A 72,089-nucleotide genomic window follows, 5' to 3' on the forward strand; every position below is an offset into this window, starting at 1 on the left:
GAAGCAGGATCAGATTTTCAGTACATCATCTATATCCAATTTCAACCAATGAACATGCCTAAACTACCATGAAAAAAATAATGCTAACAGCTATTCCTTTAAGGTTGAAAATAGAGTTCCAAAAATACTCAAGTTTGAAAAGAGAACAAAGGAAATCCTAAACCAAATGGAGTAGGTTCCCAACTTGAGTTAGAAAAAGATAATAAAATCAAAGAACCCAAAAAACTACTACTCACTTGGCTGAAAATGCTCGTTGTTTTTCTATTCTTCTTCTCTGACCTTCCTCTCTCTCGTCTTATATAACTCTGCAGCAATGTACATTAACCTAACAAGGGAAACATATAGACACATTTATTTGAAAGTGAATAAAATAAATACAAAGCAACAATTAAAAATAAATAATGTGGAGAAGGAAGTCGTGTTTTTTACAAAATTTGTTCGATGAAGCAACTTCTTCACGACTGGACTGCCATGCAAAGTTCCACACTACACCACAACACCTATCTCTGCTTGTTTCCAGAGTTTCTAGAACATTAAAAGAAGAAGAAAAAAAAAAGAGCATGGATGAATCAAACAAATTTCCATGTACTCTAGAGTTGCATTGGGGAGCCACTAGTAATGGGGAGTGCAGTATACAAAATGGGAATTAGAATGCAAGGAAGAGTAATTATTGAGAAAGAATCATGAACAACTCTATGCCATCAAGTGAAGTTTGCTACACGGAAAGCTACTCATTTAAAAACATCTAGACCAATTTACAGAAGAAGAAAAGACTATCCATTACCTTATCAACATCTCCATTGTCATTATAAAAATAATAAGTTAGTAGGCCAAGAGAAAAGTATGAAGTCAAATTCAAATTACCGTAGATGTTGGAGCATAGGACATCATGTTTTCATCCCCAATAAACTACATGGATGGTGTCCAATCATTACTCCACCACCTGAGTCATTTTAAAGACCTCGCTGATCCATTCATAAAATGAGACTTTCTCATGGCGGATGAGGAAACAAATTGCACTCTTTCATCACACTCAAACCAAATATTAGAAAAGCACCAAAGAGGGAGAGTCATGAACACACATTTTCACAAAAGCACGAATAGAACTTATGGATATTGTCTACTAAACAGAAAATATTCAAGAATCGAGAGGGAGAGAGAGAGAGAGAGAGAGAAAGAGGGATTGACAAAGCTACCAACTCCACATTACCCTTTTCCCTCCTTTTCTCTATTTTTTTTCTTTCTAGACTACTCTGTAAAATCTTTTCTATATATACCCAGAACCCATGGTACTCAACTTTCATAACAAACAACCAGGAGAATTGAGATAGTCTCCTTTCACTTGTTAAGGTTTGCTTACTGAGGGGAAAACAAAGTAAAACAATGTCTCTGTCTATGAATATTTAAGGTTGTCACTACAAGAAAAGGCGTCCTTGTTTTGTGAGGTTAGTCTTTTTTTTTCCCTTCTAATTCTCTGTAATAGACTGAAAACTTAAATGGGTTCTTTTTGTTTGTTTGTTTGTTTGTTTGGGATTTTTGGATTTCTGTTCCATTTTTTATCTGTTTGTTTTGGATGGTTTTATGGAACTACAGATGGACAAATGACATCCAAGGAGAAATAACTGTATGTAAAATATAGCAGCAAGAAATAGTGAATTGAGGAATATTTAAGGTTGTGCACCCGAAAATTTTCAAAGTTTGAACCAGAGGCTGGATTCTATATTTGTCTTTTGGTGTTTCTCTATATATAATTGATTTAATACAAAATTGTTACTCTGTACTCTATGTTTTAAAACCCAAGATGAATAGAAATCGCAAAGATACATACAAGTGATATTTAGTTCCAACTTCCAATCCCAATCTTGATCTTCTTAGGCCAAGAGGGGAGAATTAAGGGGCTGGGGGTGCTGGTGTCAAGCTGTAATGAGGCTGCCGGCCACTTTATTGAATCCAAGATGCTGTCTCTTAAGGAGGGCTTGTCTCAAGTCTCATCCACATTCAACTTCTCATCCACTGCAATGCAGAGCTCTTGAACTTTGCTTCAATGTGGCTCTCAATAGACTTCCAACAACACCTGGTCCTTTCCTACACGGCCAACCTTCTCTCTCAAATGCTCTCATTGCAGCACTGAAGAGAGCTCAAGCACACCAGAGGAGAGGTTGCATAGAACAGCAGCAATAACAACCTCTCCTTGCCATTAAGGTAGCACTAGAGCAGCTCATTATATCCATTTTAGATGACCCTAGTGTTAGTAGGGTAATGAGAGAAGCTGGATTCTCCAGAACATCTGTGAAGAACGACCTAGAGGACGTTTCAGCTTCTTCTGTTTTTCAGTGCTATAGCAGCTCTGGTGGGATTCTCTCTTCTACTTTTTCTCCTCCTATTGAAACTCATAGAGAGATTAGCAACCACAGCAGTTTCTGGCAGACCCATTTGTTGAATTGCTATTCTGAGCAAAACCCACTACTCTTTTCTACTCCAAAGAAGCCTTTAAGTTCCATCTTCCCTGATTCAGCCACTGAAAAGGAGGATTTCAGGTTGGTTTTGCAGGTTCTGATGAGGAAGAAAAGAAGGAATACAGTGATTGTTGGGGACTCTGTTTCAACTACTAAAGGACTGGTTGCAGAGCTCATGGGGAAAGTGGAAAGAGGCGAGGTACCTGACGAATTAAGATCGGCCCACTTTATTAAATTTCAGTTATCCTCTGTCTCTTTGAGGTTCATGAAGAGAGAGGATATGGAGATGAAGGTTGCAGACTTGAGAAGGAAGGTGGGTTCTCTTGTAACAGGAGGTGGGGGAGCAATCATCTATGCTGGAGATCTCAAATGGGTAGTTGAAGGTGGTGTTGGTGAGAAAGAGGGAGGATTCTCAGCAGAAGTATGTAGTTTTAAAGGTACTGATCATCTGGTTGCAGAGATAGGAAGGTTGCTCTCAGACTATAGCTGCTCAAACAGTAAGGTATGGTTAATGGCCATTGCAAATTATCAAACTTACATGAGGTGCCAGATGAAGCAACCCTCTCTTGAGACTCAATGGAATCTTCAAGCTGTCTCTGTTCCTTCAGGTGGATTGGGTTTGAGCCTCCATGCTTCCAAGTAAGCCAACCATCAATTGCTTCACTCAAATGCATCAAGTTTTAGATTTATAATGAAATCCTTGAATTTTTGCTTGGATTTGTGTTTCTAATATTCATTGTTTTGATTTTTGATTTTTTTTATTTTTTTAAATTTTTTCCAAATATCTTTTAATTTTACCTTCTCAAAGAGGGTCCACTTATTAACTTCGATCTGGTTTCTTTATTTTATCTTTTTATTTATACATTCTATTTGTTCATTTACTTATTGATCTAATTGTTTATTTTCAGCTAAACCACAAGTTTATTTACCAGTTGAGTTTGTACTTTCCCTTCTTTAGAATAGATCTGGAAGAAATTTTCTTTTGATAATCACCAAATGTGAATAAAATACAGTACCCACAATAAATAGAAAAATAAAAACAGAGCATTAGTTACTATATATGAAATTCATTTACCATATCTGTATTGACTAGCAAATTTAGAGATTCTTCTTTTTTTTTTTTTTAAATTCCTTTTTTGCATTAGATTTAATCTTTTCTTTTTTTTTCATTCTTGTAGTGCCCTTGACTCAAAGGTATCTCTCTCTCCAAACACATCTCTAGTGCCAGAAACAAAACCTTTCACTCCCAAGGAAGAACCAGACAGTCTCACCTGTTGTGCTGATTGTATCTCCAATTTTGAAAAAGAGGCAGCCATATTCACATCAGGCCAGCAAAACCCATCTTCCTCTCTTCTTAGTTCTTGCAATTCCAAAGACATGGTCAAGGGTCCAACCAACTTGCCTTACTGGTTGCAGCCATATAAAGCTGACACCCATCACAAGGTAAAGAGATGTTGATGATGATGTTTTAAACAACTTTCAATTAAGTTCTCTTCCTCTGTTCTTACAACGTGTCTCCTTTATTAATATTTTATTTTTTTCAGGATGATTTGGTTGAATTGAAGAAAAGATGGAACAGGTTATGCCACAGCCTACACCATCCAAGGCCTAATCAGATCCTCCACAAGAAAGGCTCTTCCTTATTCAACAACCAAAACTCAAGTGCCAAGAGCTATACCTATTCAAAATCTTACCCTTGGTGGCCTTCCTCATCTCAGTACAATCAAACCAGCATTTTCCCTGAATCGACTTCGATTTCTTTCACCGAGTCTATATTGGAGACCAACCATATCACAAGCATTGCATCTCAATTGAGAAGTCACTAGTCACGAACAATTGAATTTAGTTTCACTAATGAAGAGGCATGGGAACACCAGCAGTCAGAATTGAGCTTGGATTTTCTGAAAAGCATGGAAAGCCAGGAAGTGAAGACCACTCTTGCTCTTGGCAATCCTCTTTTCTCAGATTCCATGGCATCCAAGGTTCAAAAAAGAAGGAAAGATGGACCCAAAAAGAGATCTCTGTAAGCTATTGCAAGAGAATATCCCTTGGCAATCTGCGATAATCCCTTCCATTGCAGAAGCTTTAATAGGTTCCTCCAAATTGTCCGAGAAGAATGGGAATTGGTTTCTAATTCGAGGGATGGATTGTATAGGAAAGAGAAGACTGGCACTTGCAACTGCTGAGTCAATTTATGGGTCTACTGATCACCTTGTCCACTTGAACAAAGGAAGAGAGAACAAGGACACCCAACTGTCTGTAATCCTCATAGAAGCCTTGAAAGAGAACCCAAAATGTGTTGTTCTATTGGACACACAATTTTTTCAGATGAAGTTCTTTCTATAAATTACTATAACAACCCAGCCAGCCTCTCTTGTATCAGTCGCAAAACAACCTAACTCACTGATGAGGATCAGAGAGTCAGGTTGTGTTAATTCTAAGTAATCCAAAATTGAGGGGGATGGGACAAGAAGCTTAGAATCATAAAACTAAGATGAGAGGGATAAAGTTTCAAATCAGAAATCCACCGATTTACATTCCTCATAATAGAAGTGGGGTTAGGAAGGGAGGGAGATTGTGAAAAACAACATTGATTCCAGGTTAACCAAATGAAATAACATGTAGTAGAAAAGATGGATAAGAAAGATTGTTTATCTTGAACCTGGGATGAGAGTGAGAACAACAGAGAACTAAGAAGATTAAGAATATGCTAGGGCTAAACAGAAGAGATTGTTTGGGATTACACCATTAGCAGTTCTAACTACTCCAATCACTCTCAATGTCTAGACTGAATTCTGAAGTGAATGATTTTCCAATCATTGACTACATTAGACAGCTGGGGGTAAAAAAGAAAAAAGCCCAAACAATGGACCACCCATCCAAGTGGGTCAGTCTGTGGCTATTAAGTACACTTTAATAGCCAACGTTAGTTAAGTGCGTTACCCAAAAAAAAAGTTTAGTGCTGTCCCTTATCTAAATAGAATTGCACTGGTTTCGTTAGAGTATGTAGAACCCATGAAATCCGCCGATGGGTATCTCCTTAGAGAGAGAAGTTGTGGCAGAGCCGGTCAATGCCATACTATTGTCAACGAATCCCAACATGAAAGACTCACCAAAGCACAATAAAACTGATACCTCAGGAAGAGACAATACAATAGTGCAACACTGCAACCATTAAATTCAGAACAACAATAAAATAAAATAACCCAGGTAGTGTTCTTTCTCCCTAAAGGAAAACACAAAGTAAACTATTTATAAACCCTATCAAATAAATCTTGGAGCCTCCGTTGTACTGGTATACCAATCCATTATCCCAGCATTAAAAACAAAGAAAGTTGTTGGAAGACACCTTACTCCGAATGGTTTAATCTTTCCACCTTTTTCTTCCTATTCTTTCTACTTCTTTTTTTTCCTTAAAGCCCTTGTGTCTGCCCCAATTCCTGTCTTGATCCAGGAGTGTTAATTGGCCAGTCCATAAGTAATTTACATCTGAACACATAAGATATGAAATTTAACAAATGCTACACTCAAGCCCACCCTATGTGCATCCATACCCTGGTCCCACTTCAAGCGATCAATAATGAGAATTCTGGCAGTTGGTTAGGATCACCAAACTAGAGCATTCTTCACTTTTATCAGCCTCATATAACGAGACATTCTCCATTCTTTTAATAGTATCTTTTCCCTACCAAATTACAATGCAAGAGGTGTTGGTTAGCTAACCTCTATGGGAGATCTACAAAGACAGAGGCCTCCAGCAACCATGAAATTAACACCCTAAACCATGTAATGTGAAAGACATTCTTCAAAATTTTTTTCCCAATAGAATTTTTTAATGCATTAAACATTCTACAATGAAGGCTCAGTGTACTGAGTCAGCAAATCATGGCAACCAAAAGGGAAAATTAGATTCAAAGCATAAAAACTTCAATATAAAATTATAGCCTTGGAATGACTTACGCCAAATTCAATCTTCTTAATTTAATCATCTAAAGCTGAGGGCAAAAGTAACGGATCTCTTCAGGGAAAATATTCAGCAGACTCAAACTATATCTAATGTCTGTCTGTAGGGATAAAAAGCTAATAACAAGTAAAGTAATGAAAAAATTGAGGTGAAATTTTACACTGCAATAAAGTGAAAAAAGCAAAGGCTCTAGAATGCTATTTTGATCTTTAATCCAGGCAGTCTTGCAGGTTTCTAAATAGATGTTGGGAGTCTAATTTCAGGTTCTATCATATGGGTCATGTACAGGCTGAATAAGTCATGTGATTCCCATTCCTATCGCAAGGCCCCATAGATTTCAACATTCAGTTGAAGCATAAGATCACTTACCCTATAGTGTACTTTGATTCTATCACCTTTATGAGCCTGAATGTCACAAGATTCTGGCTTAAATTGCAAATAGAAAGAGCAGAGGAAATAGGAGAGAAAAGAGGAATAACAAGAGTAAGAACGTACTAAGTACCTTAGAGTGGAGATGCTCCTCGAGCAGGGAGGACAAGAGCAACACCAATGTCAACTACAGCAGGCTGGAGCTGGTGGCCGGAGCAACACCAACCCTAGAATCCTCCCCTTATTCCTCAATCAGTTGTTTTAGCCCTCAATGGTCCACAACGGTTGTAGTGGGAGAGAGATTGAAAGAGATTTGGGAGAAATCTCAGAGAGAATGTGAAGATTAGATAGGGAAGAGGAACGATGAGAGATTGAGAGGGATTTGAAAGAGATTTGAGAGAGAAACGTGAGGGATTGTGATTTGAGAGTTTAGAGAGGATATTGTTAGCGCGGCAAGAGGCGGAAAATGAAAAGAGCTTGGAGTTATTGTGTGAAACTCCCCATATAACGGCATTTTTTCCTAAACGCCCTAAAATGAATATAGTATGATACTACGGCGTTTACAAGTAAACGCCCCAAACGATGTTACATACCCTGGCAATCTAAGAACGATGTATGATACTACGGCGTTTACAAATAAACGCCGTTGTATTTTTACATGCCCCGGCAGTTCAAAACAAACGCCCCTAAAGATGTATGCTACTGTGGCGATTACAAATAAACGTCGTTGTATTGTTCCATACCCCGGCAATTCAAACCAAACGCCCCCAAAGATGTACTTGTAGCGGCAATTACATATAAACGCCACGATTTCTACTTATTATACTTTATATACCGACGTTTGTTAATAAACGCCGTCGAATGTCCATATATGACTGCGTTTATCAGTAAACGCCGCTAAGGCCCGTCTAAAAATGCCGCGAAAAACCCTTTTTCTTGTAGTGCAAACATATATATACCCAATACTAATTATGTGGGGCCCCCAATATACAAGACTTAGGATCCAACACTCTTAATTGTCACATTTTCTCTTTGCAATTACAAATTGAATTCTATATAAAAGAAAGAGAGAGAGAGAGAGAGAGCCCCAAAAGACATTCAAGAGCTCCTCAAGATCATTTGATTCAAGGATAACGCAATGATGTGCTCGTAATTGCAATACTAAACCTTCATGTATCCTCATTTGTCAGGGGTCATGACTCTTGATGCTATGGCATTTCATTTGGAAACAGGGAACAAAGGGACATGGAAGTGAAACCAATTCAAAATGTGGATGATTTGATACCAATGAATTCATATTGGATCATGGTTTTACAATGCTTGACCAATAAACGGAATGCCTCCTTGATCAACCTTTTTTTGAAGCTACAAAAGCACATAATTACAAAAAAAAAAGAAAAGGGGTGATGTTCTCTGTGCCGCAGTGCAACCTGCGTCTAGGCACATGGGGGTGGGCACAATGACCACCCTGCCCCCCTGCATAGGCTACGCTACGGCACAAAGAACATTCTCCTTAAAAAAAATTCATACTGAAAGATTAAAGGATAACTTATGATGTCATTCTCATTTATTATTATTATTATTTTTTTTTGGGGGGGGGGGGATGAATACCCCTCTTCATCTGTACCAGTGTGGATCAAATGATGCAAACAATCAATCAAGCACTTCTTTCGGCTTGATTTGGTATGATTTCAATTTCAATTTCGTGTCTCAATCAAACAGGGTTACTTTACCCAAGCAAACCAAAAGAATGTTTAATCACTCAAATATGGATTTTATATATTCTTAAGTATATCTATGTAAGTAATTACTAATGAACATATTTATCTGTATACTTAAATCAAACAGTAAAGCTAGAATAGACTGCGATGAACCATCATCGGTTCCCAGGAGCCTCAGTGTCGAAAACTTACCTTGCCCCTGAACAGGCCGGTCTTTTCTGGAAGAAAACAAATCTTCACCCACATGGGGGGGGGGACATTAAACAATTTTCACAAACCAAAACCCTACTAGATGCTGCCATTAAAAACTCAACCTAAATCTTGAGTTATGCTCTTTCCAGTGGACAGTAACTCCAGGTTCAACTTAATACATCCAATAACATATCTCTACAACCCATTCCTCACAAATTAAAGAAATAAAGAGAGATAGATTACCAGAAGCACGCACAACCAAAATAAGAACAAACTCATGTTGAACAGTGATGGCCACTGAGAGGGGGGTGAATCAGTGGAATATAAAAATCTTTCCCACCAACAGGTTCACCTTCTAGATCACATGTTGAGATCTTTAACACTCACCACAACCAACCACACAGTCTTCTTAAAAGGCAAACAGGCACACAACCACACTCTAACTAGTAATCTTGACACAGTCACATACAACCACAATCACTGATACTGCTGCCAAGAGCTGCTAAACAAAGTGCTGCCAAGAGCTACGATGTCAATTGTTGGAGATCCCTCACTCAAGCACACTGACTCAATCACAACTGGAGGATCTGAATATAACCACAAAATCGTGTATACACCCTAGCCAGACTCAAAGGCTTTACCAAGTGTGTACACCCATCCTGCAGAAAGGCACTTCTAACCAAAGCAAGCAAGCATCCACAACACAGAGATATACGTGCTTCGACAAGTTGCCTACGTGCACGGAGTAATGGTCACTTGGACCTCAGCATCTACTCATCACTAATTTTCTCAGCATAAAACTGAGAAGCCACACCCACGGCAGATGATGTTTCAGTCACACCTATGACTCAGGACATCTGACCTGCTTCTATCTCTAAGTATAGAGACAAGGGTGTTACCCCCAATGATTTCCTAGCACCCACTAGTAACCAACATTGTGTCCAGATGCAACTGGACAACTCAATAAAAACAATTGGGTTTATACAAATGCCCTACAATGAAATCCACATAGCATAGGTCTATGACAGTATAACCTAGCTAGCATATGCAATGGAAATACAATACATCAAACATAACAGGCAATAAAGTGTAGAAAATCTGACAACCATGCATTGTCTCTGATCACTGATATCCAGTGATGGAGTCTGGCAACTCTGGTGGCTCACTGGAATCTTCAATTACTCCCAATTTGATGGAGAACTGAAATCTTCAAGTGTGCTCTGTCACTAGAGTCTTGGAATGGTTCCTGACAGTGTGGGAAACCACTGTCTTCTTCCTTTTCTTTCTTTTCCTTCTATTTTCTTCCCTTTCTTTTTTTTTTCCTCTTCTTTTCCTTTCCTTTCTTTTCTTTTCTCTTCTTTTCCTTTCTTTTTCTTTTTCTTTCTTTCTTCTTCCTTTCTTTCTTTTTGCACTAAACCTTCACGGAATGTGAGATGAGCTTCAACCTTTTTGCTTTATCTCATTCCCCTTTCCTTCTTCTTCTTTTCCCCTTTTTCTTTCTTCTTTCCTTCGTTCCTTCTTTCTTTTTTCTTTTTTCTTTTCCCCTTTCTTCCTTGGCTACAACCACAAAAAGAGGTGCTGAAACTATGATTTCAGACTATCAATGGCTTCTAGGGAGGCTGAACACATGAGATGGAGAAGGTGATTCAAGCCATAACTACACACATCACCTATTTAGGGCTGCAACCCTTTTCCGGGGACCTCTGATTCTCTTCTCTATTCTCTCAGCACACCAATGGATAGATCTCGAAAAATTACCCAAAATCAAAAACAAGTTCACCTCATTTGGCCATTGGATGAGTGAGATATCGGGTTTAGAGGTTGGGCCATTCGTGTAGCTTGAAATGGAATCTGAAGGGAGAGTATGCGTGGACGCGCAATACTTTAGCGCGGCTTGATTCTGTGTAGCACAAATACAGTATAGGGCACAGCAGGAATCGCTGGATCAGAATCATAGAACTTGAGACCGTCAGATCGCTTCAGATGGTATCAGCAAGTCAATCGTCAACGGCTGACATAGCAGGCGACGTTTCGCACTCCTATTGGCTGTCTCGTACGGCGGACTGCGAGCCGTTAGATCTGTCGGTGAAGGCGGGAAAGCTCTTAGACCGTTGGATCTTCATCATTTTTATCTTGAAATAACAAGGCTCATGAGATCCTCCCAAAGAGAATCTTTCTTGGCCTTCTCTACACAGGCGCCACACTCAATCAGGGACCACTGGGTCTACAGATCTGAATTAATCTGGACCGCACATTCAAATTTTAAAATCTCAGTTGAATGTGATCGTGTTGATCGGAATCTTCTGCATCTTCAACCAACCAAGGAGCCCGAAATAAAATCTAGGCCATAACTTCTTCGTTTTAGCTCCGATTTAAGCGCCGTTTGCGGCCATGTGTCCGTGACGATGAGCACTACCAATCAAAATTATCCACATCAGAAAAATCCTTTCTGATTTTCTCAGGAAACCCAAAAATAATTCGGATTGCCTAAAATGCCCTTCATTTTAAGTGACCAAACGGGAATTAATGTAACTTCGCCGTCCGAACTCGGAATTGCGCGATTCCAGTTGTATTTCGAAGAGGACTCGACGAATTAAAGTATTCATGTCAAATGCTCCACCCAGTTCTGTCATTATACCTTCCAAAAATGCCAACTAACACGTTACGAGTGCGAAAACCTATGAAATCAACATTCTTAATACACCTAGCCTTCACCCAAGGCTGTTCAAGGCTTCCAAACACTGCAACTCATGCTGCCACATAATCCCCGGATGCTTCAACATCATTGCCAACATGTCACAACACTGTCAAATGACCAAAATGCCCCTATGAGCTGTGTCAACACCGCATAGACCTCTGTGAGTGACAAAATCACCAACATACTACTGGATGCTCTCTGTCACCTGTCTAGGCCATTTGTACTATATAAAATTACATAAATGCCCCTGAATGCTGTCCATGCCTAAAATGATAGAAATGCCCCTGAGCACTGTAACTGCACCAAGATACATTGTGTTGACACCAACAACACACATGCACTGTGTTGACAACAATGACAACCAACACACAGTCATTGCCATCTGCACTGTGTGTTCAACAACTCATAGAAAATGTTTTTCTTGTCAAAGAAAATGAAAGCCGTCCTCCATGACTCCACCATGTGTTGATCGAAGTTTGATTGATTCAGTTGATCTACCAAGCCTTCTACTTCATCTGCTTTGCTACATCCTTCCCAGACCTGAAACCTGAGCTGCCAATAACTTAGCATTAGATTATCAGATATGATTATCCATTAATATCAATTTTCAAGCTTTGGGAGGAGGGGGTGTGTGAATTTTTAATGTAGGAAGAAGGGTTAGTTGGTTTGATCTTGGAATTTTCCTCCTCGGATAACTCTCATGCTGTCTGACTCTGACGACGCACAGAAGAAATGGAACCCAAAATTCTTCACCAACCAATATCTATCACCGACTGAAATTTTGATTTTATCCCCATCTTCAAATTCAGCAGCCATTGATTTCCAAATACAATTCGGTATCTTAATCACCCAAGTAGTATTTTTCGCAAGGTCAAGTACCAAATCTTCTGTGTGTGTAACTCCATTTAAAATTATTTGTTTCATTAAAAACTTCAACCTTTGCAGCCATAGTGAACACCTCCGTAGTATTGAAGCCCGAAAAAACAGCATATAAAATCAACCCTTGAATCTCCATGTTACTAAGTTGGTTAACCTCACCAGAAAATGAATATGACTAACTCCTTTCACTTTGATAGCCAAACCATTTGGGAACCTCTTTCCAATCAAATTCGATGTTACAGACCTTATGATTTTGAAAGTCTTTAGATATGTCCTGTGTCCATGGAACAAAATCAAATCATGTTATTTATAGAAATAACTTTTTCTAAATCAACTCAATTTAGATCCAATTGGCCAATTCAATTCCAATACCAGTTATATATATATATAAGAGAGAGAGAGAGAGAGAGAGAGAGAGAGAGAGAGGACGAACCTGAAAGATTCTGTTCTTGACAGAACTTTTCAAACCGACGCACCCATGTAGTTTTATAGTTGTTGCAGACTTCAAACCCTCTAAGCCCTCAATTTCAATCAGATTTTCACCCTCTTCAAGTCTTAGACTCGTTAGGTGTTCCAAGTTTGACATATTTGGTAACCTTTTCAACTCTATGCAACCATATGCACAAAGAGAACGCAAACTTGATGGAAACATAGGGAGTGATTCGAGTCTCAGGCAATTCCTCAAGTTCAGAGTTTGGAGTTGTGAAAGCTGGCCAATGCTAGATGGAAGTTTCTCAATGTAGCTCCCAGATAGATCCAATGACACCTAAGAGTATAACATCCAAAAATCATCAGGTATATCATAATCTGTAAGATTGGACCTGGACATTATTTCATAACTTGTAAGGTTGGAGGACAGATTTAACTGTTTTAAGGAGCTGCAACCATAAATAGGAACTGAAACTCGACCCGTCGGATGTAATTCCAAAGAATAACTGAAAGTGGCGAGGTTCTTTAAAAGTCCCAAAGAAGAAGGTAGTTCTTCTATGGCCGTGTGACTCACATTAAGCATTGTTAAACTTTTCAAGTTCCCGATTCCCTTTGGCAATTTTTTCAATTTTGAGGAATGAGAAATATCAAGTGTTTCAAGCGATGCCAATTTACTTATACCGCTCGGAAGATTACTGAGATTGCTGCAACAACATAGAATCAACTCTACAAGTTTCGTACGACAATCAATACTCTCATGAACTTCAACCAAACGTACACAACCACCGAGAATCAGTTTCTCAAGATTCGGTAGCCCTGAAAAGTCCGGTGTACGGGTTAGCTGGTGAGAACTCTCGAGATTTAGTTCCTTCAACTTTGTGAGATGCTAGAAGAAAGGGAAAAAATTAGTTTCCACAATTACATATGATAAAAACTGAAACAAATATAGAAAAACTCAAAAAAACTGTGGCAAACCTTGGTTCCCTTCCAAGCTTCTTTGAGTTTGCTCATTGGCATCTTAAGAATAACCAGCTTCCCCAGATGAAAATAATTTGGTATAAATTCGAGGGGAAATTCGACCCAAAAAAGACAAACTAACTTTTCGAAACAAAAATACCCCTCCTGAAAAGAATGTTTCCAGTTTGTATCAATGAGGATTGTAGGACTATCAGCTATATGCATGGAAGGCAAAACATTGAGCATTCTTAGATTAGGCATTTTAAAAAATCCTAAAATGTTCAACATGCCGGACTCTTCCACTATCAGCTATATGCATGGAAGGCAAAACATTGAGCATTCTTAGATTAGGCATTTTAAAAAATCCTAAAATGTTCAACATGCTGGACTCTTCCACATTATATAGATTAAAGTCTAATTGAAGGACTTCCACTGCATCAGTTCCCTGATAAAAGAGGGAAATTAGTAAGTAAAGGAAAATGCAAAAAGGACAATGTATTGTGATAAGAGATTAACTCGTGATACTGATACTTACATTGAGGTTTATCAATACATCAATGACATTGTCGTTATCCCACAATCTACTACGACCTCCACGCTTCCTAGGAGACTGTTGGCGAACAATTTCCTTTCCCATGTCTCGAATGAGATCATGCATACATAACCTGTTGTCTTCATCAATTGTTACCAAAGACCTCTCTTCGAGAAGTTCAATTCCAGCTTCTCCACCCAGACCAAAAGCATTTGAAACTTTAGTTATAAACTCTTTCTTGTATCCAATGAAAAGGCATGATATATCAAGGAATATAGTCTGGTCATCCTCATGTAATGCCTTACAGCTTATTTTAAGTATATCGAAAATCCGGCCATTGGGTATCTTTTTTAAATTCTTCAATTCCCTTTCCCACATAACTTTACTTCTTTTGTATAGAAGAGAACCCAAAATCACAAGAGCTAATGGAAGGCCCCCTGCATAATCTATTACATCATTTGAGAGCTGCCGATAGTCTTGTAATGGATGATTTTGACAAAAGGCATGGAGACTGAAAAGTTGAAGGGATTCATTTCGATTCATTGTCTCAACTCTATATTTATGTTTTTCATCCACATCTAGGCTATCTAGCAAATATTCATTTCTAGTGGTTAGGATGATTTGACTTCCTGGACCCAAACAATCATCCCCTCCAACCAATTTATAGAATTAATTCATTTCTTCCACATCATCAAGAACAATCAGAACTCTTTTACAGGATAGACATCTTTTGATAATATTGATTCCATTGTCCTCATGGTTTATGTCCATGTCTTTTCTCTTCGAGATATCAGAGATAAGCTGGTTTTGTAAAAGAACTAAACCTTTATGCTCGTTTGAAACCTCTCTAACATTAGCAAGAAAGCAGCTACCTTCAAAATTTCTTAACATTTCGTTAAAAAGGGCCTTCGCTATAGTTGTCTTACCTATTCCACCAAGGCCATATATCCCTATGATGCGAACAACATCCGATTCGCCATCATTTAGCAAACAACCTATTCGGTTAATGTGGGACTCTAACCCAATTGGATGGTCTGCAACTTCCAAGCATGTGGGCTTCACTATTGTCAATACTTCTTCACCGATTTGCTTTATAAGCTCCGCCTCATGCCTGACCAACCATTTGATACAAACAACGGGGAAAAAAGAAAAAAAACGTACAATAAAACTTTAATTACCAAATCAAGAAGGCTGGGTACTATGATGAATGCTTAGTTAAGGTTTACCAATATGGGAGGTTGTATCTACATTAATTGAGAGCTGACTTGGCGGATATATATTCTAGCCAAATAATTAAGAAAGTATTAAACGGAAGAAATGAAAGGATTTGATTAATAAGATCCACTTACCCACTTGCAACATTTCTTTGATCCCATCCTGACAAATTCGCAGCTTCTGTGAGAGCAGACCTCCCTGTCTCCACCTTGTTGATCTCAACCTTGAAACGTTCTTCGTGTTTCATAAATGCCTCTACATAAGTGTTACTCTGTTTTCTGACATCAGATGGATCCAACTTGTAGAAAACAGGAAGAACCTTTTCTGTTTGTTTTGTTTTATGGCAATTGAGGATCTTCACCAGCTCATCAAGGCACCAGGTGGAAGAAGCATAATTCTCAGAGAAGTCGATAATTGCAATCCTAGAACCTTGGATGGTTTCCATTAGTTCTGAAGAGATATCCTCTCCTCTGTTTAGCTCTTTGTCATCTTTAAAGGTGCGAATCCCATCCCTGTCCAACCAGTTAAAGAGGAAATCGATGAAGTTGGTGCGAGTGTCCCCACCGCAAAAACTCAAAAATACATCATACTTCCACTGACGGGAGGAAGAAGAAGAAGAAGAACCTCCGCAAGTCATCTCGGCAACCATGGACAAATTAAGCACAAGATAAAATGAATGATATGAGAGAGAGGAAAACAGATTAGAGACTGATTGCCCAGCTCCCCATTTTTATAGAATGAGAAACAGTTCAATCACAGCAGCTTAATGTTTGCTTCCACACCAAAATTCAAGTAATCAATTTCCTTGTAGGTTCCAAAGTCAATAAGTCCTTTATAAAAATGTAAATAAATAAATTTTATATTAAGTCCTTTATTTAAATTCCCATAATAAATAAATAATTCGAATCTGGATATATATATTCCCATGGAAAAAACGTTAGTGGCGTCTTGCAGTTATGAAGTAATTAAAAATATGAACATGTCCGAACTCATACCTGGACCAAAACTGTATACAGAGGACACCGATCGGTATGGTCTACCTGTAAAGTTAAATGATATAAGATTATTTATTGATTGGTAAAAGAAGTAAGAGAGAGAGAGAGAGAGAGAGAGAGAGAGCACCTAGTTCCAATTTTGTTTACTCTTAAAAATATATATATATATATATATATATATATACTTCGATTCAAATCACCTTCTCCTTGTCCTAATAGAGCATTTAAAGACAATATAGTTTATATTTTAATGCCATCTCAAATGACTTTTTAATAATTTATTATGGCAGGCAATTTTGTTGTATTTTTTTTTTTGTGGGGGTGCTTTAGATTCCACTCCAATTATAAGTAAAAATTTCGGATTAGGTTCCCAAATCATCAAGACTTGTGAAAGAAATAAATAATAACTCACCGAATAAAGGTGATGTTACTAACCTAACCACCAAGGGATTAGGTATTTTTATCTCACAAATGGCAAAGAGGAATTCTTTCACAAATGGGTGCATTTTACTTTCATTTGCTCTCTTTAGTCAAGGTGTCTACAGTCTTCTTTAGTCAAGTCATCTTTAATTTGTAGATATTTTTTCTTCACCAACCATTAAAGAGGAGTTCTTCCACCAATGGGGTTATTTTTCGTTCTTTCACATGGGATGAAATTTTTCGGATCCGGATCCTTTACTTCCGTCTGTCCGATACTATCGTGTACCCTATGCACAGCAAGATGGAAAAGACGGCCTTACCATTTACAATTAAAAATAAAAAAATTATAGTCATCGACATTGTTGTCTTTACCTGATCATCCTTCAAGGAATAAAAACAACCCTTCAAGGAATAAAAACAATCTCTCACATTCTAACTAATGTCATCGATTGCATCAAGCATCTTTCTTAACTTTTGGTTTTACTTTTTGATTTTTTATTTTGGTGCATCTGTTTCAAACAAAATTGTAACCATACATTTCTTACCCCCATAGAATGACATGTCAATTGTTTAGAAAAACTAAAAATGTAAATTCGTTTCCCTCAACCCTAATCAGTCATGTTGAAAGTTTCTCTCTTCATAGCAATCACCGGCCAATAGGAAGGTTTCTGTTTTACTGGGTATTAAGAGAAAGCGTTGCTATACACCCTTTCTCTAATTAATACTTGGAAATAGGAAAATTAAATTAGTAAACAATTTTGGAAATTCGTATAGGTTACAGGGTAAATTCTTGTATGAGAATGCCCGAAGAGAGTAGCGAGAGCCCAATAGTGGAGGAATTTAACAGTAATGGATAGAAGAAAATACAAAGTGGGAGAGATCCACCATCTCAGCTCCCCAAGTTGCGTCTTTCTCTTTCCCTTATTATATAACATAAATAACTTCAACGATTTAAGCCTTTGTAATGATAAGAAAGGGTAAACCAGAAATACAAGTCTACGGTAGGAAGAAGAAATGATCGTCTTTTCCCCACTCGGGTAAGGTGTTCGAGCAAAAGTAAGACTGTCATTACACGTCTCATCGTGTCTATGCAGCACAGTCCTACCGGGCAGCTCAACAGTAGAGGATCCAAATTGATACAAATGATCATTTGAAACTTAATATCTACCTTTATCCACAGAGTAAACTTATAATCTGTGACATTATTAAATTTAGAAACAAAATAAACAATGTATCCACTTTGCTCTCCTTGTCGTCAGTCAACGATCTCCTTTTCACACAAGGTATGCTTTAAATCACCTAAAACAACTTCAGTAAACACACATTGAAGGCAGCAATAGCAATATAACCATTATGAGAAACTCTCAAAACCATGTGCCAATCTTTATCAGCTCATATATATCGACAAAAGGTATCATTGGAAGGTGTTCACACAACTGATCTCAGAACAGAGTTTCGAACAGAGTTTCTAACTAGGAAAATAAAGCACGAAAACAGGGTTCCGTATGGACAGAAAATGAAGAATAAAAACTGATCTCAGAACAGAGATTCTGATCTGGAAAGACAGAATCTATCAAAAGCTCAACAAACCAGCCCCTTCCTGGGATACCTTGATCATGCTGTGTCGATGCATCATAATCGAGGAAATGGACATTCTCATACGCGCTGTGACGATGAATAGAAGAAATGGAACCCAATTTTCTTCAATTCAGTACTCACCTGCTTGAGTGAAACATTGATGGTATCCCCATAATCAACATTTGATCTCCAAACACAATTCGGTATCTTAATCACCCAAGTTGTCATTTTTGTATCTGAACCACGTCGAATTATATTTGAGCAGCTCCATGTAAAATTTTTTGATTCATTACGAACTTCAACTTTATTTTCACCGTAGCCAATACATTTCTCTCCCTCGCGCGAATAAACAAAACATATAATCAACCCTTGATTCTCCATGTTTTGAATTTGATCAGTAACCCGAAAAGATAATGAATCAGACAATTCACTTTGATACTCAAACCAATCCAGAACCTCAGTCCCATCCAAAGTGATGTTACAGACATTACGATTTCCAAGCTCATTATGTAGGTCCTGCCCATGAAACCAATCAAATCGTGTTATTTATAGAAATAAAATTTATTTTTTTTTGGGGTGGGGGATGGGATTGCATAGAGCTCTTTTGTAGCACAAGTGTAGCGCATCATCCGACGACCTGCAATGCTTGGACATGCAGCCCAACACACTGGTGGGGTGTTAGGCTGCGTGCCCAAGCATTGCAGCCCGTTGAGAGAGAGAGAGAGAATATGGACGAACCTGAAACATTTTGTTTTTGACATAACTTTTCAAATTGTAACATGCCACTAATTGTATGTATTCTACAGACTTCAAACCCTCTAAGCCCTCAATTTCAGTCAGCTTTTCACCCTCTTCAAGACATAGCATCGATAGGTGCTTCAAGTTTGACAGATTTGGTAACCTTTTCAACTCCCAACACCCTAATGCATCAAGACGACGCAAACTTGATGGAAGCATTGGGAGTGATTCGAGTTTCCAGCAACGCATCACGTTCAGGTCTTCAAGTCTTGAGCAGAGAAAAATACTTTCATGGACTTCAACCAAACTTATGCAATATTTGAGATTCAGTTTTTCAAGATTTGGGAGCCCTGAGAAGTCCGGCGTATGGGTTAGGTAGCGAGAACCAATAAGATTGAGCTCCTTCAACTTTGGGAGATTCTGGAAGAGATGGCAAAAATTAGTTTTCACAAAATACATATATGATTAAAAAAATGCAAATATAGGAAACTTGAACAAATTGTGGCATACCTTGGTTCCCTTCCAAACTTCTTTGAGGTTGCTGTCTTGCATGTCAAGAATAACAAGGTTCCCTAGGTGAAAATTTTTAGGTATATATTCCAAGGGGAATTCTTGCCAACTAAACCAAACTAACTTTCTGAAACAACAAACCCTATCTAAGTTTTTGAAATAACAAACCCTATCCCAACCTTTGAAACGACAAAGTCGCTCCTGCACCTTAAGAGAGTTTCCTTCATCGAATACAATTACGAGAAATCTTAAATTAGGCATTTTTGAAAATCCTTCAGTGGTCAACGGTCCGAACTCTTCCACGTTGTGTCGAAACAAGTTTAATCGAAGGCCTCGAACTGCATCAGTTCCCTGATAAAAGAGATAATTAAATTAATAAGAAAAGGAACAATATTAAGAGAGAACAATTTTCATGTTTATTTACTCATAACCATCATATATTGTGATAAGAGATTAATTTGAGTTACTAGTACGTACAGTGAGGTTTCTCATTACATCGATAGCATCATCACTGTTCCACAATCTACTACGTCCTCCAAGATTATCACCAGACCCTCTGCGAACAATTTCCCTTCCCATGTCTTCAATCAGATTATGCATACATAGCTTGTTATATTTATCAATTGTTACCAGAGAGCTCTTTATGAGACATTCAATTCCAGCTTCTGCTTCTCCATCCAATACACAACCATCTAGAATTGTAATTGCAAAATTTTTGTCTTCTCCAATGAAAAAGCATGATATATCAAGGAATATGTCCTGTTCGAATTTATCTAATGCATTATAACTTATTTCAAGTATTTCTAAAATCTCACCATTGGGTATCTTACTTAATTTCCTCAATAAACTTTTCCACTCATTTTGTTTTTCTTTGTATAGAAGAGAACCCAAAACCTTAAGAGCTAATGGAAGCCCCCTGGCATAATGTACTACAACATCGGAGAGCTCCTCAAAGCCTTCTAAAGGATGATTTTGTTGAAAGGCATGGTGACAGAAAAGTTGAAGGGATTCATTTCGATTCATTGGCTTGACTCTATACTTATATTTTTCATCCACATCCAGCTTATTTAGCAAACCTTCATCCCTAGTTGTTAGGATGATCCGACTTCCCAAACAAAATGAATCAAGCCTTCCAACCAATTTATAGAATTGTTCTGTTTTTTCCACGTCATCGAGAACAATAAGAACTCTTTTACCGCGTAGGCGGTCATTGATAAGCATGATTCCTTGGTCATCATTGCCTATGCTTATGGCTTTTCTCTTCAAGACATCATAGAGAAGCTGTGTTTGTAAGAGAGCTAAATTCTTCGATTGCCTTGAATCCTTTCTAACATCCTTAAGAAAGCTGCTACCGTCAAATTTTTTATAGTTCTCATTAAAAATGGCCTTGGCTATAGTTGTCTTACCTATTCCACCAGGGCCATATATCCCTATGATGCGAACAACATCCGATTCGTCATCATTTAGCAAACAACCTATACGCTCAATGTGGGATTCTAACCCAATTGGATGTTTTGCAACTTCCAAGCATGTCTGCTGCACTATTGTAAACACTTCTTCACCAATTTCCTTTATAAGCTCTGCTTCACGCCTGACCATTTGATACAAAGGGGGGAACTTTAGTTACAAAATCAAGAACAAGGCTGCCACTGTAAGGAAAGAAAGGATTTGATTAATAAGATCCACTAACCCATTTGCAACCTTTTCTTGATCCCACCCTGACAAATCCGCAGCTTCTTTGAGAGCAGCCCTCCACATCTCCACCTTCTCCATGTCATTCTTGAAACTCTCTTCGTGTCTCTTAAATGCCTCTGCATAAGTGTTACGCTGATGCCTGACATCTGATGGATCCACCTTGAAGAAAACAGGGAGAACGTTTTCTAATCGGCCATCTTTTCTGCATTCCATGATCTTCGCCAGCTCACGAAGGCACCAGGTGGAAGAAGCATAATTCTCAGAGAAGACAATAATGGCAATCCTAGAATCTGCGATGGCTGCCATCAGTTCTGAAGATATATCCTCTCCTCTGTTTAGCTCTTTGTCGTCTCTAAAAGTGCGAATCCCATCCCGGTCCAACCAGTTAAAGAGGAAATCGATGAAGTGGGTGCGAGTGTCCTGACCACAAAAGCTCAAGAAAACATCATACTTCCACTGACGGGAGGAAGAAGAAGAAGCTCCGCAAGTCATCTCGGCAGCCATGGACAAAGCACAAGAGCAGATTGAACGATGATTTTCTCTGGTTTGGTAAGGTGGGGAATGAAGTGAACATGTGAATATTAATTGCACAATGACACTAATTAATGGGGCCACTACTTTACCTTACACTCATTAAATTCAGTTTGGTTTCTTTCCACTTCTGTGAAAGCATTCTTTTGAGTAATGGAGGTAAGTGAAATGAAACTCTTCCTTTAATGTCAAAGCAGAGTTTTTTCTGCAATGAGAAAGCTACAACTTCAGCTTAAGCTGGAAGGGGAAATCAGAAAATGCCCTGGCCCATGCTATTGAATGGATCACTGAAACATAAAAACGTATTGTAGATGGGTTCCTTGGATAGTCACCATCACTATCAGGGTATTAAAATTTCGATCTTTTTCAAGTTTTTACTTTGAAGAAACTGGGAGTCTGAGCTCTTCCGCATTGAAGGCTTCAAGCTACAAAACTGTGGATATTCCAGGCCATGGACCACCACTCTTCTGCTTTGGGTATAATCTCAGAAGATTACAGAATGTCCTTTATCATCTCCATGCTCTCATGATCTTTCAATGAGAAGAGCACTCTTCAGTTGCTGCCTCTATGTATAAAAAGCTTCTCTTAACCGTGGTAGGGATATTGTGAGTTCTCGTCTTTCGTTACCAACAAATGAGAGCTAGAAATACGTACTCTTTCTTTTGTAGGCAAAATTAATTGTGGGGAATATTCTTGGTGAAGTTTTCTATTTGCTGAATTCACTTTGAAAATGAAAATGTTAGAGAGGGCCTTCGTTATGGGGATGGGTTTGGGTTCCGAGGGAAAGCTGTATGTGATGGACTATGGCTCACATACATGAAGATTCCCTGCATCCATAGAGAATCAGCCTTTTCTAGTCTTCACCATATCAAATTCCAGGAAGGATACCTGTAATTCATCTTTCTTTTTTTAAACCCTAAACGATTTGGGGAAGATGAGTTGTACATTTTTTTTTTTTCTTATAAGGGCATTTTTGTCATTTTACCCCCTTGATTTTAATACTGTTAGTTCTAAACTAACAGAGTTGTGGTATGTGTTAACTTTTAAAAATCTCACAGAAAATAAAAATTTTCAAAGCTTAGGGGTGTTTTTATAATTACATGATACCTTAGAAAAGGTACGTAAAAATTTGCCTTTTTCTTGGTTGAAAGTTTCTATTTTCTTTTTGACCTTTTGATTGAGTAGTGAATTAGTGGAGATCCTGTGTCTCTCTTGAGTCTTCAGTTGCCTTCCATCATTATTTATTAATGGATTTGAAACAAGTTTTCTGAGATTAAAACTTCTTAATCTATATATTTAATAAACAATTATAATTCATGAAGAATATTGATACTTGAAACAAAATATTCTTATTGTCTCGGTATATATAAATATCACTGTGCGTCATAGAAAAAAACAATATATTATTGTACAAAGTAGAGGGACATTATAGCAATGCTTAGAATTAGAATTGAAACTAAAATCGGATTATCCATGATCCTAAATTTAGAACCATTTAATAAACAAAACTGACCTTATTGGTACAACACCTAAGATGGGCGGCGTTGGCTAATTCTACGCGTAGTTCGCGATTGGGTTCTATAATTTTTTTTTATTGGGTAAATTTTTTTAGGATCAAGTTTTCCTCTACCCACGGTGAATGGGATCCCATTTGTCAAAGGACGGGAGAGTGCAGAAATGGATATCGAGAGGGTATTTTGGAAAATACCAAAATCCTAGGATGGTGGGTGAACGGTGAACCTCTATGGGTGGAGGAAAACTATCTATTTTTTAATGGAAAATTTACACATACCTCCCCTGAGGTAAGGCCTAATTAAAGATCTACATGTGATTTTATGCTATTTTTGCATACCACCCCTGTTTTCCAAAATAATTGATAAGTAAACCCACTTTGTTAACATATGATTAAAAACGTTAGAATTTAACATATAGTGACCAAATTGCCCTTCCTGCTAAATAAACTTCTTCCATTATTTCTAGGGTTTTGCAAGAATAAACCAAAAGGAGAACTTGCTATTGAGATCTGCTAGTATGCAGATGAAGACCTCCGATTCTGGCCAATGATCCTCCTAATAGCATCCGGAAGGCTGGAATCATTTCAAAAAACTCTCCGCCAAGACAACCGGTGACCCCAAAAAAAAAAACCCCCTTCTCATTCATGGTTCTCAAGAACAAGGATTTCAGTAATTTAAAAATCCTACAATACCAACACTCAGTGATTCCAATGATGCCCAAAAAAGGAAAGTAGAACAAAGAATCGTTCCAAAGATGGGAAACGATCATCATCGATCGTGAGACTGGGATATCCAGAGGGTTTCGCTCCATGACTTTTCGCGATGAGCAATTGATGAGGGATGCTATTGAAGGGATGAACAGACAGGACCTTGATGAGGAGAAGGTGGTGATTGATTGTCTTCTTCCATCATTTTCAAGAAATCATGGGGAGTTGCTGATAAGAGATCTTGGCAGAGAAAAGAAGAGATCTTTTCCAAGTTTTGATAAGAGTGTTTAAAGTCAGAAAGGTTTGAGTAATGGCCATTACTAGATTATGTCTGGAACTGGTATACCCGGATATTTGGAAGTAGTGTAAGGTGTGATGTGAGAGGAGATGAAGAAGAAGGATAAGGAAGAGAAGGTGATCGATGAAAAAGAAAAAAAAGGGAAGATGAAGTTTGAAGAAGAACCATTACCTGATTTGTATGGTTTAAAAAGAGAAAAAGAGAGAAGGGGTCAGTGCGACCGATCACTTACTACTAATAAGCTCTGGTTCCGCGGGAGTGTTTCAACGAAGGAAGAAGAAGAGAACTTCCTTCGTTTTTTCATTTTCTCTCTTGTTATTAGGAGGTATTATTAGAATATCACAAGCATAAGGATATTTTGGGATTTAATTGAATATATTTAAGATGATGTCATCACTTAATAAAGATGTTTCACGGAAAAAATATGGTAGAATCTCTTGATTTTAGAAGAGAGGAGAGATATTACTCAGTATGCAAGGGTGAGGCTTGTCCTTCGGGCATAATCGAGGATGGGGGGGGGGGGGGGAGGGGGAGTAAAAAGAAATGCATTTATAGAAAGACTAGTAACAATAGGATGTAATTTTTCTTCACAGGAAGCAATTATTCTCTTAGGTTTATTGGGCAATCTGAAGAAAAGATCTAATAAAAGAGAACTTTGTAATCCATTTCCTCATAAATAAAAACAAAAAAAAAAAAAGAAAAAAAAAAGAAAAAAAGATCACCAAAAGCACAACCAAAATACGATGAAATGCATATATAGAAAAAGGTTTTTAATGTCAAAGAAAATGAAAGTCATCCTCCATGGCTCCATGTGTTGAACTTCAATTGATTTAGTTGATCATCTATCAGGCCTTAATTTTCAGTCAAATAGAAATATATTAATGCTCAATGTAGCCCTGTTGCTTTTGTCGCTGTTGCACCTTCTACAATACCTTTACCTTCCGCATCCTCTGGTTTGCTACCTTCCTTTCCATACCTAAAACCTGAGCCGCACACAATTGTGCATCAAATTAAATGAAAAAAAGTTAGAAATCCGAAAGCCTAACATGGCTTGTCCTTCTCTTCTTTGCCCTTGGCTTATTAGAGGGTGTCTAAATTTTGGAAGCCATGAGTTATGATTCAACATGCATGATATGAGGAGTTTAAGATGGATAGAGATGTATAGGATCATTATCGTCTCCTGTTCCCTGTTCGGTACATTGGTCCAGTTCCACTCATAGGGGCTAGAAATGACAATCTAACCCTCTTCCCAAACACACTGCTCGAGGGAGGTCAAAACATCATTTCCACCTTCCTATGAGTGGAACTGAACCACTATACCGGACAAAGAACAAGACAAGAAAAAATTTCAGAGAGAATGTACATCACCTGATCCCGATCTTACGAATACCTTCAAAGCAATCAAAGGAATCAAGAACATTGCAAAATATCTCCCAAATGGTCGAAGGAATCCAAAACCTTGATTCCTGGGGGATTCTTCAAAAATTTCTCTTAGGGATGCTCCAGAATTTTCTTCCTTGGACACCTCATGTTGTGTGGATGCCTCGACGAAATGAACATTCTGATCATGCTGTGATGACGCATATAAGAAATGGACACCAATTTTCTTCAAGCAGGAATTCACTTGCTCGAGTGAAACTTTAATAGTGCCCCCATTTCCAGAAATTGATTTCCAAACACAATTGGGTTTCTTTATCACCGAAGTAGTCGTTTTTGTATCTGAACCACATCGAACCATATTTCTGCAACTCCATTTAAAATCATTTGGTTCATTAAAAACTGCAACGCTTTCTGTAGTCACGCCGATCCCTGCTCCTTCCTCACACGAATAAAAAAGGTATAGAATCAACCCTTGAATCTCCCGAAGTTGATCAGTAACCTGAAAAGATAACGACTCTTTGAAAGACAATCCTATCTGAAATCTCATTTCCTGACGACGACTTGCTTCCAGTATCATACCAATAAGGAACCTCATTCCCATCCAAAGTGATGTGACAGACGTTACGATTTCCAATGTATTTAAATAGGTCCTGCATGCATGCCATGTAACCAATCAAATCATATTATCTATTAGGATCTGATCCTCTACTGTCAAGCTATCCGGTTGGACCCTAATGTCAAGACACAGTAAGGTGGGGAATGACCATCTTACCCCTGCCCGAGCACCTCTTCTAAGTGGAGGTAAGGTGGTCATTTACCACTTTACTATGTCTTGGTAGTAGGGTCCTATGGAGCAGCTCGGCAGTAGAGGATCCAAATTATATTTATTATTGAAATAACTTTTCTTTTTGGGAGAGCTGGAGCCAGAGTCGGTTATATATGATAAGATTTTAAATAGTAGAATCGGGACTTGTTGGATCAATACTGGGCAAAATCAGATCAATAATCTACTACATCGGCCAGATTCTCCTAACTGAATCTACTGCCAGTTTGGGGTATGAGAGAGAGAGAGAGAGAGAATGTGGACGAACTTGAAAGATTCTCCTTCTGACATAACTTTTCAAATTGTAACACTCCGATATTTCTATATCTTCTGCAGACATCAAACCCTCAAAACCCTCAATTTCAATCAGCTCTTTACACTCCACAAGACGTAGCATCGATAGGTGCTCCAAGTTTGACAGATTTGGTAACCTTTTCAATTCCCAGCAGTCAAATGCATCAAGCTGACGCAAACTTGATGGAAGCATTGGGAGTGATTCAAGTCTCGAGCAACACTCCACGTTTAGGTCTTCAAGTTTTGAGCAGAGAGAAATACTTTCATGGACTTCAATCAAACTTATACAATAACTGAGATTCAATTTCTCAAGATTCGGAAGCCCTGAGAATTCCGGCGTACGGGGTAGGTAGCGAGAACCAATAAGATTGAGCTCCTTCAACTTTGGGAGATTCTGGAAGAGATGTCAAAAATTAGTTTTCACAAAATACATACATGATTTTTTTTAAAAAGCAAATATAGGGAACTTCACAAAATTGTGGCATACCTTGGTTCCCTTCCAAACTTCTTTGAGTTTGCTACCTTGCATGTCAAGAATAACAAGGTTCCCCAGTTGAAAATTGTTTGGCAAATGTTCCAAGGGGAATCCTTGCCAACTAAACCAAGCTAACTTTCTGAAACAACAATACCTATCTAAGTTTATGAAACAACGTAACAAATCCTATCTAAGTTTTTTAAACCAAAAATCCCCCTCCTGCATCTGAAGAGAGTGTTGTTCATGAGATACATTTGAATTGATTTGGGTTCTTGACCCACCACCTAAGAGAACTCTTAAATTAGGCATTTTTGAAAATCCTTTAGTGGTCAACGGGCCGGACTCTTCCACATTGTATTGAGACAAGTTTAATCGAAGGCCTTCAACTGCATCAGTTCCCTAACAAAAGAGAAAAATTAATAAGAAAAGGAACAATATTAAGAGTGAGAACAATTTTCATATAATATATCAGCTCATAATCAACATTTTATGATAAGAGATTAATTTGTGTTACTAGTACTTACACTGAGATCTCTCAATACTTCAATGGCATCGCCAGTATCCCACAATCTACTACGTTGTCCAAGATTATTAGGAGACCCTCTGCGAACAATTTCTCTTCCCATGTCTTCAATTAGATTATGCATACGTATTATGTCATATTTATCAATTGTTACCAGAGACCTCTCTATGAGAAGTTCAATTCCAGCTTCAGCTTCTCCATCCAAACCATAACCATCTAGAACTGCAATTGCAAAATTTTTGTCTTCTCCAATTAAAAAGCATGATATATCAAGGAAAATGTTATGCTCGAATCTATCTAATGCATCATAGCTTATTACAAGTATTTTTAAAATATCAACGTTTGGCGTCATTCTTAATTTCTTTAATACACTTACCCACCCAACTTTACTTTTTTTGTATAGAAGAGAAACCAAAATCTCAAGAGCCAACGGAAGCCCCCCTACATAATGTACTACATCATCTGAGAGCTTCTCAAAGCCTTCTAATGGATGATTTTGTCGAAAAGCATAGGAACAGAAAAGTTGAAGGGATACATTTTGATTCATCGTCTCAACTTTATATTTATATTTTTCATCCACATCCAGCTTATTTAGCAAACCTTCATCTCTAGTTGTTAGGATGATTCGACTTCCTAGACAAAATGAATCAAGCCCTCCAACCAATTTATAGAATTGTTCCATTTTTTCAACATCATCAAGAACAATAAGAACTCTTTTACGAGGTAGAAGGTCATTGATAAGCATGATTCCTTGGTCTTCATTGCTTATGCTTATGGTTTTTCTCTTCAAGACATCATAGAGAAGCTGTGTTTGTAAGAGAGCTAAATCCTTCGATTGGCTTGAATCTGTTATGTTAGGCATATACTGTAAGACAAAGCAGATATACATAAATAGAGAAATACCTGTTATTGCACACCAGTTGCAGAGTGAAACGAACCAGAAAGAAAGAAGCACGGACAACCGAGTTGAGTCGTATCTGAAAGATACTTTCCTTAAGGATTTAGATGCCCCCTCTTCTGCAACGGGGTTGACCTTGCACCTTACCCTCCAAGATAAATACAACTCCTAAACGTATAGGTTGCAGAACCTAATACGAGTACCAGGGATATCAAACGGCTATACGACCCTCTTAATACTTAAACAAAAATACAGTATCTGTCTCTGGAACGGACTGTGGCAGGGACAATACGTCTCTGTTTTCTATATCAAAAACAGGCATGACATGGTGTATATATATAATACTGGAGTACCCTTTCATGAAGGGATACATCCGTATGAATACAGGTGATATACGTACAGGGGTGTACCCTTTCATGAAGGGATACATCCGTATGAATACAGGTGATATACGTACAGGGGTGTACCCTTTCATGAAGGGATACATCCGTATGAATACAGGTGATATACGTACAGGGGTGTACCCTTTCATGAGAGGTGTGGGAGGGGGTGTAACTATTCATATACGAATAGACAAGTGTGGTTCAACCGTATGGATGAACCAAATCGAGTTTTGAACAAAACATTAAAACTCCTATAAGGTTTTGTCCACACCCACACCCCGACCCCGACCTCGGCCTCGGCCACGGCCCGGCCCGGCCCGGCCCGGCTCGGCGCGCGCGCGATTCAAAAGCACCCCAAGGACCCCCCCCACACACTAGAGAGTAGGGTGTCTTCCTCTCCAAAAGGCTCACACCTTAAGGAAACAATCCTATATATATACCCCTCAAGTAACTCTCCCACAACCAATGTGGGACTATTCTTGAGCTCAATTCTAGCCTCTTGCACACAAGAGAGTACAACCAATTTCAAACAAAATAGAGGAGGGAAACAAAAAAGGAGGGAATGAAACAAAACACAATTTTGAAACTTTGACACACACTTGAAAAAGTGCTTTTTGAAACAAGTGCTTTGACCCAAAAGTGCTTCTATAAAATAATAATACAACAATTCCCCACAAGTTTCAAAATAGTGATACATATCGAGTGATAAGTATATTAGACATAGTAGGACACATCGTTGCGGGTGTCTTGAGGACTTGAACCTACACTAGGTCGATGAACTACGCCCACAGTACGGTGAAGTCGAGACTTCTTGAACCTTTCCTCATCGGTGTAGCCGACTAGTTCACTGACCACATCCTACTAGTCGACCGTTTGTGATATCCCTTTTATAAAGATGGACATTTTTAAGCGGCCTTGTCCCTATCCTGGTCTCATAGATGTTTAGAGAATTCGCCTATAAAATTCTCATCGGTAGACGGCCTCACCTCCTACATCTATTTAGGTCGAGTCCATAGTGTGCACCAGTTAACACACCCCCACTTTACATGAGATCCGACTAGATTAAGAGTCTATAAGACTCATCCTCCTTCCTTTGTGGTGGTACTACTTTTCCTATCTACCTAGAATGAGCAAAAAATGTAGTAGTACTAGACAGGTCATCCAGTGACTTCGTTTGTACCCTTTGAACCTAATTCAGGAATTTACCTCTTCACATAGGTTGGGTGTCCATCACATGACCTATGTCACAGGCCTTAAGCTCATTCCCTTAGATGAATCATGAATTATTTTTGTAGGCAACGGTTTTGTGAAAACATCGCTAAGTTGCTTTGATTTCACAAAATCAATAGCTATTGTTCCTTCATTAATATCTTTTAGTACAAAATTATGTCTTAGGCGGATGTGGCGCTTCTTTCCATTGTACATTTTATTCTTAGCTTTAGCTATTGCCGCTTGATTATCACAATGAAGTGATATCGAAGGCAATGGTTTTGCCACAATGGAATATACGCCATCAAAGTTACGAGCCACTGCTGCAGTTCCGCCTTTTCCAAAGCTATAAACTCAGCTTCCATGGTGGATCCTGTACCACAGGATTGCTTTACCGATTTCCACGAAATCGCTCCACCGCCTAGTGTGAAAACATATCCACTAGTTGCTAATGTTTCCTTGGTATACGAAATCCAATTAGCATCACAATAGCCCTCTAACAGGCTGGTCTTCCTTGTAGTGAAGGCCATAGGCTATCGTTCCCTTTAAATATCGCAATAATCTTGTCATAGCATGCCAATGCTCTATACTTGGATTATGAGTGTATTGACTCAATTTCCCAAGCTGCTAAAGCGATATACGTGCAGTGCGAGTTCATTAGATATGTTGAACCAATGATTTGTGAGTATTTCTTTTGGGAGACGAGTTCCCCAAATTCTTTTGTAAAAAACAATTAATGTCCAAAGGTGTTTTAACCGATGATAAATCATTATAACCATACTTCTTTAGTATGGTTTCAACATAATGGGATTGGGATAATATAATCTCTTTTTCTTTTTCTGATGATCTTAATTCCAAGAATTACATCAGCCTCCCCCATGTCCTTTGTTTCAAACTTAGACATTAAGAAACCTTTAGTTTGCTTTACAATGTCTAAACTCGTTCCCATTATCAACATGTCATCTACATAAAGTACGATGAACACACCTTTGCCTTTATTGAACTTACTATACAAGCACCTATCAGCATCATTTATGAGAAAACCATTCGACACAAGTACCGAATCAAGTTTTTCATGCCACTGTTTTGGAGCTTGTTTGAGTCCATAAAGTGATCTAACCAACTTACATACCTTGTGTTCTTGTCCAGGCACAACATAACCTTCAGGTTGCTTAATGTATATTTCTTCTACCAAGTCGCCATTTAGAAATGCTGTTTTCACGTCCATTTGGTGTATAACCAAATTATACATAGATCAACTGACCATCATTACTCGTATAGTAGTTATTCTTGCTCTTTGGAGCAAATGTGTCAAAGTAATCTATATTCTTCTTTTGTCTAAAGCCTTTTACTACTAACCGGGCTTTAAACTTATCTAGTGATCCATCTGGTTTCAATTTCTTTCGAAATATCCACTTAGTGTCCAACACTTTGGAACCTTTAGGTAAGTCAACTAATATCCATGTGTGATTGGCTAAAATGGAATCTAGTTCACTTTTGATGGCCTCTTTCCAAAACACGGCATCTAAAGATGTCACCGCTTCTTTATATGATAAAGGATCATTGTCTAAAAGATAGACAACCCAATCACCATCCGAAAAGGTAGCTTTCTTTTGCCTTTTACTCTTCCGTAATTGACTTGAATCACTAGATATAGGTTCAATATTCTTTGACACTTCTTGGCCAAAAGATGATACACTACTATCAACCTTCCTTTCTAATAGGTTAGACTTAAGAGGAAATACATTCTCAAAGAATTCTGCATCCCTTGACTCAATGATATCATTTTCGTCAAACACATCATCTATGGTTTTAATAACCATAAATCGATATCGATCTTGTGAGCTGCATATCCAACAAAAACACAATCACATGTCTTTGGTCCTAGTTTCCTTTTCTTTGGTTACTGGTATAGCCACTTTGGCTAGACAACCCCATACCCTTAAATGCTTTATGGTAGGTTTTCTTCCATACCATAATTCAAAGGGTAACAAACCGGTTTTCTTGTGCGGAACTCTATTTAAAATATAACATGCCGATAACATGGCATCCCCCCACATGTCCAGGGGTAACCCTGAGCTTATGAGCATTGAATTCATCATTTCCTTCAATGTTCGATTCTTCCTTTCTGCCACCCCATTAGACTCAGGTTGATAAGGGGCGGTGGTCTCATGAATAATACCATGGTCCTCACAAAACTGAGAAAGATTAGAGTATTCAGTACCTCTATCAGTTCTAAGCCTTTTCACTTTCCTCCCTAATTGATTTTCCACCTCTGCCTTATAGGATATAAAAGCATTACTTGCTTCATCCTTGGACTTAAGAAGGTAAACCATGGTAAATCTAGAGTGGTCATCTATGAATGTAACAACATATTTTTTACCTCCTCTAGATTCAAGTGACTTATAGTCACAAAGATCACTATGCACCAAATCAAGAAGGCCACTTTGTCGTTCCATTGACCTATGTGGTCTTTTAGTGAATTTTGCCTCCACACATGTAGGGCACTTTGTCAATGGTTGCTTAATATGATTGTCTATTAAGCCTTTCTTATGCATATAAGAAATATAAGATGCATTGCAGTGACCTAATCTACCATGCCATAAATCATAATAATCAATAAAGTAAGCAGAAGAAGCACTAGGCTTTTCTTTTATTATCTCCGAAACACTTAGTACAAATAAACCATCGCTAAGATACCCCTTGCCCACAAATACATCATTTTTCAGAACTACAAGTTTGTCAGACTCAAAAAGTAACTTCATTCCTGCCTTGTTGAGAAGCGGCCCTGAAATAAGATTACGTCTTATTTCCGGCACATGCAGCACATTGTCCAAAACAAGTGTCTTTCCTGAAGAGAGCTTCAAAGTAATTTTTCCTTTGCCGATAACCTTGGTTGACTGAGAGTTGCCCATATAGACCTTATCATCAAAAATAGAATAACTCAAAAAGAGTTTCGGTCCCCACAGATGTGCCTCGTAGCTTTGTGTCTATTATCGATCATTTGGTTTTCAACCAAAAATACTTGATTATCATCGTGCAAAGACTTCCTCTTGACAAGATTGACTTTTGCCTTATACGGCAAAACCTTCTTCTTGTTCTGCAGTCTTTCTTGAAGTGACCCGGCTTGCCGCACATGAAGCAATTTCCTTTCTTCCTCTTTGAGTTTGAATTTTTCTGAACAGGATTGCCTTTCCTCTTAAGATTTGGTTTCTTCTCTGTTTCCACCAGATGGGCATTGGATCGAATGTATCCAATGGGCTTTTCACCTTTGTCTTTAATGCGGTTCCGTTCCTCTATTTTGATGCGAACTACCACCTGATCAAAAGACCAGTCCTTCCTCTTGTGTTTCATTGTAGTTTTGAAATCCTTCCAAGAGTCAGGTAGTTTATCAATTAAAGAACTCGTGACAAACAGATCTGGTAAAATCATGTTCTCTTTAGCCAAATTCCCAACCATAACCTGGAATCTGTCTACTTGAGAAGAGATGGTTTCACCTTGATCATCGGAAGTTGAGAAAATTTGACACCACATACTTCTTTAAGCGACATCTTCGAGTATATTTGTTGACCAAAGCATTCCAAATCATGTAGGCATGATCAAAGGAATTGTAAACATTATACAATTCATTCGATAGAGCATTGAGAATCTGTTCTTGCATTGAAAATCGCCTTGATCCAAGCAAGCCTCTTCATATCGAGATCAATATCCTCACTATCCAGGAGGCTTGGGATCGATCAATGCAAACGCCACCCCTATTTGCGTTAATGCAAATAGCATCATCTGCTTCCACCGTTTAAAATTCTGCGGTGAGCTGTGCTATCTTATCAAACTACGAGACTATTCTCGGTTTCTCCATACTCGGTTGTATGGTAGCGGCGATATTTTGGGCGGCGCGCGATAGGTGGAAGGTCCCCGAGCGATAGTATCCACGGTATTATTCCGACCATAGTCTTACACGAGAAAATAAGCCAAATAAGATCTAAATCCTTAAGATTGTTATGTTAGGCATATCTTGTAAGACAAAGCAGATATACATAAATAGAGAAATACATTATTGCACACGATTGCGAGTGAAGCGAACCGAGAAAGAAAGAAGCACGGACAATCGAGTTGAGTCGTATCGAAAGATACTTTCCTTAAGGATTTAGATGCCCCCTCTTACGCAGCGGGGTTGACCTTGCACCTTACCCTCCAAGATAAATACAACTCCTAAGCGTATAGGTTGCGAGAACCTAATACGAGTACCGAGGGATATCAAACGGCTATACGACCCTCTTAATACTTAAACAAAAATACGATGTCTGTCTCTGGAGCGGTGTGGCGGGGACAATACGTCTCTGTTTTCTATATCAAAAGCAGGCATGACATGGTGTATATATATATCTTTGGAGTACCCTTTCATGAAGGGATACATCAGTATGAATCGGTACGAAGGTGATATCGTATGAACGGGGTGTACCCTTTCATGAAGGGATACATCCGTATGAATACAGGTGATATACGTGGGGTGTACCCTTTCATGAGAGGTGTGACCGTATGTATACCTCCACGTCTGAGGGAGGGGTGTAACTATTCATATACGAATAGACAAGTGTGGTTCAACCGTATGGATGAACCAAATCGAGTTTTAAACAAAACATTAAAACTCCTATAAGGTTTTGTCCACACCCACACCCACCCCGACCCGGCCTCGGCCCACGGCCACGGCCCGGCTCGGCTCCTCGGCCTTGTGTGCGATTCAAAAGCACCCCAAGGACCCCCCACACACTAGAGAGTAGGGTGTCTTCCTCTCCAAAAGGCTCACACCTTAAGGAAACAATCCTATATATATACCCCTCAAGTAACTCTCCCACAACCAATGTGGGACTATTCTTGAGCTCAATTCTAGCCTCTTGCACACAAGAGAGTACAACCAATTTCAAACAAAATAGAGGAGGGAAACAAAAAAAGGAGGGAATGAAACAAAACACAATTTTGAAACTTTGACACACACTTGAAAAAGTGCTTTTTTGAAACAAGTGCTTTGACCCAAAAGTGCTTCTATAAAATAATAATACAACAGAATTCTTTTTAACAACCAAAAAAAAAACCCCCCAACTTATTTTTTTTTTTATTTTTAAAAAAACCTTCCGTTAATTTTTTTTTCCTTATCCCCCCAACGACGATAAACACCCATTATGAAAAAAAACCCCCACCCCCCCCCAAAAAAAAAAAAACCCCCCACATTAAATATTAAATCAAATTTTTTTTTTTTTTATTTATTAAAATTTTTCTACTTTATATATTAAATTATTAATAAAATTTTTTTTTTTATTTTTTTTTTTTTCCCCCCTGACCATTTGATACAAAGAGGGATCTTTAGTTACAAAATCAAGAACAAGGCATCTGCCACCATAAAGACTGATTAGTTAAGGTTTTATTAATATTGGTAAAAAGTAAGGGATTTTAATTGGTTTTAACTCTACATAGTAATACCATGATGGTTACAGTAGATGGGGTGGAGGATTCAAAACGGTCAAAATCCCATGTTGTAGACATTGAACTCAACTAATATTGTTATCTATGTCTCAAATTCTTGGACTCATTTAGAAGAATGATCCACCCCGATATTTTTTGATGGTGATTCAAATAGAACTTTTTCTAAGACCTGTTCTGGTAGCGGAGGACTTGGGCCGACCGGAGGAGTATTTATGGTCTAGCCAAATAAGAAAGTACATATGTACTAAACACAAGAAGAAGTTAAAGGATTTGATTAATAAGATCCACTTACCCATTTGCAATCTTTTCTTGATCCCACCCTGACAAATCCGCAGCTTCTTTGAGAGCAGACCTCCACGTCTCCACCTTTTCCATCTCATTCTTGAAACGCTCTTCGTGTTCCTTAAAATGCCTTCTCATAAGTGTTACGCTGATGTCCGATGGATCCACCTTGAAGAAAACAGGTAGAAGCTTTTCTAATCGGCCATCTTTTTTTGCATTTGATGATCTTGACGAGCTCAGTAAGGAACCAGGTGGAAGAAGCATAATTCTGAGAAAAAACGATAATGGCAATCCTAGAACCTTGGATGGCTTCCATTAGTTCTGAAGAGATATTCTCTCCTCTGTTTAGCTCTTTGTCGTCTCTAAAAGTGCGAATCCCATCCCGGTCCAACCAATTAAAGAGGTAATCGATGAAATGGATGCGAGTATCCTGACCACAAAAGCTTAAGAAGACATCATACGTCCACCGACGGGAGCCGTGGGTTATCTCGGCAGCCATGGACAAAGGGTACGACGAATAGGTGAACAATGATTTTCTACTACCACGAGGGAGAGATATTAGAGCTTTGAACTCCATGTTTGGCGTAGAAATTGGTCAGATACGACCCATGTGAAAGTCTTAGGAGTTAGGAACCCATGTGAGTGAAAGAAAGGGGCCCTTCTTTTCTTTTTGTTGCTATTTTTATTTGATGCTTACTTGTACTCGATCTTCTCCTTAGAGCACGGTTTTAGCGCACGGGTATTGGTCAATTCGGAAATCGATACTGTATTGGTAAGGAGTTCATATAATATATTATATTAGATAAATTTGTTTCTGATTTTCTTTTAAAAATTGGTTTTTATTTAATCATTTTATTCCTTGTTTGTATTATGTCACCGTTACGATATCAGTCACTTGCGAAATCAGTACATGCCTATACCTCAACCATGCCCTAGAAGCTTTACTCAATACATTTTTCTTTCATAAAAAAGTAAAAAAGGTGAAAGTCTTGAAAATGGACAATACCGAATTACCAAATACCAGTATTTGAAAAAAAAATATAATATATGTATTTCATATATATAATAACTTATATATACAATATAACATATTATATATAATATATTTCATATTATATATAATAATTTTATTAATTTATACATAAAACATAACATATCAAATACTGAATACCAAATACCAGTACCGTACCAAATAAAAACCATATATCGAAACTATACTGAGTTGGTACGATATCGATAAGGGATATTTGACTTCTGTACCGTATTGAATTGACATCCTTAATTTTTATATGTTCCAAAATACCCTCTCAATACCTTTTCCCACCCTTTCCTATCCCACAGTGAATGGGATTATATCGAATATTGAATACCGAATACCGGTACCATACCAAATAAAAACCATATATCGAAACTATACTGAGTCGGTACGATATCGGTAAGGGATATTTGACTTCTATACCGTATTGAATTGACATCCTTAATTTTTATATATTCCAAAATACCCTCTCAATACCTTGTCCCACCCTTTCCTATCCCACAGTGAATGGGAATTTTTTTTTTTGGTTAAATTTAAAAACACGTTTTGTGAGATTAGAACTTCTAATCAACATAATGATAATAAACAATTATAATTGAAGAATGTTTGATAATTGAAATAAATACCTTATTCTCCCGGTAATCAATGATTAAACAACAAAGTAATCTCTGTTTCTTCGTAGAAACAGATATATCTGTGACTGTCACTCATAGAAAACAAAGGGACATATGTACATACCAATGTGAAAGGTTTTTTTGGTAGAATACCAATGTGAAAGTTTTTTTTTTTTTTTGATAGGTAGGGGGGTGGATGTAGGATGTGAACCAGGAGATTTGAACTCAAGACCTCCTGATAGCAATGGGCCTTTACGCACCACTAGCTACCAAGTGCACTACGCACTTGACCAATGTGAAAGTTATTATCAAAAAACGATACCCATGTGAAAGTCCTAGGAAGTAGGACCCCATGTGAGGCCTTCTTTCTTTTTGTTGTTATTTTTATTCGATGCTACTTGTACTCTTCTCCCTAGAGCACGGTTTTAGTGCACCGTATCAAAACGGATATTGGTCAAAATTGATACGATATTGATATGGGTTGATCGTAGCAGACAAATTTATCTAAGATTCTCTTTTAAAATTTGTTTTTTTGTCATCGATACAATATCAATATAACATCGGTTACTTGTAAAATCAATACGTACCGATACCTCAACCATGCCCGGCCTAGAGGCTTTACTCAATGGATTTTCCTTTCATAAAAAATGAAAAAAAATTGAAAATCTTGAAAATGGACAAGTTCGTATTAAGTCCAGCTCAGCTCCTCGTACGAGGAGCAAAGCATTCTCCCCTTATACGCTCCTTAAATGCCACGTGTCCATCAAAATAGGCAACTCTTTCTTTCGGTTTAATCCGTGATTGTTAATTTTTTATTTTTTAAATATAATAAGTGGACCCATCCTGAGACTCCATCTTTTATTTGGGAACATCTCCGGCGACACAGCCCTCTGCATCTCCCCATTGCCTCGTTTTACCTGCCACCATATCAATTAGGGTGTAAATGAAAAGTCGATATCCGTCCAAAAGCTGATTGGATGCAGATGCAGATATTGCACTATTCGAGCTGAATCCAATCCGTTTATATCCCTAATAGCAATACCTCCCCTCGTCGAATCCCCACAAAGGCACCGTTATGCCCCGCTATGTTCACTGTTGCAACTCCTCTGCTATACCCCTATCTTTACCGCTCTTTTGCTGCAATCACTGCTGCAACCCCTTGTTATACCTCTAGAAATCTCTGTTAAAACATGTTTTTTTTTTTCCTTTCTCTCGTTATCAATCCAAGCTACAGCTTTAAATTGATGTCCTACTTTCATTTCAATTGATTCTTCAATAAATAATGGCATGAGTTAGTAACAAATTTCAGTCACCATTCCCGATTTATTTTACTTCCACACCGGACCAAAAAAGAAAAATCTGATTGCGCTGTTTTAACAGAGATTCATGGCAACCTCAATTTTCTAATTTTTTTATTTAACCTCCTCAATTTTGTCATTTATTTTTAATGGTATTTAATTAATCGGTGATCGTCTTCTTCTTCATGCAGCCTCTCCCGAAAGTGATGGCATCACAAGTGCGATCGCAACGGAAGCATAAATAGGATCACAATATAGATGGAGAAGTCATTCAAAATAAAGAACAAAGCAGGGATCGATTATTACCTAAGCCTCACAAGTGCAAGACCTTCAATCGATGATAGCCTTTTCTCGATCGTTCCACGCACCACGCAAGCTTTGCGTTCCCACATGGTTAAGCTTTATATCTCCTCCACACCACCAAGAAACACACACCTTGATTTCTTCTAGGATCAAACACCAAGAGAAGAAGGGAAGGAGAAAACGGATTTTTGGAAGAGGGGAGAGAGCTCCACGTTTGGGTTCTTGTGTGTGTCTCTTGTGATTTTACAATTCCCTAAATATTATATATTTGTCTCACAAAATCCCCAAAAATATTAGCTCACATGGGTGTGATATATTGAGTTACTAATTGTGACTCAATTATTTACCCATCCAATCTTTCTCTAATAGGAAAGATATGCATTGCTAGAGGAATCAAATATTGGGTTAAATATTCAATATTCACCCACCAAGTTTTCTTTTCTAACAATCTCCTCTATCCTACTATAAGATCCAATCTTAAGAGAGGATCATGAAAAGGAAATCACGATCAACCGTTATAGCATAGATGAATGAAACTGAAAGGAAAGGGGTAGGATCGCAATGGGATGCCACTTAGCTTCTAAGAAATATAACATCGAAGATGCTAAGCAGATATAATAACCTACACCCAAGGTAAGCAGTTAAAACACGCATTAGTCCCCCACAAAACAATGTTGCATGGTTCAATATAAGGCATGTGTTCGAGATTGTCAATCCTCAATGAACCGATACACCGATCGAGAGATTCAATTACCTTGATTAGACCGAGAGAAAACATTTCAAGCAAAATGTTCAAGAAAATAGATAATGTTTTATATATATATATATATATATATATATATATATATATATATATATATATATATATATATATATAACTAAAAACATTTCAAAAACATTTTGAAGATGCTACCGGATCCGGATTTGGGTCCAATCCCATATAGAATACTCTCCTCAACATATTCCCAACGTATGGGCTGTGGGTTTTATGTTGGGCATCTCTTTCGAATACAGTCAGACATTGAGAATCCAGTGCATCGATATATAGTCAAAGAGAGACATCAACCGTTGGTACACCAAAACTCTCAACATATGAATGCGTCGATAAGGACCCCTCAGGTCAAGGGACCAATCGTGAACTACTTAAGAGAATCTCATTTTCTTTATAACTGACAGTACACCACATGTGAAATTCTCAAGTGATCCAGTCCAATATACACACCAAATGTACACTCACATTTGTGTCTTGGGAAAGATCCTCCCTAAACACACACAATGTGACCACCATGCCGGATGGGATGTCCAGTCCCATCCCCAGTGGTGAACAGTTTTAGGTATGAATACCTAAGGACTATAACTGAGCTCAACAACTGATCATTCTAATAAAAAACAAAGTTTATTAATTCAAACAGAATGAGTTTTGTACATCAGTGCCAGCCACCCATGGACTTCACCCCTATATTCCCAACATATTTTTCAAAAATACTAGGAGGCAATGCCTTAGTCATGGGTTCAGATAGGTTATCTACAGTGTCAACCTTAGCTATGGCTATGTCACCACGCTGAATAATCTCACGGATCAAGGGATATTTTCGCTCCACATGCTTGTTCCTCTGATGAGCTCTTGGTTTCTTCGCTTCTGCTATAGCTCCCATGTTGTCACATAACAGTTGTATGGGTCGCTCCACTAGCTCAGGGACCATCCCTAGGTCTGTCAAGAATTTCTTGAGCCAGACACCTTCCTTGGCTACTTCACTAGCTGCCAAGTACTTAGCTTCTATTGTGGAATCAGTTGTTGACTACTGTTTGACACTCCTCCAAATCACTGCACCCCGACCAATCACAAAAACCATCCTAGAGGTAGACTTTCTGTCATCCTTGTCAGTTTGAAAATCCAAATCTGTATATCCAACTACTGACAACTGATCTCAACCATATACGAGGAAGTAATGTTTAGTCCTCCTGAGGTACTTGAGGATCCCCTTGACAGCTATCCAGTGTTCCTGTCCTGGATTGGATTGATATCGACTCACAATCCCTACAGCATGACAAATATATGGCCTGGTACACAACATGACATACATCAGACTTCCTACTGCCGAAGCATAAGGAACTCTTTTTATAGCCTCAATTTTCTTAGGAATTTGAAGACATTGTGACTTGGATAAACTGATTCCATGTCTGAGAGGCACATTACCTCTCTTTGAATCCTGCATGTTGAACCTCTCAAGCACTTTGTCAATGTAGGTGGATTATGACAATCCCAGCATCCTCTTCTTGCGATCTCTCACAAGCTTAATTCCTAGGATGTAGCTGGCTTCACCAGATCTTTCATTGAGAATGTTTTGGATAACCACATCTTTACAGATGAAAGTAGCTCCATATCATTCCCAATGAGCAATATATCATCCACATATAGGACAAGGAAACAGACGGCACCCCCACAGATTTTCTTATACACACATGGCTCATCAATGTTTTGTTCAAACTCAAAATCCTTGATAGTTTGATCAAAATGGATGTTCCATGATCTGGAAGCTTGTTTCAGTCCATAAATGGACCTCAATAACCTGCATACCTTATTTTCCTCCCCTGGGGAGACGAGACCCTCTGGTTGATTCATATATATGACCTCATCAAGATAACCGTTAAGGAAAGCGGTTTGTACATCCATCTTCCAGATTTCATAGTCATGGTATGCAGCAATCGACAATAGAATCCAAATGGATTTAATCATCGCTACAGGTGGGAAGGTTTCATCATAGTCAACACCCTCTTTCTGAGTGTATCCCTTCGCCACCAGTCTTGCCTTGAAACGTTCCACCTTTCCATCCACACCTCTCTTCCTCTTGTAGATCCATTTATAGCCTATGGGTTTTGCCCCTTCTGATAGATCTTCAAGAGTCCAGACATGGTTAGAATCCATGGAATCTATTTCACTGCGCATAGCTTCCTGTCATTTCACCGAGTCAACGTCCTTAAGAGCCTTGGCATAAGTATAAGGATCTGTGTCTGAACAATCAGACACCATGTGAAATTCTTCCACCTTTTGATCCTCCTCAGTGAGAAGGTTCAAACGAGTTGGTGGTCTGATAGACCTCCCACTCCTCCTAGGATCTTGAGGCTGTTGCTCAACTGTGGGTACGTCAACTGGAACCTCTGTCGACGCAGAGGGTACTTGATCATCAGTTATTTCTTTAATGACCACTAGATCTGATCTTGGTGAGATCATGTCATCCTCAAGAAATGTCGCATACTTACTAACTATGACTTTCTGATTAACAGGGTCATAGAAGTAGTAGCCTATCGTAGTCTTAGGGTATCCCAAGAAATAGCATCTATCTGTTCGGGATTCCAACTTATCTGTCTGTTGTTTCCTTACATGCGCTATGCAACCCCACACCTTGAGATGTTGAAGACTTGGCTTACGCCGATACCACAACTCAAAAGGTGTTTTGGTCACAGACTTTGTTGGTACCCTGTTCAGAATATAGATGGCAGTTTCCAGTGCGAAACCCCAAAAACTCAATGGCAATTCCGAATAACTCAACATGGACCGAACCATGTCCAACAAGGTTCGGTTCCTCCTTTCTGAAACTCTGTTCTGTTGAGGTGTTCCTGGGGCAGTCAACTGGGTTAAGATCCTAGCTTCTTTCAAATTGCCCCTGAACTCATCTAATAAGTACTCTTCTCCTCGATCAGATCGAAGGCACTTGATGCAATTACCCAACTGTTTTTCAACCTCCGCTCTTAATTCCTTGAATTTATCAAAGGCTTTCGACTTGCGGTGTATCAAGTAAATATAACCATAACGAGAGTAGTCATCAGTGAAGGTCACGAAGTATTCGTAACCCTACCTCGCCTGAACGTTAATGGGTCCACATACATCTGAGTGTATCAATTCTAACACAGCTTCGGCTCTTCTTCCCTTGTTAGAGAAGGGTTTCTTGGTCATTTTTCCTTGTAGACACGACTCACAGGTTGGGTAAGGTTCTACCTTCAATGATTCCAAAGGCCCATCCTTCACCAACCTATTTATCCTTTCTACTCCAATATGACCTAACCTCAAGTGCCAAAGATATGTTGAATTATCTTGGGCTGATTTTCTTTTTAAAGAATTATTGGAAATCTCATTCACATCTAGTACCGGTTTTAAGAGATATAATCGGTTATCCAGTAGGCTAGAAGCAATAAAAGAATTATTCAACCGAATAGTTAATTTATTATCAAAAAGGAAAGTATAACCATCCTTAACAAGCCTACTAACAGAAACAATGTTCCTCCGAAACTGAGGAACATAAAAACAATCTCTCAAAATTAAAATACTACTACTGAAAAATAATGTAAAATCTCCAACGGTCTCAGCACTCGTACCCGTTTGCAACCGAACTTCATCCTTACTCAGTCTTCTTGTCAGCTTGAACCCCCAAATATGGGCAGTAGACCCCGAGTCCACCAACCATGTGTTAGTAGGTTCCTCTGAAAAATTAGACTCATAAAGGACCAAGGTTTCAGAAATACCTTCTTCCTGTTTCTCTTGCTTCTTTTTCTGAGCAGCCAGGAAAGCACGGCATTCCTTCTTCCAATGTTTGTCCTTCTTATAATAGAAACAAATCTCCTTGCTCTTGTTCTTCTGAATTCCCTTATTGCCAACCTTAGGGTTTTTGCCCTTGTCAACGTTCTTCTTCTTTTTCTTGCCCTTGAGCTTTGAGGAAGAAGACTTGTCCTCTGTAGTCAAGACCTCCACTTTTTGCTTCTTGGATGCAGCTTCCACTTCTTGCAACATGTTGCCCAGCTCAGGGAGTTCTACAAAAAATTTATTAATGTTGTAATTGATAATAAACGATCCATAGATCTCCTGAGGCATAGAGTAGAAGATGACATCCGTCTTATAATTCAACTTGAAGGATGTCCCAAGGTTCTCCAGATCTAGGAATAAGTTCCTCATTTTCATGACATGGTCAATAATCGGAGTACCTTGAGCCATCTTCATGCCATGGAGGAGTGTCACCAGTTGATGATGGGCATGTCGTTCTTCTCTTCCATACATCTCCTTTAACTCCTCCATCATGTCCTTAGTTAAGTACAGATCCTTGACCGAATCAGCGATGGTCTTCTCCAGAGAACTCAACACGAGGAGTTTTACCTTAGAGTTTTTCTGTCGAAACAACTCATAGGAAGGCTTAGAATCAGGGTTCTCCTCATTAGGGAATTCAAGATCATCTGCATCTAGGACAGACATTAGACCTTCTACAGACAAGAGTAACTTGATGTTCCTCCTCCAGTCAACATAATTAGGGTCGGTCAAAACATGGTCTTTGATAAGGGCGGCATAGTTCATTTGGGTTGACATTTTTAAAATCTACATGATGTACAAAAATTACTAATTAGTATGATCTGCAATCATTGAAAAAACTGGGGTAATAACAATTAATGGTCAATCACACCCCAAGCTTCCCTCTAGCTTGTAGGGCATGAATTGAAAACGACCAACCCTCATGCTCCTGAATTAGCCTACCGGAGTTCATCATTCGCATCTTGGTTGGGTGGACTATTCTGTCCGTCACTTAGACTTCCAATGTATTTGGCCACCTGAGTGTCATGCCCATTCCTATCGGCTGACACACACTTAAGTCAAGTGTTTACCCTTAATTTCGAAGGAGCTATGGTGTTTGTGGGTTAATGCCTATTATCATAGTGCACATACCACTGACCACATTCTCTATCTATCAGATGTGAGATGAATGCAGACAATTTCACCAATTCACTCAAATATTATCCTATCGGCATCTACAAGGGTGGATCAATGAAATTTCTACATTCACCAACTAAGGGAGGCCATGAGAATCCCACCAACCAGGGTTTCCCACATCACACTTGTATTAAAAATGAGGGAAAAACAGGAATGCATATAAACCACAAACATACATCCAATGTATAAACAAAATAGCACATCCATCCAAGGAAAACTATAAACATATACACACCAATGGTTATGAGATAGCATCTTTAATCAATGTGAGTTCATAAGCATGACAAATTCACTTTGATTGAAAGATGGATGAGAGCAATCATAGCCTCATATGTTACTCCCACACATGGCAATTAAAGTATGATAATGCATATGCAACTAACTATTACAGGAAAATTTCAAAACTGTAATAAATTTGGACACTCCAAGTGAGCAAGTCCAACCTCAATCTTCTCTCCAACGAATCGGCAAGATCCACGATCCACGATCCATGATCCACGGACCAAGATCCTCGATGGTCTCTAAGTGGTTACAATGAATAATTTTCAAACTAATTCAAAAATTATTACAACCTATTTCAAATAAAATTACATAATAGGAAACCAGTCCAACAAAATTGGACTGCCTAGAGGATAAAAAAAAAAATTACATATAAATCACATCTATGCCAAGCCTAGCACACATATACATCTAATGCATGTAATTTTTAAATCCCATAACCATGGTCATCATTACATATATGATGCTCAAAAATAATATTTCAATATTAATGTGAAAATTGCCCAAAAACACATAAAACATCATTCCATGATAATCCAAGTCATTATGATCATGTGCATCCAATGCATCCATCATGCAACCATTACCATGATAACTTATGTCATAATAGTTATGTGTATTACATGACCATTACCATGACAATCCAATGTCACTATGATTATGTACATCACATAGTCATTTCCATGACAACTTATGCCATAATGGTCATGACACATGTTCCCACAAAACCATCACATACAGGCTTAAAATAAAATTAACAAGCATAAAATTATAATAAGCCATTATGCCAATTGGGAAAGGTGGGTAAAGGGAAGAATCTCTCCACCCAACTTCTCCAATGCAATTCCCTTTCTTAAAGCAAAACAGATTTTTTTTTTTTATTATTAAAAACTGCCACACAAAGTATAGCAAAATAAAAGGAAAAATCAAGAAAATCAGTGCACAAACATAAGGCAACACCACATGCAGCAAGGCTGCCCACGCACGCATGCAACTGGCAGCCCTGCGCCCATGCCGTAGGCGGCCAGGTGCACACAGGCAAAGGGGTATGGGCACGGCAAGGGGTGGGGTGCATGTGGCTAGGGGCGCACGCAGGCAGCAAGCCTGCGGCCCCTATGTGCGCATGCATCTCACTCCAAAATTTTTTTTTTTTTTTAATAAACAAAGTGGAATAAAATTTTTATGAACATCACATAATAATGAACAAATAAAATTGAAAACAACCCCATCGATAAAGAGGCTCTGATACCACCGATGGCATCGCAAGTGCGATAGCAACGGAAGCAAAATAAGATCACAATATCGATGAATAAAGAACGAAGCAGGGATCGATTATTACCTAAGCCTCATAAGTGCAAGACCTCCAATCGATGATAGTCTTTTCTCATCGCTCCACGCACCACGCAAGCTTTGCGTTCCCACATGGTCAAGCTTTATATCTCCTCCATACCACCAAGGAACACACACCTTGATTTCTTCTAGGATCAAACACCAAGAGAAGAAGGGAAAGAGAAAATGGATTTTTGGAGGAGGGGAGAGAGCTCCACGTTTGGGTTCTTGTGTGTGTCTCTTATGATTTTGCAATTCCCCAAATATTATATATTTGTCTCACAAAATCCCCAAAAATATTAACTCACATGGGTGTGATATATTGAGTTACTAATTGTGACTCAATTATCTACCCATCCAATCTTTCTCTAATAGGAAAGATATGCATTGTTAGAGGAATCAAATATTGGGTTGAATATTCAATATTCACCCACCAAGTTTCTTTTTCTAACAGGAAGCCCCCACCTTCTCCTTCAGTTCTGAACAACTAACAATCATGTAAGTCAACCAAACTTGCAAACAACTACTAGCTCACTTGGTTGGAGGCATTGCAAGTTGAGTGCATGCCCCCAGGAGGTCAAGGGATCGACTCTCTTGGATTGCATATTGTGCCAAAAAGGCACCCTTCTCTCCCCTCCCTCCCCCCCTTAGTTGTAGATTGTGGGCTTGTCTTAGCCTTCCCTCTTAGCTTGTAGTTGGCATGTGGGCCCTTGAGTAAAATAGACCCCCAAAAAAAAAAAAAAAAACCAAACCCTCTGCGCCCACTCAACCCACACTCTTGAGGGAAAAAGTAAAACATGACATTAAATAAGGTGGAATAGATGCAAGGACAGATTGAATTGAAACCCTTCTCCCTCTAAATTGGATAATGCTTCTTGAGTAGATTTCAGTTGATTGAGAATGCACTACATATAAGAACGGAGAACCTTAACGAGTCTATTGAAGAACTGAAAAAAAATAACCCACGTTTTCATTCAGGGACACTATTTGAGTTTGAATAATCAAATTTTGTTAGGAACAAGATGTTTGTTTGGTCTCATGGAGAATACTTATTTTGATACTATGACACAGAGACAGACCTAAAATAACCCTAGGAGAAATGGTGAGGAAAGATAAGCATAATTTAACCCTTGTATCAAGTATGACCTCAAAGAGAGTTGATTGGAGGGCAAAGATCCATGTAGCTTACCCCATTTAGTTGAGGAAAAGATTGAATTGTTGTTGTATAACATCATCAACAGTAATATGTTTAATTATGCTCAACCCCAATAGAGAGCAAAACAATCACATTTCCCATTGAGAGGAATTAATTGGCGAGAGGCAAAAGGTAGACTTCCCAATGTTGAATCGAAATATAATCTTTTGGGGAATGTTTTCATACACGGCTGTGTAAGCCGTGTATGTGAGAGGCTGGGAGTTTCAAGGCATTAATTAATGGGTGGAGGTTTATGACTTTTCCAACTCTTTGTGAGAGAGGACACGATCGTGCATGCTTACACAGCCGTGTATGAAAACTTCCCCCTAATCTTTTTGCAATTTCATTTTAATATTTTATTGCACAGGTTGGATTTCTTTAGCGTGTGTATCCCATCCAAAAAGACAAAAACAATGCGTACGTCCGCTATGGGATTAAGGGCAGGCCTTAGTGCAACGGTAAAGGTTGCTTCATTGTGATCAAGTGGTCAAGGGTTTAAGTATAGAAACAGCCTCTCTATGATAGCAAGGGTAAGGCTAAGTACACCATGACCCTTCCCAAACCCCTTAGTAACGGTAGCCTCTTGCATTGGGTACGCCCTTTTTATACTAAGGATCAATGCAATCACAAAGTGGGGGACACATGTAGGGCCTACACCCGAATATAGTAGTGGGCCAGCCTCGTCGTTTAATGGTTGGTATTATCCTGCATTATCATGGGATGCTCCTTATTAAAGGTACATCTAAGGATAACACTTTCTCTATAAATATCTGGAATAGTAAATGTGGGGCAACCTAAGAATTACGTATCAAAGGGTAAAGGTGATCCACCATCCAGTCTTTTGGATAATTTCTTTTTGAGGGAATTCTTAATATAAATTTCTATAATCTCTAAATAATTCTAAATTTTCATTTCAGAATAATTAACAAGCTTAACCGACCATGGTGGCTCAAGAGTATTTATTTCGATTCAAGGTTTTAAGTCTCGAATTAGAAACCATAGGAGCTGATTCCGGTTAAACTCGAATCTACACATACTGAGACTAGCAGAGTCTGGCTGAGACACCTTATTACGGTTTACAGTACTAAGCCACAAAGATTAATTTTCATTATCTACTTAATAGTCTTTTTAGAGACGATTAGATTTTAGGGGTAATATAAAGATGGAGCAAAAAAAAAGTGGCAAAAAACTTCATAACCAAAAACTAATAGAAGATTATTTACAAGTGTTCCAAGAAGAGCAACTCTGCATAGAGTTATAACCGGAGCAATCTCTTGTCCAATGGTAGCATTAGAGATTTTTGAGTTCGGTTCCTCTGCACGTATCAATAGGTGAATGTACATGTGAGAGTCAACCATTTGTCTTATTTTTGTCATTTACAAAGGGAGGAGGGGTATTTATGAAAATAAAATTAAAATGTGATTGACTCTCATATGTACGTTCACCTGTTGGTACGTGCAGATGATCTATTCTCGAGATTTTTTTCCCCCTTTTCTGAAAATCAATGCTCCACCATTAATTAAGTTACTTAACCTTCATTCACAAATATCCAGAAAAATAAAGTGCAATATATCAGAAAGCAAATCAGTCAATAGAAACCAATTACATGATTTGGGAAGACATTTAAGACGGAAGTGGATGATCACCTGATCGATCCAGCAAATATCTTCCAAGGGACGGAAAAGGAATCCAAAATATTAAATGTTTAGTGATGCTTGGGAATTTTCCTCCTCCGATAAACTCTCATGCTGTGTGACGGATGGAAGAAATGGACCCCAATTTTGTTCACAAGGCATCCCTTGGCTGAAATTTTGATAGTATCCCCATATTCAGCAATAGATTTCCAAACACAGTTCGGTATCTTGATCGCCCAAGTAGTCATTTCTTCTTGGTAAAGTACTCCTATTTTGTGCCTCCATGTATCATTCTTTGATTCATTAAAAACTACTACTTCTATTCCATATCCTCCGGCGGCCGAAAAAGCGATGCATATAATCAACCCTTGTTGCTGCATCTCCATGTTATGAAGTTGAGAAGTAACCCGACAAGATAATGAATCTGACAAATCTGATGATGACTCACTTTTAAAGCGAAACCACTCTGGAATGTCATTCCCAGAAAGAAGAATGTCATAGATGTTACCATCATCTCCAAAGTTTTTGTAAAATATATCCTGTCCATGGAACGAATGAAATCATGTTATTTATAGAAATAACAAATTTTTTTTAAAAAAAAACCAAAAAACACGATCAGAATCTGAAACAGTCTTGATTGGAATCTGTAAAGATTCTATTGAAATCAACCAGATTCTGCTCTAACCTTCCCTAGTATTGGGATGACAATTAGCTGTGTTAGATATTTTTCCAACGGCGATGTGTGGACTTGATTAATATTTATCGGGTCGATCATTGATGGGAATCAAGAAATACAACGGTTGACGTCGCTTGCTACTTATTTTATTGAGATGGACCGGACAGGCCTGACCCATTGTGGAGTGGGTTAGGGTTGAGGAGTATTATAAATATTAATGATGAAGGGTCCTGACAATCACTATTCTGTTTTCTTTTTTCTCTTTTCTCCACAAGAAAGAGAGGTGGACGAGAGTCTAAGAAACTGTAGAAGATTCCCCATCACGGTTGTCCAAGTTTCTACGTGGACTCGCATTGTTTTTCGTGTTCTTCATCAACACACAAAGGGGTATTCTAATTTATTCTTCATCAGCACACGTGTTGAAAAATACACACCTCCCTCAAGTTTATTTATTTGTTTCACTGTATTCTAGTTATTCATACAGAGACCTGGGATTGAGGTTTTGATGAAACCCATGGTAATTCTAACAAGCCGCTCTGGCTAGGCTGAAATCAAGACTGACTTAGGCCAATTCAGATCCAATTTAGCCAATTCAATTCCCATTCTTGAGACCTTGAGATGTGGGGACTAGGGAAAGGGGGGGGGGGGAGAGTGTGAGTGAGTGAGTGAGTGGACGTACCTGGAAGATTGTCTCCCTTGAAGAACTTTTCAAATTGGTGCGCTGAAATAAGTTTATAGTTGTTGCAGACTTCAAAGCTTCTGAGCCCTCAATTTCATTTATCTTTTCACACCCTTGAAGATTTAGCAGCGTTAGGTGCTTCAAATTTGATAGATTTGATAACCTTTTCAACTCGCTGCAATTCCGTACCTGAAGAGAACGCAAACTTGATGGAAGCATTGGGAGCGATTCAAGACTCCTGCAGTTCCACATGACCAGTTCTTCAAGTTCTGACAGCAGGCCAATACCAGATGGAAGGCTCCTAAAGTTGTTGGAGGATAGATCCAATGACTTCAAAGAGTTTAACATCCAAAAATCATCAGGTATATCATCATCTGTCAATTTGCAGCCTGCCAAATATAAGTATTTTAAGGAGAACAAACCATGTAGTTCTCTTATGGCCGGTCTATTAAAATTAACCCCAAACCGCATATCCACATTAAGCATGGTTAAAATATTCAATTCCCCGATTTCCTCTGGAAATTTTTCAAATTTTGGGCAATAACAAACATCAAGTATTTCAAGCGATGCCAATTTACTAATACCGCTTGGAAGATTTTTGAGACTGTTGCAATAGTATAGATCCAATTTTACAAGTTTCTTCAGACAGTGAATAGTTTCATGGACTTCAACCAGACTCTCACAACAACGAAGAATCAGTTTCTCAAGATTCAGGAGCCCTGAGAAGTCTGGCGTATGGGTTAGGTAGGAAGAATAACCAAGATCAAGTTCCTTCAATTTTGTGAGATACTGAAAGAAAGGGGAATAAAAATTAGTTTCCACAAAATACATATAATAAAACTCAAACAAATATAGGAAAACTCGAAAAAGTTGTGGCGTACCTTGGTTCCCTGCCAAACTTCTCTGAGTCTGCTAACTTGCATCTCAAGAATAACAAGGTTCCCCAGATAAAAATTATTTGGTATATAATCGAACGGAAAATTTCCCCATCTAACCCAAACTAATTTTTTGAATAAAAAAACCCGCTCCTGAAGAGAGTGTTCCCATTGGATAGTGTTGCTTAATCTTAAATCAATAACTTGGAATGTTGTTGGATTAACATCAAGTAATCTTAGATTCGGCATTAGATAAAACCCTTCAGTGGTCAACAAGCCAAACTCTTCCACGCTGTTAAGAGACAAGTCTAATCGAAGGCCTTCAACTGCACCAGTTCCCTGATAAAAGGAAAAAAAAAAATTAGCAAAGAAATGGAACAACATTAAGAGTGACAACAATTTTCATATTTATTTATTAATAATCATATCATATATTGTGATAAGAGATTAATTTGTGTTACTAGTACTTACAGTGAGGTTTCTCATTACATCAATGGCTTCATCGCTGTTCCACACTCTACTACGTTCTCCAGGCTTCCTAGGAGATTCTTTGCGAACAATTTCTCTTCCCATTTCTCGAATCAAATCATGCATGTGTAGTCTGTTATTTTCATCAACTGTTACCAGAGACCTCTCTCTAAGAAGTTTAATTCCAGCTAACCCACGTTTAATTCCAGCTTCTCCATCTAGAACACAAGCATCTAGAATCCTAAAAATAAAATTTTTGTCCCTGCCAACGAAAAAGCATGATAAATCAAGGAATATGGCTTTGTTGTCGGCATCTAATGCATCAAAACTTATTTGAAGTATTTTTTGAATCTTGCCATTGGGTATCTTTTTTAATTTCATCAATTCATTTTTCCACTCAACTTTTCTTCTTTTGCATAGATGACAACCCAAAACCTCAAGAGCTAATGGAAAACCTCCTGCATAATGTACTACTTTATTTGAGAGCTTCTCAAAGCCTTTTAATGGATGGTTTTGTCCATTAAAGGCATGGCAACTGAAAAGTTGAAGGGATTCTTTTCGATCCATTGTATTGACTCTATATTTATATTTTTCATCCACATTCAACTTTTGAAGAAAGTGTTTATCTCTAGTTGTTATGATGATTCGACTTCCTGAATCAAACGAATCACACTTTCCAACCAATTTATAGAATTGTTCCATTTCCTTCATGTCGTCAAGAACAATAAGAACTCTTTTACGGCAAAAACGGGCTCTGATAATACTGATTCCTTGGTCCTCATCCTCTATGTCTATGTCTTTCCTCTTCAAGACATTAGAGAGAAGTTGCTTTTGTAAACGCACTAAACCCTCATATTGTCTTGAAACCTCTGTAACATTCTTAAGAAAGCTGCAACCATCAAAATTTTCAAACATAGCGTTAAAAACGGCCTTCGCTATAGTTGTCTTACCTATTCCACCTGGGCCATATATCCCTATGATGCGAACAACATCCAATCTGCCATCATTTAGCAAACCATGTAAGCGATCAATGTGGGAATCTAACCCAATTGGATGTTCCGCAACATGCAAGCGTGTCCTGTTCACTATTCTCAACACTTGTTCAACAATTTTCTTTGTAAGCTCAGCCTCATGCCTGACAATTTTGATACAAACAAAGAAATTAAAAAAAAAAAAAAAGTACAATAAAACTTTAGTTACAAAACCAAGAAGGCTACCACTATAATGAATTCTTACTAAAGAATACTAATATGTTAGAAAATGAGAGATGTTGGGTCAATATTGGATTCCTTTAGCAATAGCGGTGGGAAAGATTGGATGGGTTGGTGATTGAGTCCTAATAGGAAACTCAATATCCCTTGCCCATATGTACTACCAATTTGGGAGTGAGAGGGCAAATCACATATATTCATAATTAAGATTGCCAAAATTCATAGACAGCACGGATTTGGGTCCTCTGTAGTGCGACATGGTGTGTAGCGCACCATCCGACGGTCATGCATGCTCCGTATGCAGCCCAACACACAGGTGGGGTGTCTGGCTGCTTGCCCGTGCGCTGCAGGCCGTCGGATGTGCACTACATGGCATGTCGCGCTACAGATCGAGGAGCCCCATCCTAGATAACTCTCACATCCTTGGAAAACTGTGAGCACCTCCCCTCCTAGAAATCGTCCTCTCTTCCTTCCCCTCTCTTAGTATTTGATCTTGGAGATTGCTTGGGTTTTGAGAACCCTAGTGCGTGTAGGAGTTGGCTTGATCGAGTGAGAACATAAAATTGTGCATGGTGCGTGGAAAGACTACGAAAGGACTACTTTCAGGTGGAGATTTTGCATTTGTGAAACTTTAGGTAACAAATTGAAACCTCTATTATTCTAGATAATTAAATAACATTCTCCATTGAAAGAATTTTTATTTAACACTACAGACCGTGATGCTTACTGTGGATGGGAGTTTTCATCTACACTGAGGGCTGACTCGGCGTATCCAAAACAGTACAAATCCCATGGTATAAGATAGAACTCATCAACTAATATAGTAATATTCTAGCCAAATAATTAAGAAAGTACTAAACAGAAGAAGTGAAAGGATTTGAGTAATAAGATCCACTTACCCATTTGCAATCTTTTCTTGATCCCACCCAGACAAATTCGCAGCTTCAGTAAGAGCAGCCCTCCATGTCTCCACCTTCCCCATTTCATCCTTGAAACGCTCTTCGTGTTTCGTAAATGCATCTGCATAACGTTTACTCTGCTTCCTCACATCCGATGGATCCAACTTGTAGAAAACAGGCAGAATCTTTTCCATTCTGCCATCTTTATTGCACTGGATGATCCTCACCAGCTCATCAAGGCACCAGGTGGAAGAAGCATAATTCTCAGAGAAGACGATAATTGCAATCCTAGAAACCTCGATGGCTGCCATCAGTTCTGATTTGATATCCTCTCCTCTGTTTAGCTCTTCGTCGTCTCTAAAGGTGTGAATCCCATCCCGTACCAACTCTTGAAAGAGGTGATCGGTGAAGTTCAGGCGTGTGTCCTGACCGCAAAAACTCAGAAAGACATCATACATCCACCGACGGGAGCCGTAGGTTATCTCGGCAGCCATGGACAAAGTGTATGATCAGATGAACGATGATTTTCTACTCTACAACGAGAGAGAGAGAGAGAGAGAGAGAGAGAAGTGTATAATCAGATGACCGATGATTTTCTACTCTACAACGAGAGAGAGAGAGAGAGAGAAAAGTGTATAATCAGATGACCGATGATTTTCTACTCTACAACGAGAGAGAGAGAGAGAGAGAGAGCAAATCCAAACAATAACACACGGAAGGGGGAGCCTGCCCAGGATGCTTTATATAGAATGAGGAGCAGATAGACAATTTCGGAGTAAGTTCCAATCCCAACAGTTTCTGAAAAACCTTATCATTCAATCATGTGAAAACGCGTATTGGTAGTCAGGTCCTGTGCCTCTCTTGAATATGAATCCCACTTTCCCACCCACTTGTAGTAAAATGCCTAAAACGACTGTTCGGTCTTTCTTTCTTTCTTTCTTTCGCGTTTTATGAGATAATTGAAACAAAATATACTTATTCTCTCGGTAAGCATTGATTAAACAACAAAATAATTTCTGTTTCTCCATAGAAGCAGATATATCTGTCACTTTTCATAAAATACCAAAGAAAACACAGGATATATCTATCACTGTCTGTTAACAAAATATTTATTGTACAAAAAAAAGACTTCACGACGAGACGACTCATATCAAAAGAAATGACAACTTATGGTTTTTTTTTTGTTTTTTTTTGTTCTTTTTTTTTTTTTTTTGATGAAAGTGGAAACACACACACCACACACCAATGCCAAAAGGAATGACAACTTATGTTAGAACAAACACGAAATAATACACAAACAATAAAACGAAAACAGAGCAAAATGACAAGGAGATTTAACGTGGTTCACGTAATAATATGGTCTGTTACATCTACGGGCGAAGCTGAAGATATGTCACTATGTAAATCGGAGAAAGTTACAATGGAGATCTATCAAGAACACCAAAAAATGGCGTGGCTACTTTCTCCCAAAAATCCTAAATCGAAAACCTCAAATTTCTTTCATGTTACGACACAACGGGTAAAGAATATAAATATTCTTTCATCAAATCGGGGCGAAGACCCCACACCCTCAATGAGATCAATGATGGATAGGCCCAAGCCCTCCGCTATCATCATAGATCGCCACAAAAGATGTCGGTGCAGGTCATTCTTTGAAGTAGGTACAAGAATTCGAGACATACACAACAACTTACAATATAATGAATATATTTTCACCGATAGATTGTCAGACATTGGCCACTTTATTTAGTCAAAGTCACCGCACACATTCCACGGGAAGGGGAAAAAATGTTTTAAAAAAAGAGTAAATTACTCTTCCCTCCCCTCGATTATGCCCGAATGACAAGCCCCACCCCTGCGGAGAACAATCGCCCATAAAATAATGAACATATTTTCTCCAGTTAATTGACAGACATTGTTGCCCCCACTTTATTTAGTCTAGTCATCATTAAGCAACAGAAGTGAAGAAGTCTTAGCTGATATTTACCGAGAATTTGATCTTTTATCTGTTGATTTTGAATTTTCTTTTATTAGTTGAGTTTTGAACTTGGATCAACTCCATGTGGAATTTTTATCCTGTCCGGTTCCCTTCTCAATATAGTTGTACAGTTCCTCTCATAGGAAGGCAAAAATGACGATTAAACCTTACTCGGACAATGTGTTTGGACAGGGGGTTAAATCGTCATTTCCAACACCCTATGAAAGGGACCGAACAACTGTTCCGGGCTGGGTACCGGAGAGGATAATAATTCCTCCATGTGGGCATTAAATGCTTTGTTAAAATCTGCATCTATGATAAAACAATATTTGGCCTAGAAAGAGTTTCATTCTATAATTTCAATAGAAAACAAAGGGTCATATAAAAATGGCGGTAAGATCGAGGGATACTTAAAAGTTGGTGAGATACCCATGTGAAATTCCTAGGACCCCATGTGAAAGAAAGGGCCCTTCTTTTCTTTTTGTTGTTCCCCTACTTTTATTTGATGTTACTTGTACTCTTCTCCCTAGAGCACGGTATGGAAGGAGTTTTGTTGCCTCTTGTTACTGCACGGTGTAGTACTGTATCATGCGGTACTGTAGGGGCCATGTGGCATAGCAGACCCCATATGATGCACATGGCCCTTGTAGCCGCCGCACGATGCATTACTGCACCGTGCAGAAATAAGAAACGATAAAAATTTCGATACAGCATCGTGAAAAAATAGGAAACGCGATAAAAATTCCGGTATCGAAATGGGTATTGGTCAACTTGGAAATCAATACAGTATTGTCACAGACAGGCTATATCGAATAAATTTGCCTCTAATTCTCTTTTAGAAATTGGTTTTTGATCATTTTACCCTTTGTTCGTACTATGTCATTGATACGATATCGGTCACTTGCGAAATCGGTATATAACGATACCTCAACCATGCCCTAGAGGCTTTACTCAATAGATTTTCTTTTAATTTTATTTTTTTTGGTAGAAATAGATTTTCTTTTCATAAAAATAAAAAAAAATTAAAAAATTAAAAGTGAAAGTCTTGAAAATGGACAAGTTCCTACTTTGCAGTCTAAAAGTATTAAACGGTCTGATTCGATTTAAATCGTTTAATTAAACGATCACAATTTTGAAACCATAATCGAACCATTTATTAACTGATTTCACAATTTTCATTTAAACGGTTTCGATTTACTTTTGACACCCTTACTCTGCAGTCTGCACAACTTGCAAGACAATTTCATAAAGGAACCGCGACTACAGGAGTGATCATCTCTTTACTATTAGTCATCCTCCTTACGCAAGGAGTGAGACATTAACCTCTTTACAAGTCTTCGTTCACATGGAGGCAGCTTCCCTCCATCCACAATATATGAAAGAGGGTGTATGTTTTCCATGTGTCCTTTTTAATCAAGCCATGAATTCATGAGGTAGTTCCCTTTCACCCACGGCGAAAGAGGAATTCTTTCACCGATGGATGCATTTTTCTTTGATTTGTTCTATTTAGTTAAGTCATAGTCAAGTCTTCATTAACTGGTTGGTAATTTCCCTTCATCCAAGAGGAAACATATATTTTTTTTTTTGGTAAGAAAGTGCTTTACTCATCATGTGAGCCGCGCTGGGCTTCAGTCATACAAGAATGAAGAAGCCACTGAGTGGAAGATGGCCAATATCATACACATGATTGACATGGCCTTCCTAGCCAGGGCATCTACTATACCATGCAGATCCCTTGGAATCAAACAAAACAAAATAGATACAAAGGAGGCACAGAGAGATATACAATCTTCAAGAACAACACTTGCCTCCAAGGTGGGACTGCCACCGGTTCCTGCAGAAATTTAATGACTTAGCTATTATCTAATTCTATCATAAGGTGGGTGATTCCCAAAGATATGGCCTTTAAGCCGAAACATTTTATAGTCAGAGTTTGTTCAAATGTCAACAAGATTTTTTTAAATAAATATTTCTTTGGGAAAATTACTCAGAACTCCCCTATGCTATGCCCCTAACTAAGACCACTCCCCCATAATGTCAAATATTACTCCAACCTCCTCTAAGTTGATAACCTTATTGCAATCTAGACCATAGTTAGCAAAAACAGTAACGGTAATAAAATGGAGTTTTACGGTACGAGTTTTAAACGGTAAAAAATTACAAACAGACGGTCAAATAAAACGGTCAAAAAAACAGAGAACGGTAAAAAACGAAAAACGAACGGTACGGGTTTTAAACGTTTATATTTCAAAAAAACAGAACAAAAAAAACACCACTATTCTCATATAAATTGAGAAATTTTTATTTGAAATACATGCTTCTATTTCCGGTATCCATGCATTGACTTTGAGTTGAAGGTGATATCATGAAAAATGTAGCCCTTCAAGTCATCTTTACATCGGTGAAAGAATCAAGCCGATCAGGGTTCGAGAGAGAGAGAGATATGGTCATTTAAGTCCAAGGTCTTAAAAAACGCCAAAAAAAAGGAAAACGTGTTTTAAACGCGTTTAAAACGGGAATGCTTGTTGTTTGCCGTTTTTTACCATATGTTTGGGAAGCATACGGCAAAACGTGTTTAAAACGGTAAAAAACTGGAACGTGTTTTAAACGCGTTTTTGCTAATAGTGATTTCACCAGGTTAAATTTCTAAATTAGATATCTGTCGCTGAAAATATAGGCGACGGTAAATTTAACCGTCGCCAGTCCGTCGGCTAAATTGGTGTCGGGGAAAATCGAGAAGGTAAAACTGCTACCGTCTAGCAAAATCATTTTTGGCGTCGTTTTATATTACCGTTGCTAAAAATACATTTTCACGATGCTTTATGTTTCCATCGCTAAAAATATATTTATGACGACATTTATGCTTCCGTCACCATAAATAGATATCTGTTTTAAATGGCGATTTCACCAGGTTAAATTTCTAAATTACCAAACTTACCGTTGCTTCGGCACCAAGATCCAAACTTTTTTTACTAGGCACAGAAGATGGAACAGTAAATTCAATAAGAGCAGGGATCCATGGATCATGCAAACAAGTTTACACTAACAATGAGGTCCCTTTTTTATCCCATTCCAGACCAAATGAACCATTTTTGGGGGGTAAATTGTGGGTTCAACACACTTTTACCCTGAAAATATAAATTTTCTAAAATCTGAGCCCATAATGAAGTAGGAGAAGTTATTAAACGCCATGCCAATTTCACAATGAGAGATAAATTATGTAAAGCACTCAGATGAAACCCTAATCATGGTTCTTAATCTTGGTCGAAACATGCAGCTTCAACCGAGTTTTACTTAATTGGAAACTCCAGTTTCGACTGGGTTTCCATGTTTTGGTAGTTTTGACAAGGTTCGATCAGTTTTGATCGAAACTTGGTCCAACTAGTCACTTGAAATCCCTATTGTTTCCATTGAAACCTGTCAAAAGTCAACACTCAGGAGGTGCCTTTATTATCCTTTCCAATTTCTTAAAGTTTGGCAGTGCGGCAGTGCTAGGTGGAGATTTCGGCGCCCGGCAGCTGTCGCATCCAGTGGTCCATATCAATGAGCTCGGACAGTTGCAGATAGAAAACCGCAGGTAATCCGCAGCTATAGGCTATTGCTGCTGATTTTTTGACTTTTTACTGCGAAAAAAAGTGCAGTTATAAGTCCTTTTTGTTGTAGTGCAGCTGGTATCGATCCGAATCGATCAATTTTATCCCTTGCATAGTTGTCATGGTGCCGCCATGGCGTCCTGGCACTGGAGAAATTGGCATATCGACCTTCGACATGGCTAATATATAAATATCGCCCGATATGGCGTACATGGCGTCGCCATGGATGCCATATCACGATATATGGGCATATCGGTCGATATTAGTTTAAAAAACTTAGGTTTAAAATTTTTTTTTTTTAAACCATTTAAAAGCTTAAATGCTTTTTCCTTCATTTGTATTGGTCACATTAACATTAAAAATTAAAACCATTAAAGATTAAACAGTACACTTTAATAGTATTCCCTAAATCCCTAATTGGAATTGAAATTTGGGGATTTTAGAAATCGCAAAGTTTGTCGAGACGAAGAGAGACTTCGTGAGACGCGGAGATGAAGGAGTTAAGAAGACGAAGAAGAAGAAGAAGAAAGCGAAGGCTCAAGTCTGCAACTCTCGGCAAGTTCGAACCCCTCCGGCAACCTCCAGGTAAGTGATTTTTTATTTTTTATTTATTTGGTTCTTCTTCTTCTTGTCCAATCTCCTCCCAGTCCTCCGGCGAGTGCGACTCTATCCTTCCTCTCCAGTTCTTCTTCTTCTTCTTCTTCTTCTTCTTCAGTTCTTCTCACTTCTTCGTCTTCTTCACTTCCGACAACTTTCTCTCCGTTAGTTCTTCTTCGTCTTCTTAACTTCTTCTTCTTGATTCTTCTTCTTGCCTTGCGATTGCGAGTTTGCACACACGATGGACAAACCTCTCGGTTTTTTTTTTTTTTTTTCTCTTTTTCTTCTTCTTGCCTTGCGTTGCGAGCTTGCTTACGATCTCGAGACCTCTTAGTTTTTTTTACTTTTTCTTCTTCTTGCCTTGCGATTGCAGCTTGCACACAATCATAGACCTCTCGGTTTTTTGTTTCTTCTTCTTGCCTTGCAGTTGCAGGCTTGCACATAGAAAGAGAAGGTGTTTTTTTTAATCTTCTTCTTGCCCTGCACACAGCCACACATACACAATTACACACACAGAGACAGGGAAAGAGTCGAGAGATAGAATGGGGGGGGGGGGGGCGGAGGGATTTATTACAGCCAGTAGTTCTCTCAGTTTTTTTTTTCCCCCCTTCTTCTTGCCTTGCAATTGCAGGCTTGCACAGTCACAAAGATGGTGTTTTTTTATATTTTTTCTTCTTCTTACCTTGCATACAGGCACACATACACAGTTATTTGATAGGCTAATCTATGTTTTCATACTTTCTTGTACACTAATGGATATTACACTTTCATGAATTAAACCATAGTATATTAGTAGTACACTTTCCTGCTGATTTTTTATGTTGTAGGATATATACTATAGCATACTAAATGACATTAAAAATAGAGAAAATAAAAAATAAAACATGGTCGACATGCTCGCCATGGCAACCATGTCGATATATCGACGTGACACCCCTCCACCGACTTGGATCGCCGTGACTCCATGACAACTATGATCCCTTGGTTTTATTAATAATCAGCTTTTTTTTGAATGATTTTACCCTTGAACTCAATACAAAATATCGATCCAGGATTGACCAAGCCAATACCGATACAATCTGACCTATCCAGCCAATCCGATACCGATACCTCATTCCATGTACTGGAATGTTCATAGTTTGATCCAATTCTATCTTAATTTTAGAACACAAATAGGGAGAAAAGGCCAATCTGATGAAGCATGATCAGTTTTGCAATTATATATTCAGCCTAGGGTTTAAAATGTGCAGATCCTTTCATCAATGGGTTAATGTGTTAGGAAATGACAACGGAGGAGAATAGCGATATGCAAAAGAAAAAGACAAAGAGAAAGCACAAACACAAACACAAGCGCCTTTGGCACTTGTAAATTAGTAAACCTTGAGTCTTTGTCTTTTGCAAATTGTTTAGGGAGGAAAAGAATGCTACTTGATTCCATGGCCACTGTGCCTAGACACAAATAGGTACGAAATGACTGCCCCACCCCCATGGAATTAAAGGCGAAAATCTCTCCCCCTTGATACTAGTTCATGTGCTCCCATTCGACCCCGTGTTGGCACAAGGACCATGCGACCAAATATCATACTCTTGCCCTTGTTTTGATTACTCCTCTTTGGATTATAAAAAAAATGGCAATATAGTGCTCAACCCAAAATGGCATATCACAACAACAACCTCTTCAATCAACCTATATTGACTTAAAAATTATCCTTTCTGGATTTGGCCATAAGAAGTACATCCAAGTTCCTCCTGAGAAGCAATTATTCTCTTCAGTTTATGGGTCAATCTGAAGAAAATATCCAATAGCATAACTTCGCAACCCATTTCCTTATAAATTAAAAGAAAGAAAGATTACCGAAAGCACAACCAAAATACAAAGAATAATTTATTGCCAAAGAAAATGAAAATCCAAAATATTATACATGCTTAGAGGGATTCTTCGGAATTTTCCTCGAAAACATTCTCAGGTTGTGAAGCATAGAAGAACTGTACCCCAATTTTCTTCACCCGAATTCCGCTGAAAGTTAAATTTCTGTCGAGTGAAATATTGATAGTATCTCCATACCCAGCAATTGATTTCCAAACATAATTTGGTATCATAATCACCCAAGTAGTCCTTTCAACATGATCAATTGGAATTTCATTTTCGTGCCTCCATCTAAAATTCTTTGATTCATTAACAATTGTAACTGCTTCATTAGTAGAGCATGGTCCCCATTGTGTTGTGGATCGCGTAAAAATAAAGCATATAACCAACCCTTGAATCTCCTCATTGTTATGAAGTTGAGTAACCTTACAAGATAATGAATCTGGCTTTATCCATGAATTTGTCTCACTTTGAAACTCAAACCACTTCGGAATCTCATTGCAACCAAAACAGATGTCACAGATCTTACGATTTCCAAGGTCTTTAGATATGTCCTGTCCATGAAAAAAAAAAATCATGTTATTTATAGAAATAATATTTTTTTGGGTGAATTACACATCACTCTCTGGGTAGTATTGTAAATTTAATTCTAATGTTCTAGTACCAGGGTAAAATAGTCATTTCACACCAATAACTAACAGCAGACTAACACCGTTATTGTAGAAGGGGACAAATGAGCATTTTCAAAAACTAGGGGGTGATTTGAGTTTCGTTTGAAAACCAGAGGTGACGTATAATTTACCCTACTTTTTTTGGGGGGGGTGATTGGGGATCAGTCTCAGATGCCGGAGTCAATCAAGAATTTACTTCAGCTTGATTGATTCTGATCCAAATTGGCCTATTCCACCCATGGTTTTAGTGCATGGTATCGGAACGGGTATCGGCAACACGTAAAATCGATACGATACTGATATGGTATCGGCTTGGATCGGTTGTATCGGTCAAAATTACCCCTGAAATTCTTTAAAAAATGAGTTTTCTGGTCATTTTACCCCTTGTCTATACCGTGCTACCAATACGGATTCAGCACGGTATCGATATCGGTGACTAGCAAAATCGATGTGTATTGCCCGATACGAGCGATACGATACCGATACTTAGAACCATGATTCCACCAATCCAATTCTGATTCTTGAGAGAGATAGAGAGAGGGGGGACGAACCTGAAAGATTCTCTTATTCACAAAACTTTTCAAATTGCAGCAATTACTTAATTGTATAGTTGTTGCAGACTTCAAGAACTCTAAGCCTTCAATTTGAGTCAGCTTCTCACAACATGAAAGAAGTAGCATCGTTAGGTGCTTCAAGTTTGAGAGATTTGGTAATCTTTTCAACTTTCTGCAACCTGATGCATTAAGAGAATGCAAACTTGATGGAAGCATTGGAAGTGTTTCCAGTTTCATGCAATTGCTCACCTTCAGAGTTTCAAGTTTTGAAAGATGGCCAATGCTAGATGGAAGTCTCTCAAAGTAGTTCACAGATAGATCCAATGACTCCAAAGAATTTAACATCCAAAAATCATCAGGTATATCATCATTTCTTAGCTTGCAATGTACCAGAGTTAAGTGTTTTAAGGAGCAGCAACCATAAAATGAAACTGAAACTGGAGCATCTGAGTATTGTAATCCATATTTCCAAACATGACTGTAAGTGGTAAGGTTCTTTAAAAGTCCAAAAGAATAAGGTAGTTCAACTATGGCCGTTTGTCTTGCATCAAGCACTGTTAAACGTTTCAAGTTCCCGATTCCTTCTGGCAGTTTTTCAATTTTTGAGCAATAAGAAATATCAAGTGTTTCAAGTGATGCCAATTTACTTACACTGCTTGGAAGATTCCTGAGTCTTTTGCATTTCTGTAGATCCAAGTTTACAAGTTTCTTAAGATGACCAATACTTTCATCAACTTCAACCAATCTTCTACAATCATTGAGAATCAATTTCTCAAGATTTGGGAGCCCTGAGAAGTCCGGCGTATGGGTTAGGTAGGAAGACTGACTAAGATTGAGGTCCTTCAACTTTGAGAGATTCTGGAAGAAATGGGAAAAATTAGTTTCCACAAATAACATGATATATAAAAACAAGGGAGAATGTTTTCTGTGCCGGTGGCGCAGGCTGCATCCAGACACATGGGGGTTAGATGAAATGATCACCCTACCCCTCCCCCTGAATGGCAGGCCCATGAGTCTGGGTGCAGGCTGCGCTGCAGCACAAAGAACATCAACCCTAAATACAAATTTAGGAAAATTCACAAAATTGTGGCATACCTTGGTTCCCTTCCAAACTTCTTTGAGTTCGCTGCCTTGCATGTCAAGAATAACAAGGTTCTCTAGATGAAAATTATTTGGTATATATTGGAAGGGGAATCCTTTCCAACTAAACCAAGCTAAGTTTCTGAAACAAAAATCCCGTTTCCAAAGAGAATGTGACCCATCAAAACTAATGTTGTTGAAAAAACCATTAACTTCGAGTAATCTTAAATTAGGCATTTTAGAAAATCCTGTAGTGGTCAACAGGCTCTCTTCCAGTGTGTCATCAAACATGCCTAACTTAAGGCCTTCAACTACATTAGTTCCCTGATAAAAGAGAGAAATTAATAACAAAAGGGAAATGCTAAAAATTACAATATTAAGAGGGAATACAAATTTACATATTGTGATAATTAAAAGAGTAATTTGTCTTATTAGTACTTACAGTGAGGTTTATCAATACATGTGCAGCATCGTCAAGGTCCCATAATCTACTACGTTTTCCAGGCTTCCGAGGTGACTGTTTGCGAACAATTTCCTTTCCCATGTCTTGAATCAGATCATGCATACTTAGCTTGTTTTCTTCATCAATTGTTATCAGAGACCTCTCTGTGAGAAGTCTAATTCCAGCTTCTCCGTCCAAATCACAAGCATCTAAAATTGTAATTACAAAATCTCTATGTTTTCCAATAAAAAAACATGATACATCAAGGAATATGGTGCGAGTAGAAACATTTAATACTTCATAACTTATTCTAAGTATTTCTAAAATCTGACCATTGGGTATCTTTCTTAGTTTCTTCAATTCACTTTCCCACTCAACTGGACTTCTTTTGTATAAAAGAGAACCCAAAATCACTAGAGCCAATGGAAGGCCCCATGCATAATCTATTACATCATTGGAGAGCTGCACATAGCCTTCTAATGGATGCTTTTGTTGAAAGGCGAGCCAACTGAAAAGCTGAAGTGATTCTTTTTTATTCATTGGTCCGATTCTATATTTCTCATCCACTGCTAGCCTATTTAGCAATTCTTCATCTCTAGTAGTTAGGATGATTCGACTTCCAGGACCAAACAAATCATGTCCTCTAACCAATTTACAAAATTCTTCCATTTTTTCCACGTCATCAAGAACAATAAGAACTCTAGTAGAACATAAAAACTTTTTGATAACAGTAATTCCACCTTCCTCGCAGTACATATCTATGTAATTTCTCTTCAAGATGTCAGAGATAAGCTGGTTTTGTATCGGAGCTAAACCCTTTCTTAGGTTTTCTCTAACATTAGCAAGAAAGCTACTACCTTCAAATTTCTTAAACATGACATTAAAAACGGCCTTCGCTATAGTTGTCTTACCTATTCCACCAGAGCCATATATCCCTATGATGCGAACAACATCCAATCCACCACCATTTAGCAAACAACTTATGCGCTCAATGTGGGAATCTAACCCAATTTTTGGATATGTTGCAACATCTAAGTGTGTCATGTTTACTATTGTCAACACTTCTTTAACAATTTTCTTTGTAAGCTCCGCCTCATACCTGACCAATTTGATACAAACAAATTAAGAAATAAAAAATGCAACAAAACTTTAGGTACAAAAGCAAGAAGACTGCAACTACAATGAAGCATGAACTAAATTTGCAGGTTAAGGTTTTACTAATGAAATATTGGTAAAAGGATTCATCAAATCCAAACTATATAAATATGGTATTTCTTTGTTGTCATCAAGGTGTTGAAGTTAAAAGGTGTAACCTTCTCTTTAGCTCTGTGTCTTATTTCTAGAAGTTATTTTAATTAACGGTAAAAAGGTATTTTCGAAATAATTTGAAAATGACTTACCATTATATCACTTTCAGTATTTGTCATTGTCCATGTAAAATGACATGATTTACCCTCATGGAACAAAAAACATGTGTTATAATAGAAGGGCAAAATAGTGAGGTTACAATCTGATTGTAACCAACTATTGTGACAGTAACATTTTATATATATGAAAATCGTGCAAGACAATTGCAATTCTGGAGAATGATATAATGGTAAATCACTCTTCAAACTACTTGAGAATTCTTTTTTACCTTGACCTAAAGAAATTTTGAGACAAACTGATACAACTTTTAAGTTCACCACTTTGATTACTTATAGATGAACCCTATTATAAATGTTCAGTTATCAATTAAGATTTTCATATACAACTATGCCATTCATCAAAACTTTCTTTGGAAATAGGGTTCCATCATGCAAAGATCAGAAAACTTCTTCAATCATACTTTATTGTCTTACCCAAAAAGAAATTATTTATTGTATAGCATTCCTATGAGTTAATCAAAGTTTTTTTTTTTTTTTAATAAAAGATTTAAAATTAAAACCGAAAATGAGTTCTAATGGTTTAACCATGATTTTAAATATTGATATCGTATCAGCGTATTAGCCAATAAGTATTGGTATCGGCCTCCAAATATTATCAGATGGACCGAGCAAAAAAATGATTCAAAACTGTAATTTCTATCAGTGTATATGCATCGTATCGACATCAATCGATATTGCTATATACACTGATACCGATACTTATAGCTCTTTTTTTTTCGGGTAGAAAATACCGATACTTATAGCTATGGGGTTAAATAGAAAGCATTGACAAAAATGAAAGCCCGCCCATGCATGGAAGGCGCAGAAATGAAGTAGGTCACCAGAATTCATAGGTGCCCCCTATGAATGGGGTCCATAGATTTAGGGATTGGGTCAGATCGGTTGGCGTGGCTAACTTGGGATCGGTAGTTCACTCCAATCCTCTCCCCCCCCCCCCTCCCACCATGGTTTTGGGCATTGTGATTGGATCGGCAGTAAGGTCAATACCTGATCGATACTCTATCAATGGTTTTAAAATAAAGGAGGGCAAAAAGGTCTAACAAATAGGTATTTTAACTTTTAAGGGGCAAACCAGTCTGATTCGGCCCAATACAATCGATTTGTATCGATATCAATATTGGTATCAATGGCGATTGGTATCAGCACACCCCTCCAATCATGGTTGGAGGAATCAGTATCGTATCGGTATCAATGGAGACCGATACTGATTTCTGACCGATCCATATCGTGGATTGGTACGGAATAAGGGGGAAAATGAAAAATAAAAAAATCCGATTTATTGAAACATACAGGGACTTGGGTACTCTGTTGCCCGAAACAGTGTGTAGCGCACATCCAACGGGCTGCATTGCTGGTGAGGTGTTGGGTTGCATGCCCAAGCATTGCGGGCCGTCGGATGATGCACTTACACACTGTGTCGGGTTATAGAGGAGCCCCACACAACATACAGGGGTAAATCTGTCCGATGCATACCGATCTGGTATCAGTTGAGAGTCTCGAGACTATTATTCCATACCAATCCCCAACATTTGAAATTAAACTCGGATTAAACAGAAATATATCCAAATCCAAGTCTAATCCCTAAATGCGAAATCCATGATAGATAGAAATCAACTATAATTAATTTGAAAGGTTTCGAACACGGTCGTGTAAACCGGGTACGTAACTTTTCCATCTTTTACATTTTGCTTTTCTCCAAAATTACCTCCCTTTACTTTTTGCTTTTCCCCAAAATTACTTTTCATTCACAATTTTTTCTCTCTCCTCTATTATCCTCTCTCATCCATCAAAGGAAAATTGCAAACCCTTCTCCCATGCTTCAACTCAACCCAGCTGGAATCAATCGCTAGATCTCAAGAAGCATCTTCGTTCTTCTATGATGTAGTGAGAAATGCTTCGTCCCTTGCCAGCCACACCGCTTGCACATTCATGGGGTGTACCAATTCGTTGTTGCAAACAGTTACTAGCTTCATCGAGCTTAGTCCTTACAGGCCTTTCCGAACCTATGTTTTCTGCACAGGGAAGGGAAGAATGTTCACCGTCAAGAACTCAGATGCCATTCTCCAATTGTTGTTTTATAGTCTTCAATTGGAAAATCGAGAAGCACTCACGGAAGTTGCTTGTAAAGTTTCAAGGACCATCTGCAATATGGGAACGAAATCTCAATCAATTTGGGGAAGGAAGATGTGGTTGATCTAGAGCATCTTCTACTGCAACTTCCTCTATCTTCAGCAGGTGCTGGTAGCAATGAGATGGGAGCAATCGAAACGTCCATCAAGGAGCTCGGATTGGTGAGTTTTGCTGTTCCCTGTCTTTTTCCCTTTCTTCCTTCCATAGCTCAGGCCATTTCTGTTGAGCTTCTTCCCACCCAAGAAGTGAACCCTTCTTCTCTGGATCCCAACTTGTAGATAGAGTGCCATAAGCAAGTCCAACCCCAGAAGTTCCAAAGGCAAGTGATGCCATCAAGAAAGGAAGCCAAAGTGGCACATCCCACACTTGTTGTTCGTTGAGTTCATCAAATACCTGTAACATTGCTAGACCAATTCCCATGGGAGAGCCCACGAAGAACAAGATTCGAACCATCATTCTCTCGAATATAACCTCTGGAATCGTATCGTTATCATCATCATCTTCACCATTATTATCTCTTTGGCTTCTCTTGTTCTCAAACACAGTAACTGAGTCTCCACCAAAACCTTTGGCTTCTGCTTGTAGTTTCAATGTTCTTTGAGTATTGATCAAAGGAATGTGTTTGGTGGTGGTGAAGAGGAGAGTTGGGCTTCTTTCTGTTCAAAAAGGGGAAGCTCTCTTAAGATGGAGAGGTGGAATTCCTAACCAAAACAGAGTTTCCATATTGTGAAGCTATCTGCTCTTGTTCTGCTACCAATCCATGTTTGTATTGTGAATGCAACATCAGAATCTTATCTAGAAACGATGAATGGTTGTTAATTGAGATATTTTGAACCTCTCTCTCTTCTTGAATTACTTGAATAGACTATTGTGGTTACCACTTTTTTTTTTTAATTGACTAAATTGTCCAAGATTAAGGAACAATAGGAATTTGTTCTCTCCTGAATTTGTCCCCTTCTTCTCTGGCTCCGTTCAGTTTGTTCCCAGATGATTTCAATGGCGGTCGGCGATTGAAGTTCTTGAATATTGATTCAAATACCTCGAGTTGATCCTCTGCCACCGGTGCTCCCTTTTTCTTCTTCTCCGTCTCTCGCAAATTAACGAGAATTGCTTCTGTAAGTTTTTTTTTTTTTCTGTAAATCTAAACTTATTTCTCTTTGTATATATAAAAATTAGATCTCATGGCCAACCTCAAAGTTTATCTCCATCAAATAGATCCTGCTACTGAAATTTTCTAAAATTGAGTTTCAGAACGATGTGCGCAAGCTCGTTGATTTGCTATGGTGGTCGAGAAGAGGGGAAGAAATGAAATGAGAGTTTTTTGTGACTCTCCGATCGCAGAGAGCGTCGCCGGCGGTGCTACTGCTCACCGTGTCGTACTTTCCTATTTATGGGCTTCTGGGTGAAATCAGTGGCGGTCGGAGAGACAGCGGTGGTGATGAGGAAGCTCGAATTGGGAAGATGATGGAATCGCGATGGGTTCAAGCTGGACTGTTAGGAAGGGATGTGTTCTTCGAAAAGACCACTTTTGTCAAGTGGTGGGAGAAACTTTCTTCTTATCTTTGCAATGGAACTTGAATTGCTGCACTAGTGCAAGGGGAGGGAAGGAAACTTTCTTTTTCTGCAGATTCGATTCACAGAGAGCTATAGAAGGGGAAAGGTTTCGATTTTGGTTTTCCGGTAGGCTCTCGTCGCTCCCGCATGTAGTTGCAGAGAGGAGGTGAATAGAGGAGAGAGAAAAAATTGTGAATGAAAAATAATTTTGGAGAAAAGCAAAAAATAAAGAGAGGTAATTTTGGAGAAAAGCAAAATATAAAGGGGTGAAAAGTTACGGACACGATCGTGTACGAAACCTTTCCCCAAAAAATAAAAATAAAAAGAAATCAACTATTGTAGCCAAATATACATACTAAACAAAGAACTGGAAGGATTATTTGATTATACTTACCCTTTTACAACATTTATTTGATCAGAGCCAGATAAATTCACAGCTTCCATGAGAGCAGCCCTCCACATCTTCACCTTTCCCATCTCCTTCTTGAAACTTTCTTCGTGTCTCATAAATGCCTCTGCATAAGTGTTTCTCTGTTCCCTGACATCCGATGGATCCACCTTGTAATAAACAGTCAGAATCTTTTCTATTCGGCCATCTTTTTTGCAATCGAGGATCTTCACCAGCTCACTAAGACACCAAATCGAAGAACCATAATTCTTAGAAAAGACGATAATGGCAATCCTAGAACCTTCGATGGCTTCCATCATCAGTTCTGAAGAGATATTCTCTCCTCTGTTTAGCTCTTCATTGTCTCTAAAGCAGTGAATCCCATCCCGAACCAACTCGTTAAAGAGGTAATCGGTGAAGTTTTTGCGAGTATCCTGACCGTAAAAACTCAGGAAGACATCATAAGTCCACCGACGGGAGGAAGAAGAAGAAGAAGAAGCTCCGCAGGTCATCTTGGAAGCCATGGACAATGCTCAAGTTCAGATGAAAGATATAATTATCTATTACCAAGTCAATGGGAATACACACTGGGTAAGGGAGATTGCTCGCCTACAACATTTTATAGAATTAGAAGAAACAACTCGATTAGAAAAGGGTTCCGTTGCTTCCGCACCAAGATCCAAATAAACAATTTAGTGAGTAGGTTCCAAAGTCAACGAAACCTCTTTTTAATCATCCACAGACTGTATCGTGGAAAAACAAGGCATTATCTTATCCTCTTTCAAGTCAAGCCACCACTATTATTGTTCCAGGATACTTGCGGCCCAAGTGTTCAAATTCTTCTTTAGCCTCCATTCCCCTGCCATCTCCAACAACAAAAAAAAAAAAAGGAATCATGGTTCGATATTTTGATCAGATGTAATATGCCTCTCTTAAGGTAAGAACTTCAGAGTTCATCTCTAGGTGGGTGAGAAAGGATCATGGTTCAAGAAATTGGTCTTGGATTTGGAGAATTGCCGGATCGGATCGATATTCGCAAAGGGATATCTCGATTCTTGGCCGATCCAATACCAATCCATTGATACAATCTAAGGGTAAAAGAGTAATAAAATTCAATTTTTATTAAAAAGCAATCCATCCAATCCGGATCGGAATCGGCCAAGACCGATCTCGATTTGTTTCCCAATTACTAAAACACTGGAAGTATAGATAATAGAAGGTTATGCAATCATAGTTAGGGATGCAAACGGATTGAATTCGGTCAGATAGTGGCATTATCATATTTGTATCCGATTATATTCGGACGGATTCGGATAATATCTTATCAGTTTTCGGATGGATTCGGATAATTTCCGGATAGTGATTTTTTTAATACAGGTTCTCCTAAATGGATATGAATATGGATCGAATACAA

At 38.4% G+C, this 72,089-nt stretch overlaps 4 protein-coding genes and 1 pseudogene across 8 annotated transcripts; 1 reads left to right on the forward strand and 4 right to left on the reverse strand.

Moving 5' to 3' along the window:
• Window positions 1-1,923: 1,923 nt before the first annotated feature.
• LOC122639241 lies at window positions 1,924-4,802 on the forward strand (annotated as a pseudogene).
• A 7,877-nt stretch (window positions 4,803-12,679) lies between these two features.
• On the reverse strand, window positions 12,680-27,499 carry LOC122639242 (disease resistance protein RPV1-like; the record flags this gene model as incomplete). Its single annotated transcript, XM_043832062.1, has 3 exons — window positions 27,383-27,499; window positions 13,178-13,594; window positions 12,680-13,045 (listed from the first exon to the last, which is right to left on the reverse strand). Coding segments are annotated over exons 1-3 (825 nt in total), but the record flags the coding sequence as incomplete, so codon positions are not given.
• LOC122638546 (toll/interleukin-1 receptor-like protein) lies at window positions 14,696-21,883 on the reverse strand. 5 transcript variants are annotated; one of them, XM_043831389.1, is made up of 3 exons: window positions 21,344-21,883; window positions 21,060-21,244; window positions 14,696-15,123 (listed from the first exon to the last, which is right to left on the reverse strand). In XM_043831389.1, exons 1-3 carry the CDS (start codon window positions 21,850-21,852, stop codon window positions 14,867-14,869), a joined length of 951 nt encoding a protein of 316 aa, XP_043687324.1. In that variant the 5' UTR covers window positions 21,853-21,883; the 3' UTR covers window positions 14,696-14,866. The 5 variants fall into 5 exon arrangements, with proteins under 5 accessions (XP_043687324.1, XP_043687323.1, XP_043687322.1 ...); XM_043831388.1 differs by having other exon boundaries at window positions 14,696-15,069; window positions 21,006-21,244; XM_043831390.1 differs by lacking the exon at window positions 14,696-15,123 and adding an exon at window positions 20,742-20,934.
• A 57-nt stretch (window positions 27,500-27,556) lies between the features above and the next one.
• LOC122639243 (disease resistance protein RUN1-like) lies at window positions 27,557-54,891 on the reverse strand. Its single transcript, XM_043832064.1, has 3 exons — window positions 54,395-54,891; window positions 52,288-53,419; window positions 27,557-27,769 (listed from the first exon to the last, which is right to left on the reverse strand). The coding sequence occupies exons 1-3, from the start codon at window positions 54,886-54,888 to the stop codon at window positions 27,557-27,559; spliced, it is 1,839 nt and encodes a 612-aa protein (XP_043687999.1). The 5' UTR covers window positions 54,889-54,891.
• Window positions 54,892-62,488: 7,597 nt separating this feature from the next.
• Window positions 62,489-68,878, reverse strand: LOC122639244 (disease resistance protein RUN1-like). Its single transcript, XM_043832065.1, has 5 exons — window positions 68,715-68,878; window positions 65,177-66,275; window positions 64,750-65,058; window positions 63,652-64,512; window positions 62,489-62,983 (listed from the first exon to the last, which is right to left on the reverse strand). The coding sequence occupies exons 1-5, from the start codon at window positions 68,876-68,878 to the stop codon at window positions 62,489-62,491; spliced, it is 2,928 nt and encodes a 975-aa protein (XP_043688000.1).
• Between the last annotated feature and the right edge of the window lie 3,211 nt (window positions 68,879-72,089).

Source organism: Telopea speciosissima, chromosome 9 (genome assembly GCF_018873765.1).
Source record: "Telopea speciosissima isolate NSW1024214 ecotype Mountain lineage chromosome 9, Tspe_v1, whole genome shotgun sequence".
Lineage (NCBI taxonomy): Eukaryota > Viridiplantae > Streptophyta > Magnoliopsida > Proteales > Proteaceae > Telopea > Telopea speciosissima.

Excerpts from the sequence above, each read along its gene's own strand:
- LOC122638546 (XM_043831386.1), bottom strand. The coding sequence starts at position 16,061 with ATGGTTGCCGAGATGACTTGCGGAGGTTCTTCTTCTTCTTCTTCCTCC. Across the intron at positions 15,309-15,546 it reads CAAAGAAATGTTGCAAGTGG|GCATGAGGCGGAGCTTATAA; the intron begins GTAAGTGGATCT and ends ATGGTTGGTCAG.
- LOC122639243 (XM_043832064.1), bottom strand. The coding sequence starts at position 54,888 with ATGGCTGCCGAGATAACCTACGGCTCCCGTCGGTGGATGTATGATGTC. Across the intron at positions 53,420-54,394 it reads CAAGAAAAGATTGCAAATGG|GCATGAGGCTGAGCTTACAA; the intron begins GTAAGTGGATCT and ends CAAAATTGTCAG. Across the intron at positions 27,770-52,287 it reads ATGTAATGAGAAACCTCACT|GGAACTGATGCAGTTGAAGG; the intron begins GTAAGTACTAGT and ends CTCTTTTGTTAG.
- LOC122639244 (XM_043832065.1), bottom strand. The coding sequence starts at position 68,878 with ATGGACGTTTCGATTGCTCCCATCTCATTGCTACCAGCACCTGCTGAA. Across the intron at positions 66,276-68,714 it reads AAACTTTACAAGCAACTTCC|GTATGAGGCGGAGCTTACAA; the intron begins GTGAGTGCTTCT and ends CAAATTGGTCAG. Across the intron at positions 65,059-65,176 it reads ATGTATTGATAAACCTCACT|GGAACTAATGTAGTTGAAGG; the intron begins GTAAGTACTAAT and ends CTCTTTTATCAG.